Source organism: Rattus norvegicus, chromosome 3 (assembly GCF_036323735.1).
Source record: "Rattus norvegicus strain BN/NHsdMcwi chromosome 3, GRCr8, whole genome shotgun sequence".
Taxonomy (NCBI): Eukaryota; Metazoa; Chordata; class Mammalia; order Rodentia; family Muridae; genus Rattus; species Rattus norvegicus.
The window spans coordinates 118,838,681-118,910,769 of NC_086021.1; the positions used below are offsets into that span (position 1 = coordinate 118,838,681).

Sequence of the window (72,089 nt, forward strand, 5' to 3'; positions counted from 1 at the left end):
GAGATAAACACTTATCCAGACTAACCAGAGGACACAGAGAGGGTATTCAAATTAACAAAATCAGAAATGAAAATGAGACATAACAGAATCTGAGAATTCAAAAAATCATCAGATCCTATTACAAAATCCTATGTACAACAAAACTGGAAATCAAGAGGAAATGAACACTTTTCTAGACAAATACTATGTACCAATCGAAGCAGTTTTTAAAAGTCTCCCAATGAAAAGGATTCCAGGACCAGATGGGTTTAGTACAAAATTCTATCAGACCTTCATAGAAGACCTCATACCAATACTGTCCAAACTATTCCACAAAATAGAAAGAGACGGAACACTACCCAATTCCTTTATGAAGCCACAATTACACTAATATCTAAACCAAGCAAAACCCCAGCAAAAAAGAGAACATCAAACCAATTTCCATCACAAATATCAATGGAAAAATACTCAATAAAATTCTTACAAACCAAATTCAAAAACACATCAAAATAATGATCCATCATGATCAAGTAGGCTTGATCCCAGGGATTGTTCAATATATGAAAATCCATCATCAACATAATCCACTATATAAACAAATTAAAAGATAAAAACCACATGATCATTTCTTTAGATGCTGAGAAAGCATTTGACAAAATTCAACACCCCTTCATGATAAAAGTCCTGGAAAGAATAGGAATTCAAGGTCCATTCCTAAACATAGTAAAAGCCATATACAGCAAACCAGTAGTTGACATTAAACTAAATGGACAGAAACTTGAAGCAATCTCACTAAAATCAGGGATAGACAAGACTGTCCACTCTCTCCCTACATATTCAATATAGTACTCGAAGTCCTAGTCAGAGCAATCAGACAACAAAAAGAAGTCAAAGGGATACACATTGGAAAGGAAGAAGTCAAAATATCACTATTTGCAGATGATGTGAGAGTATACTTAAGCGAACTCCAAAAGTTCCACCAGAGAATTACTAAGCCTGATAAACAACTTCACCAAATTGACTGGGTATAAAATAACTCAAGCAAATCAGTCTTCTTCCTCTACTCAAAAGATAACAGCCTAAGATAGAAATAGGGAAATGACACCCTTCTTAATCTCACAGATAACACAAAATTCTTTGGTGTGACTATAACCAAGCCAGTGAAAGATCTGTATGACAAGAAATCCATGTCTCTAAAGAAAGAAATTGAAGATCTCAGAAGATTGAAAGATCTCCCATGCTCATGGATTGAGAGGATTAATATAGTAAAAATGGCCATTTTGCCAAAAGCAATCTACAGATTCGATGCAATCCCCATCAAAATTCCAACTCAATTTTTCATAGAGTTAGAAAGAGCAATTTTCAAATTCATTCTGGAATAAAAAAAAAAACAAGATAGCAAAACTATCCTCAACAATAAAAGAACTGCTGGAGGAATCACCCTCCCTGGCCTCAAGCAACATTAGAGATCAATAGTGATAAAAACTGTGTGGTATTGATAAAGAGACAGGCAGGTAGATCAATGGAATAGAATTGAAGACCCAGAAATGAACCCACATACCTATGGTCACTTGATCTTTGACAAAGGAGCTAAACATCCAATGGAAAAAAAGATAGCATTTTCAACAAATGGTGCTGGTTCAACTGGAGGTCAGCATGTAGAAGAATGCAAATCGACCCATTCTTATTGCCCTGTACAAAGCTTGAGTCCAAGTGGATCAAGGACCTCCATATCAAACCAGATACACTCATACTAATAGAAGAAAAAGTGGAGAAAAGCCTCAATCACATGGGCACTGGGGAAAATTTCCTGAACAAAACACCAAAGGCTTATGCTCTAAGATCAAGAATCCACAAATGGTACCTCATAAAACTGCAAAGCTTCTGTAAGACAAAAGACATTGTCATTAGGACTAAATGGCAACCAACACATTAGGAAAAGATATTTACCAATCCTACATCTGATAGAGGGATAATATCCAAAATATATAAAGAACACAAAAGGTTAGACTCCAGAGAGATGAATAACCCTGTTAAACAATGGAATACAGAGATAAACAATGAATTCTCACCTGAGGAATATTGAATGGTTGAGAAGTACCTAAAGAAATGCTCAACATCCTTATTCATCAGGGAAATGCAAATCCAAACAACCCTGAGAGTCCACCTCACACCAGTCAGAATGGCTAAGATCAAAAACTCAGGTGATCACAAATGCTAGCAAGAATGTGGATATGAAGAACACTCCTCCACTGTGGGTGGGATTGCAAGTCAGTACAATCCCACTGGAAATCAGTCTTGAGGTTCCTTAGAAAATTGTACATAGTACAGCACTCCTGGACATATATCCAAAAAATGCTCTGCCATATAACAAGGACACATGCTCCACTATGTTCATACCGGCCATATTTATAATAGCCAGAAGCTTGAAAGAACCCAGATACCCTTCAACAGAGGAATGGATACAGAAAATGTGGTACATCTACACAATGGAGTACTACTCAGGTATCAAAAAAAATGACTTCATGAAATTTTTAGGCAAATAGATGGAATTAGTGAGGTAACCCAATCACAGAGAAACACATATGGTATGCACTCACTGATAAGTGGATACTAGCCTAAAAGCTCAAATTACCCAAGATACAATCCACAGATCAAAGGAAGCTCAAGAAGAAGAATGACCAAAGTGCAGATGCTTCACTCCTTCTTAGGACCCCCAGTGAATGGAATTCTTGGAGGGAGGGTGGTAATGGGGGGAGGATGGGGAAGGGAACACCCATATAGAAGGGGAAGGGTAGGGGTTGGTGGATGTTGGCCTGGAAACCGGAAAAGGGAATAACATTTGAAATGTAAAAAAGAAATACCCAATTTAATAAAGATGGAATAAATTTTTAAAAAGGGGAGAAAATATTCATAGGAGGGGATATGGAGACACAGTTTGGAGCAGAGACTGAAGGAACAGCCATTCAGAGCCTGCTTGCCTCCCATGTGACATATATATATATATATATATATATATATATATATATATATATATATATATATATATATATATATATATCTCCACCAAAACTAGGTAAGTTTAATGAAGCTAAGAAGTGCATGCTGCCAAAACCCAAATATAGCTGTCTCCTGAGAGACACATCCAGAGCATATCAAATACAGAGGCAAATGCTAGCAGCAAACCAGAACAGGACCCCCGCTGGAGGAATTAGAGAAAGGATTGAAAGAGCTGAAGGAGCTTGCAACCCCATAAGAACAACGTCAACCAACCAGAGCTCCCAGGGACTAAGCTACTACCCAAAGACTATACATAGATTGACCCATGGCTCCAGCAGAAGATGTAGCAGAGGATGGTCTTGTGCAACAAAGGATGGAGAAGCCCTTGGTCCTGCCAAGGTTGGACCTCCAGTGTAAGAAAGTAACATGGGGAGGGGAACACCCTTGTAGAAGAAGGGGAGGGGGAGTGGATAGGGGGCTTATTGACAGGAAACTGGGAAAGGGAATAACATTTGAAATGTAAAAAATATATATATCCAATAAAAAATTAATTAATTAAAAGAAAAAAGAAATGAAATAAAAAACTTAAGCTAGAAATGAAGTATAATTGCTGCATATTTGCACATGATATCTTAATCAACATATAGTTTTATTTGATTGAATCATTCTTCATTGAATATACAGAAACATTAAATGTAGCTTTAATTTTTCAATGCCTCCTTTGAATGATGGTTCTTAAACACTTTAACCTCCCTTCTAGCCCACCACCCACCAGAGGTAGTTTGTAAGAAAAGATATAGGCAGAAGTCAAACAATTTAAAAATTATTCTTTGGAGCAAATGCCATCTGCATTCTCAGGAAATAAGCATGTTAGTTCACAAGTCAGCAGCAGCAGTTCATTCCACTGGCAAACACTTCACAAATATACCAGCAGTCCAATTCGATAAAGTTGGGATAGCAGACATCACTCAACAGTGGTAACATGACTAGCAGAGACAGCCAGGCCTCCGCATGCGCCAGCAAGAGGATCAGCAAGGATGGCAGAAGTTCCTAGCTGTGTTTCTCCAAACAAATCAAAGATCAGCAAATATGCTAGACCAGGAAGTATTTCAGAGTTAGCTCTACCAGCAGCCCCTCTCACAGTTCACTGAGTACTATTTATTCTCCCTCCAAACATCACATGTCCTCCTTCGGTCTTGCCTCATCACCTGTCTTGCTGAGCACATGAATCTGTCTCTGCAAAACTCTGTGTGAGTTCATCGTAGCTGACATCACTCTGACAATCAGCCCAAGTCTGCAGAAGCCCAAGGAACCTGCAAAAACCTGCTAGCGCACCACCAAAAGTTTTTTGGTGCTTTTCTCTCCGTGTAGTCACAACAAGTAGAGCTCAACAATGAACGTAAGGCAAACCAGTACATGCCTCTCTTTAGTGAAGTTTCCTTCATGTGCATCCTTTCATGTGCCTGCTTTAGTGAAACATCCTTTCACCTGTGTCCATCTCAGGAATACACTCCTTCAGCGTTTGGCCCCAGCAAAACACCAAAACACTTAATGTTTCCACTTCAGTTAAGGAACATGAAAGGACTCATCCACTATGCACACTGCTGATTCCATTTCAAAAATGCCTTCATATAAGACATATTGTTACTCAAATAAAGATGTTATACTACTTATGAAATGTTTCTAAAAGTTAATAATGCTTTGAAAACTCTCTTTATTGCTACCTTCATCTCTTTATTTCTGAATGTGTAGATGACTGGGTTCAGAAAAGGAGTAAGAACTGCATCAAAAAAGGCAAGAAATTTGTCTATCTGGGAGTGAGGGTGGGGCCATGTATATACAAACAGAGTGGGACCAAAGAAAAGAAACACCACTGTGATGTGAGCTGAGAGAGTAGAAAGGGCTTTGGATGAACCACCTGAAGAATGTTTCCAGACACTGAACAGGATGAAGATGTAGGAGATGAGAAGCAACAAGAAAGAGCCAACACAGATGAACCCACTGTTGATGGTGACCATGAACTGCAACTTGTAGGTGTCTTTACAGACCAATCTGAGAAGTCTAGGAAGGTCACAGTAAAAGCTGTCCAGTACATTTGGACCACAGAAGGGTAAGTCAATAAGGAAAGCCAACTGGAACAGTGAGTGGCTAGTGCCTAGGCCCCAAGCAGCAGCCAGAAACAAAGTACACACTCTTGGGCTCATGATGGTAAGGTAGTGCAGAGGCTTACAAATGGCCACATATCTGTCAAATGCCATGGCTACAAGTAGCACCATCTCCACTCCACCAACTAAATGAATGAAGAAGATCTGAGTGATACAGCCTCCAAAGGAGATGACTTTGTGCTTTCTAAACAAGTCATACACCATCTTGGGGGAAGTGACAGAACATGCTGCCAAATCAATGAAGGAGAGACCTGCTAGTAGGAAGTACATAGGAGAATGTAAGTGAGGGTCAATGGTCACAGAGAATACAATGAGGATGTTTCCAGTCATGCTTAATATGTAGAGCACAGAGGAGACCACAAGGAGGAGGAGTTGAATCTCCCATGAGTGGGTGAGTCCCAGAAACACAAATTCAGACACGACTGTGTAGTTCTTTCTATCCATTGATTCAGCCAACTGGGTAACAGATACCCTTATGAGAACTAAGAAAATGATAAGAAAGTATAATCATTAGCAATGACAGTAATTTGATTTTATCTGTTCATATTATTAATAAAACTACTTAATTATAAAATTAATCACACGGACTTAATTTTAATGCTACTAAATGATAATGAAGATAACAATAATACTGTATAATAAAAGCACAAAGAAGCCCCTAAGAGTCAAAAATTAATGAGGAAATTACACAAAACTAAAATTTCATGAATATCTATACCAATAAATAGAATATGCAAGCAAGTAATTATGCTTGCTTACAAATACAAAAAGAATGCATGGGAAATATAATTTTCTCCAAAGGTAAAGAAGACCAGTTTTAGATATGTCCATGAAATGCTAAATAATTTCTTCAATTTATTACAATTTTGTATTTCACATTAAAGTCATACAAAGACTGTTACAGGGAAATATAAACTAAAAATTAATTGTTGACTCTCCATCTAAAATTGACAACTATATAATACTTAAGCTGGAATTGAATTTGAACGTCATAATCTAAATCATAAGATATTATTTGATATTAAATAAATGAAACTAATATAGTATAGGAAGAGTAACGACTTTATAAAAGGCAGAATGTACATTCTTTGTCATGTTGACTAGGCTCCCAAATCTTGTAAGTCATCTCATTTTTAAATGTGATTTTTAAAGTAGGACATGATTACCATCCTTGACAGTTTGCATGTATAGTTTGGTAATGTAAAATATATTATTGTGAAATAAATATTCCAAACTTCATCATAAACTTTGAAATGTTATGTCTATGAAGCAACTCTAAAGCATAACTCCTAAGGCCTTTTCTGGTTTCCAGTAAACATTTTATGTTCTCTATCTGTCAATCTAACAACTTCATATGTTGACTACAATTGGGATCAGATGGGACTTTGCTCTCTGTCACTGTTTTGTCTCTCTTACCATAATCTACTTCAAAGTGGTCTACTGAAACTTTTTCTCTTCAGCTTCCAAGTTCAACACAGATTATAGCCAGCCTCTGTGGGCCATAGCACTATGAGGATTGATTTAGCACCTATTATCCGGTTCTGCAAGGTTTTTCTCTGTGCCTAAGAAATACACAGACATGTAACTTTTCACACTCTCTTCTCCTTATACACATGCCTATCTGGTGACCTTGGATGACAAATACATCTGCAATCTCATTTATTGTGTACTTTTCCTAGCATATTCATAGCTGTTCTTGTAGAAGATGAAAGGTGAAGTTTTCTTCATTATTGTCCTAAGTTTACCCATCCTTTCCTTGCGTGTTTATGGGTTGGTTTTGTTTGTTTGTTGCTTTAGTTTCTTTTTTGTTTTGTTTTGGTTTGTTTTTGGTTTTTTGTTTCTTTGGTTGGTTGGGTTTTGGTTTTTTTTTTTTTTGTTTTGTTTTGTTTTGTTTTTTGTTTTTTGTTTTTTGCTCCCTTTAAAGTATTCAGATTTTATTTTTATGCTCACTGGTCTGGTGTTTTGTAACAACATCTTTGCTATGTCTGACAGGTTGGAGGTATATCATATGTTCAAAGCTTCAAGTTTTTAACTCATTTTTAAAACTAAAAAATATCAAACTAGTAAGTAAAAAATGATAAGACCAGAGATGTTTTTCTTAGCATTGATCATATATAACTAAATCCAGTACTGAATGACAACTGACACCTTTTAATTTTTGAGTGTGTATGAATTTGAGGGAATTAAAAAATTATGGGAATTAGGGTTAGTTCATAGTGGGTTTGGGTTCTAAAAATTGTATTGCCTTAGAAGACACCGAGATGGAGAATCAGTTTTCTGACACCCTTCATTTGTAGACACAGCTTCAGAAACTGATGATACCTTCTTAATTTACCTTTTTGCCTCAAGCATTCCAGAAGCTTTCACTATGTCCTGGTCTTGTTGAGCTTATGATCTGTCAGTCAAGTGTTGCACACTCAATTAAGTCAAATGACTAAAAGACATTTTCTGCTTTTTCATTCTCAGAAATGTGAGACTTTGGCGAAGGGAATTCCATATGCTCCCCTGTATGGGAAGAATAAACAGAATGAAGAGTCTGTTAAGAAGGAAACATGGACAGAAACATGAACAACTGATGCACTGAGGAGAGGGCTAGGGATGTTCTACTGATAAAAAGAAATCAAGGCTTTGAGTCAGAAAATATAATCACCTAGGAAACACCTAGAACTCTTTCACCATGGATTTACATTTCAGTGAGGAAATATGTGGGACTCAAGAGTATAAACTGAATATTCACACTATTAGCAGAACTAAGAAGCAGAGTCCAGGACTCTGGATTGTTGATCTATAAATTGAATACCCTGTAGAAAATTACCTAAGAAAAAAGAACCAAATATCAAAACTTTAAATGTGACTTCTGTATTAAAACTAATAATGTATATATATATGTATATATATACATTTTTGTTATTTGTACTAAAATGTTTTGCATTATAATTAAACAAGATATAAACTCTGAACAATAACTATGAATAAAACTGATAATATTTGTTATTATCACACAAAACTTTCACTTATTACTTTAGTGATAATTAGAAAAACTCAGGAAAAATTTAAAATAATTTTTTTAATTTAAGAAATATTTATTATTGGAACATCTACTCTGCCTCCACATTTTTAATCTTCTCAAAATGCTTAGCATACATGATCATCATTGATATGTAAATCAAAGCTACATTGAAATGTTATTGCACCACAATCAAAATAGCTTTCATGGAGAAAATAAACCAAAAAAGAATGCTAATAAAATGCATGGGGGAAAGGTACCCTAGTTACTACTGTCCAGAAGAAAATTAATCCAGACACCACACAACTAGTTAAGCAAGCTCCTCACAAAGTTAATCTATAATTTCCATACACTCCAGCAACATCATTGTTGGTTATATACCCACAGGGGAACATACCAACATGCTACAAGGAGATTTGAATGTCCATTGGATTGTGTTACTATTCACTATAACCACCTCTGGAGCTGAGTTAGGTGCCCATCAGCAAATTAATGGATAAATAGAATGTGTTAGGTATACACTGTTGACTTTTACTCAGTGATAAAAAAGAATTTTATATTTATTTTAATAAAATTGATAAAACTAGAGATCATTGTGAGTAAAATAACCCAGTCATAGAAGGAGAAACATTGTACAGTTTCTATCATGTTTTCAGCTAGGATGTAAATCTAAAGGAAGAAGAACTTAAGGGTATAGAAGAAGACTATAACAATGGGGAAGTCTTAATAAAGTATAGGAGGGGGGTAAATAGAGTCAACATCCATTATGATAATCAATTGAAATGTCATAGTAAAACATTTTGTAAAATTAATAAATACTGATAAAAAGCAATGAAAATTCACAATGCTTTTCTTTGCCATACCATGTGATAAAAGTCAGCATTTTGTCTACAATCTGTAGTTTCCCAGCTCAGTAAATCTGTTAGAAAAGCATAAATTTCACAGATAGTACTTCTGTAATATAAAACAATAGACAATGTATGATGCACAGAGAATATAGAATATTTATTACAGTTTGAAATAAACTACTCATGTTATCTAGAAAATACATGTATGGAGAATTTGGACTGTTGAGGAAATGAATGATAATAAAATAAAAGCACCTTGTTCAACAATATGCAGATTTTTTTGCTTGATAATCTACCTTTTTTTATTATAATTATTAACTTGAGTATTTATTATATACATTTCGAGTGTTATTCCCTTTCCCGGTTTCCGGGCAAACATCCCCCTCCACCCTCCCCTTCCTTATGGGTGTTCCCCTCCCAACCCTCCACCCATTGCTGCCCTCCCCCCAACAGTCTACTTCACTGGGGGTTCAGTCTTAGCAGGACCCAGGGCTTCCACTTCCACTGGTGATCTTACTAGAATATTCATTGCTACCTATGAGGTCAGAGTCCAGGGTCGGTCCATGTATAGTCTTTAGGTAGTGGCTTAGTCCCTGGAAGCTCTGGTTGCTTGGCATTGTTGTACATATGGGGTCTCGAGCCCCTTCAAGCTCTTCCAGTTCTTTCTCTGATTCCTTCAACGGGGGGATAATCTACTGTTTCATTTCTATTGCCTACGGTTCACAATGGGCATGAAAGTCAGTAAATATTACTAGAGTAAAACACTGGTAACACTACCTCATTTTCTTCCTGCCATGTCTTCAAATAAGATCTATATACAAAGTTTTCTCATATCAAAATTGATATTAATCACAACTAGTAGTCTATTCTCGAGCATCAGTTTCTGCACAAAACAGTAGAACACATCTTGCATGGGCTCTTAGGTAGGTACACAATAACACTCAATTTTTAAACTTTAAGCAACAATGTGAGTGGTAGAAAGGAATGATGAAGAAGGTAGAAAATGGAAGGAAAACAGTCATAGAAACTATGGAAAGTTATTATGAGAGGGGGGTGGGTATAACCAGACAATGGGGAAAACTAGAAGTTCAGATAACAACAAGAATGATCATAAAATCCAACTCCAATTTCCAATCAAATAATCTAGAACTTCTCCTGGCTCTGAGATTAAGGAAGAAAAAGACCACCCTTTCTAGTACTTGCTCAATTAGACTCACAATTTGTCTAATTACAAATAAAATTTGCTCTTTGTGATATAATAGACATGTGAATGACCATAAATTATAATTGTCATACTTATTTAAAAAGCCCTGAGTGTACTGAGCATGAGATTCTGTACTAGCATAGCAGATATATTGACCCAGTATATGCAACTTTTAAATACCCAAAATCCCCTCAAAAATTTCTACCTCTCTTCATGAACATCTCAAAATTTAGAGTGTTCTTTTTAGTATAGTACAGTAGAGTGATAACTGACATGGGCTTTGAAATCTGCCCAGACTATTTCAATTTACTCTCCACTTACTCATATTGATGGAACATTTCAGAAATATATACAGACATATATATATATATATATCTCATATTCATCTGCCACTTACTATTTTTTCAGACATAGTCACATACAAATTAAGAGCACCCATATATACAATTCAGGCAAATATAATAATCAATAATGGATGCAGAGTGCAGTGTGAACATAGTTCTCTTTGTTTTTATTCAATGTAACATTTTATTAAATTAGTTTGTTAGTTAAAGTATATCTACTGAGAATTAATTAATATAAAGTGTAATAGTATGGGAAGTATTACAGAAACACTATAGACTATATAATACATAGGTAATGAAAGATACCTGCAGCAAGATGAACAGATAACAAAATGTTGAAAATGTGGCATTGAATGACACACTTTAAACAATTAAAATATTGAAAGATAAAACTTGAGACATAATTTCAAGAGAATGAACCATATCAGAATGGCAGGGCGGTTTGAGGAACTCTGGGATAATGGCAAAGAATGAAAGTTGAAGCAGGGATAGAATTATTTAGAACACTGGAAAATAAATGACAGTTGAATAGTGTTGCCTAGGGTTAGGCTACAAGATGGCATAGAACTATTAATAAATAAATTCAAGGTAATAACATAGGAGATAAGAATTAATGAGAACAGTATTTAAGATAGATGATCTGCTCATCAATGTCGTACATAAACTGTAAAGGGAAAAAAAGGTAATTGCCTCAATTTAAGAGGAATACCTGAAGAGAAAATTTTCATCACACAGCCAAAAGAAGGAAAAAACCTCCATCCTTAAACCAGAGAAACTTGTATTCTCTGATATTGTAACTATTCCCCCTTCACCTACCTTTTGTTCTAAAGGAACAAAGATAATAACTTCATTACAAAGTGATGTGATCATTTCCATGTATCAACCAGACTCTGCAAGATTATTGTAGGCAAAAAATAGCCCTACACTTGCTAGTATGGAAGCTAGTGGTAGCTCTAGGAGGAAGTGACCACAGAGTGCTGCAGAGATCTGGGATTTTCTGGGAAACTGAAGTAACATAGCCTAAAGAATATCCCACGGGAAATTTTGTTTTCCCCACAGTAGCCAAGTAGAGATGCTGTTAATAGAGAGAAATAGATGTGTAATCCCTTATGAGGAGACATTTTGCTCTTTAGAAATATTTTGAATATTATTTCATTTGTTACAATTTTTTTCTATTCTTTGAGATTTTTATATGTATATACAATGCAATATATCCAACCATAATTTCCAATTTTCAATTCATCCAAGGTTCACTTGAATGCTTGACTCTCACAACTTTAAGTCATTTTCTTTTATTCAGTTAACCAATGATTCTACTTAATGTTGCTTATATGTGCAAGGGTGTGAGGTCATGCTCTGGAGCATGGGCAAACTACCCATGGTCACACTGTCAAAGAGTAACTCTCACTTCCCCAGCAGCTATCAACTGCTCACAGTTCCCTGGTTAAAGTTAGAGACTTATGAACACCTTCTCCATCCTAGCTAGAATTTCGAAAGACTTCATTTTATGTAGATTCAAAGCAGGTAATCACAGATTCTTTGAGTTCATTAGTGCAAAAGTTATGTCAAGGCCATTGCACGCCTCCTCATCCTTACTGTTCTTATGTTTGATCTGCTTTCACTTTCATGATGATGGGTGAGCCTTGACTACACTTGTGAGGGACTCAGTAGCACTCCTTATATGAAAACCCATACCTACACTTTCCTAAGATCTAGAGAGAGGAACAGAAGCAAGGAATGGAATGACCACCCAACAAAAATCAGAACAGATATCAACACATATCATTCCAAACCAAGATGCTTAGACACTACTTCAAAAAACACAATCATTAACACACAACACAGTATCTTCACTAGAGCCTAACAACCCTACTACAGTAGGCCCTGAGAAATGCAATATAACTGAAGCTCAAGAAAAGGGCTTCAGAATAGCTATTATGAATGTGTTCATGGACCATAAAAATTTAATAAATCCATTTAATAAAGTATGTGAAAACACGGAAATTAAATGATGAAAATTGTTCAAGACATATAACTATAAGTAGAATCAATAAATAAAATGAAAACTGAGCTAACATTGGAAATGCAATGTTTAGGAAGTCAAATAAAAACCTCAGAGGTAATCCTCATCAACTGGCTACAAGACATAAAGACAGAATCTCGAGTATTGAGGAAAAGATACAAGACATTTATACCTAAATCAAAGACAATGTTAATTATAAAAACCAATCCAGGCATAAAACATCTAGGAAAACTGGGACATTGTGAATATACAAATTCTATAACTAATAGGGCCTAAGGAAAAAAAAGGTCAATAGCACAAAAATATTTTAAACAGCATTTTTGAAGAGTTTCCAAACATAAAAAATTATGTGATTCTCAAGGAAAAAAAGCATACATAAAATGAAATATATTGTACTAAAAATTAAATTCCCCATGGAATTTAATAAGAAAAACACCAAACATACAGAACAAAGAAAGAATATTAAAGACAATAATGGTAAAGAACAAGTAACATGTAAAGGCAGACATGTTAAAACAGCATCTGACATCTCAATAAAGACTCTAAAAGCCTAAATATCAGCACAGACTACTACATCCAGAAAATATTCCAATCACAATAAACACAGAAAGAAAAACATTCCACAATAAAAAATCAAGCAGTATTTATCTTCAACTCCAGCTTAACAGAAGGCTCTAGAAAGAAAACTTGACCTGTGAAAAGGTTAATGATACCTCAGAAAATACAAGAAATAACCAGACCAGCTAATCCAAAAGGCAAGAGAAACCAATAACATATCAACAAATTATAAGGAATAAAAACATTGCTCATTGATAATTCTCAGTTTTAAAATTCTCAATGACCAAATCAAAAGATAGGATTAGAAAATAGGATTAACTGGCATTCCCCTACATTGGTGAAATTAAACTTCACAGGACCAAGGGCATCTCCTACTATTTTATTTTTATTTTTTCCATCTTTATTAAATTGGTTATTACTTACTTACATTTCGATTGTTATTCCCTTTCCCAGGGTTCCAGGCCAAAATCGCCCAACCCCTCCCCTTCCCCTTCTATATGGGTGTGCCCCTCCTCATCCTCCCCCCATTACCACCCTCCCCCCAACAATCACATTCACTGGGGGTTCAGTCTTGCCAGGACCAAGGGCTTCCTCTTCCACTGGTGCTCTTAATAGGCTATTCATTGCTACCTATGAGGTTGGAGCCCACTGTCAGTCCATGTATAGTCTTTGGGTAGTGGCTTAGTCCCTGGAAGCTCTGGTCGGTTGACATTGTTCATATGGGGTCTCAAGTGACTTCAAGCTCTTTCAGTCTTTTCTCCAATTCCTTCAACTGGAGTCCCGTTCTCAGTTCAGTGGTTAGTGGATGGCATTCGTCTATGTATATGCAATATTCTGGCTCTGTCTCTCAGGAGAGATCTAAATCCAGTTATTGTCAGCCAGCGCTTCTTTGCTTCATCCACCTTATCTAGTTTGGTGGCTGTATATGTATGGGCCACATGTGGGGCAGGCTCTGAATGGGCATTCCTTCAAACTCTGTTCTAAACCTTGCCTCCCTATTCCCTCCCAAGGGTATTTTTGTTCCCTTTTTCAAGAAGGAGTGAAGCATTCACATTTGGTCATCGTTCTTGACTTTCATGTGTTCTGTGAATCTAGGGTAATTCGACCATTTGGGCTAATAACCACTTATCAAAAAGTGCATACCATGTGTATTTTTCTGTGATTGGGTTACCTCACTCAGGAGGATATATTCCAGTTCCAAACATTTGCCTATGAAATTCATAAAGTAATTGTTTTTTTTATAGCTGAGCAGTATTCCATTGTGTACATGTACCATATTTTCTATATCCATTCCTCTGTTGAAGAGCATCTAGGTTCTTTCCAGCTTCTGGCTATTATAAATAAGGCTACTATGAACATAGTGGAGCATGTGTCTTTAGTATTTGTTGGAGCATCTTTTATGTACATGCCCAAAGAGGTATAGCTGGGGCCTCAGGTAGTACAATGTCCAATTTTCTGAAGAACCTCCAGAATGATTTCCAGAATGGTTGGCAATCCCAACACAATGGAGTGTTCCTCTTTCTCCACATCCTCGCAAGCAAATCTTCTTGACAGAAATTTTGATCTTAGCCATTCTGACAGATGTGAGGTAGAATGTCAGGGTTGTTTTGATTTGCATTTCCCTTATGACTAAAGATGTTGAACATTTCTTGAGGTGATTCTCAGCCATTCCACATTCCTCAGCTGTGAATTCTGTGTTTAGCTCTGAACCCCATTTTTAATAGGATTATTTGTCTCCCTGCAGTCTAACTTCATGGGTTCTTTGTATATTTTGGATATAAGCCCTCTATCAGTTGTAGGACTGGTAAAGATCTTCTCCCAATCTGTTGGTGGCCATTTTGTCCTAACAACAGTGTCTTTTGCCTTACAAAAGATTGTAGTTTTATGAGATCCCATTTATTGATTCTTGATCTTGGAGCATAAGCCATTGGTGTTTTCTTCAGGAAATTTTCTCCAATGCCCATGTGTTCGAGATTCTTCCCCACTGTTTCCTCTATTAATTTTAGTGTATCTGGTTTGATGTGGAGGTCCTTGATCCACTTGGACTTAAGGTTTGTACATGGTGATAATAATGGATCAGTCTGCAATCTTCTACATGCTGACCTCTAGTTGATCCAGCACCATTTGCTGAAAAGGGTATCTTTTTTCCATTGGATGGTTTTGGCTTTCTTTGTCAAAAATCAAGTGACCATAGGTGTGTGGGTTCATTTCTGTGTTTCTAATTCTATTCCACTGGTCTATCTGCCTGTCTCTGTACCAATACCATACAGTTTTTATCACTATTGCTCTGTAATACTGCTTGACTTAAAGGATAGTGATTCACCCAGAAGTCCTTTTATTGTTGAAGATAGTTTTAGCTATACTGGGTTTTTTGTTAGTACAGATGAATTTGCAAATTGTTCTGTCTAACTCTATGAAGATGTGGATTGAAATTTTGATGGGGATTGCATTGAATCTGTAGATCACTTTTGGGTTTTTTGTTTGTTTGTTTGTTTGTTTTTATCTTTATTAACTTGGGTATTTCTTATTTACATTTCAATTGTCATTCCCTTTCCCGGTTTGCGGGCCAACATACCCCTAACCTGTCTACCTCCCCTTCTCAATGGTTGTTCTCCTCCCCATACTCCCCCCATTACCTCCTTCCCCCCAACAATCACGTTCACTGGGGGCTCAATCTTGGCAGCACCAATGACTTCCCCTTCCACTGGTGCTCTTACTAGGCTATTCATTGCTACCTATGAGGTTGGAGCCCAGGGTCAGTCTATGTATAGTCTTTGGGTAGTGGCTTAGTCCCTGGAAGCTCTGGTTGGTTGGATAAGGGGTCTCAAGCCCCTTCAAACTCTTTCAGTTCTTTCTCAGATTCCTTAAATGGAGGTCCCGTTCTGAGTTCACTGGTTTAATGATGGCATTTGCCTAGGTATTTGCTGTATTCTGGCTGTGTTTCTCAGGAGAGATCTACATCCAGTTCCTGTCAGCCTGCACTTCTTCGCTTCATCCATCTTATCTAGTTTGGTGACTGTATATGTATGGGCCACATGTGAGGCAGGCTCTGAATGGGTGTTCCTTCTGCCTCTGTTCTAAACCTTGCCTCCCTATTCCCTCCCAAGGGTATTCTTGTTCCCCTTTTGAAGAAGGAGTGAAACATTCACATTTTGGTCATCCTTCTTGAGATTCAAGTGTTCTGTGCACTGAGGGTAATTCGACCATTTGGGCTAAGATCCACTTATCAATGAGTGCTTACCATGTGAGTTTTTCTGTAATTGGGTTACTTCACTCAGGATGATATTTTCCAGTTTCATCCATTTACCTATGAATTTCATAAAGGCATTATTTTTGAAAGCTGAGGAATATTCCATTTTGTAGATGTACCACATTTTCTGTATCCATTCCTCTGTTGAAGGGCATCTGGTTTCTTTCCAGCTTCTGGCTATTATAAATAAGGCTACTATGAACATAGTGGAGTTTGCGTCTTTGTTATATGTTGGGGCATCTTTTGTGCTGCACCCAACCTCGACCAGCAAGGAAGACACGACCAGAGGAGATCTGCTTCAAGCAGTTTTACTCAGGAACCTTGATATAAGCTTCTGACCCCGGGGAGCCCCCATACCACACTTAAATAGCTAGCACTGGCCAATCCTAGCAAGCCACATGGGTCATGCAGATAGGCTGTCACTATGCAGAAGCTAGCAGGCCAGACAGGCATAGCCAAATAAGGACTTGTTTACTACAAGGAGCGCTCACTGTTGGGAGGGTGAAAGGTGGAAACCAGCACCGTCTTTGAGGCACGGCACGCCGCAGCTCCCTACACTTTTGGGTATATGCCCAAGAGAGCTATAGCTGGGTCCTCAGGTAGTTTAATGTCCAATTTTCTGAGGAACCTCCAGACTGATTTCCAGAATGGTTGTACCAGTCTGCAATCCCACCAACAATGGAGGAGTGTTCCTCTTTCTCCACATCCTCGGCAGCATCTGCTGTCCCTGGAGTTTTTGATTTTAGCAATTTTGACTGGTGTGAGGTGGAATCCCAGGGTTGGTTTGATTTGCATTTCCCTTATGACTAAAGATGTTGAACATTTCTTTAGGTGCTACTCAGTCATTCGTAATTCCTCACCTGTGAATTCTTTGTTTAGCTCTGAACCCCATTTTAAAGGATTATTTGTGTCCCTGCAGTCTAATTTCTTCAGTTCTTAGTATATTTTGGATATAAACCCACTATCAGTTGTAGGACTGGTAGAGATCTTTTCCCAATCTGTTGGTTGTCGTTTTGTTCTAACAACAGTATCCTTTGCCTTACAGAAGCTTGGCAATTTTATGAGATCCCATTTGTCAGTTCTTGACCTTAGAGCATAAGCCATTGGTATTTTGTTCAGGAAATTTTCTCCAGTGCCCATGTGTTGGACATTCTTCCCCAATTTTTCTTCTATTACTTTGAGTGTATCTGGTTTGATGTGGAGGTTCTTAATTCCACATGGACTTAAATTTGTACAGGGTGACAAGCATGGATCGATCTGCATTCTTCTACATGCTCACCTCCAGTTGAACCAGCACCATTTGCTGAAAATGCTATCTTTTTTCCATTGGATGGTTTTGGGTCCTTTGTCAAAAATCAAGTAACCATAGGTGTGTGAGTTCATTTCTGGGTCTTCAATTCTATTCCTCTGGTCTCTCTCTCTGTCTTTGTACCAGTACCATGCAGTTTTTATCACTATTGCTCTGTAATACTGCTTGAGTTAAGGGATAGAGATTCCCATGGAAGTCCTTGTATTGCTGGGGATAGTTTTAGCTATCCTGGGTTTTTTCTTATACCAGATGAATTTACAAATTGTTCTGTCTAACTCTCTGAAGAATTGGATTGGTATTTTGATGCGGAATGCATTGAATCTGTAGATTGATATTGGTAAAATGGCCATTTTTACTAAATTATTCCTGCCAATCCATGAGCATGGGAGATCTTTCCATCTTCTGAGATCTTCTTCAATTACTTTCTTCACAGGTTTGAAGTTCTTATCATACAGATCTTTCACTTGCTTGGTTAAAGTCACACCGAGGTATTTTATATTATTTGGGACTATTATGAAGGGAGTCGTTTCTCTAATTTCTTTCTCGGCTTCTTTCTCTATTATATAGAAGAAGGCTACTGATTTATTTGAGTTAATTTTATACCCAGCCACTTTGCTGAAGGTTTTTATCAGGTTTAGTTGTTCTCTGGTGGAACTTTTGGGATCAATTAAATATACTATCATATCATCTGCAAATAGTGATATTTTGATTTCTTCCTTTTCAATCTGTACCACGTTGATCTCCATTCGTTGTCTGATTGCTCTGTTTGGACTTTGAGAATTAAATTGAATGCATAGGGAGAAAGTAGGCAGCCTTCTCTAGTCCCTAATTTTAATGGGATTCCTTCAAGCTCTTCTCCATTTAGTTTAATATTAGCTACTGATGCTGTGCATGGCTTTTACTATGTTTAGGTATGGGCCTTGAATTCCAATTCTTTCCAGGACTTTTATCATGAAGGGGTGTTGAATTTTGTCAAATGCTTTCTCAGCATCTAATGAAATAATCATGTGGTATTTATCTTTCACTTTGTTTATATAGTGGATTGCATTGAAGGTTTTCTGTATATTAAACCATCCCTGTATGCCTGGGATGAAGCCTACATGATCATGATGGATGATTGTTTTGATGTGCTCTTGGATTCGGTTTGGAAGAAATTTATTGAGTATTTTTGCCTGGATATTCATAAGGGAAATTGGTCATAAGTTCTCTTTCTTTGTTGGGTCTTTGTGTGGTTTAAGTATAAGGGTAATTGTGGATTGATAGAATGAATTCGGTAATGCTCCATCTGTTTTAATTTTCTGGAATAGTTTGGATAGTATTGGTATGAGGTCTTCTATGAAGGTCTGATAGAATTCTGCACTGAACCCATCTGGACGTGGGCTCCTTTTGGTTGGGAGACCTTTAATGACTGCTTCTATTTTGTTAGGAGTTATGGGGTTGTTTAAATGGTTTATGTGTTCGTGATTTAACTTTGGTACCTAGTATCTGTCTAGGATATTGTCAATTTCCTCCAGATTTTAAAGTTTTGCTGAATATAGGCTTTTGTAGTAGGATCTGATGATTTTTTGAATTTCCTCTGTTTCTGTAGTTATGTCTCCCTTTTCATTTCTGATTTTGTTTATTTGTACACACTCTCTTTGTCCTCTCGTTAGTCTGGCTAAGGGTTTATTTATCTTGTTGATATTTTCAAAGAACCAGCTTTTGGTTCTATTGATTATTTGTAGTTCTTTTTGTTTCTACTTGGTCAATTTCAGCCCTGAGTTTGATTATTTCCTGCCTTCTACTTCTCCTGGGTGTATTTGCTTCTTTTAGTTCTAGAACTTTTAGGTGTGCTTTCAAGCTGCTGATATATGCTCTCTCCTGTTTCTTTCTGCAGGCACTCAAAGCTATGACTTTTCTTCGTAGCACAGTTTTCATTGTGTCCCATAAAGTTGGTTATGTTGTACCTTCATTTTCATTAAATTCTAAGAAGTCTTTAATTTCTTTCTTTATTTCTTCCTTGACCAGGTTATCATTGAGTAGAACATTGTTCAACTTCCATGTATATGTGGGTGTTCTTCCCTTTTTGTTATTGAAGGCCAGCTTTATCCCGTGGTGGCATGTATCGGATAATTTCTATCTTTCTGTATCTGTTGAGGCCTGTTTTATGACTGATTATATAGTCAATTTTGCAGAAAGTACCATGAGGTGATGAGGAGAAGGTATATCCTTTTGTTTTAGGATAGAATGTTCTATAAATATCTGTTAAGTCTATTTGGTTCATGACTTCTCTTAGCCTGTCTAGGTCTCTGTTTAATTTCTGTTTCCATGATCTCTCTATTGATGATAGTGGGGTGTAAAATCTCCTACTATTATTGTGTGATGTGCAATGTGTGCTTTGAGACTTAGTAATGTTTCTTTTATTTATGTAAGTGCCCTTGTATTTGGAGCATAGATATTTAGGATTGAGAGTTCATCTGGGTGGTTTTTCCTTTGATGAATATGAAGTGTCCTTCCTTATCTTTTTTGATGACTTTTAGTTGAAAATCGATTTTATTCGATATTAGAGTGGCGACTCCAGCTGGCTTCTTCAGATCATTTGCTTTGAAAGTTGTTTTCCAGCCTTTTACTCTGAGGTAGTGTCTTTCTTTGTCTCTGAGGTATGTTTCACGTTGGCAGCAAAATGCTGGGTCCTCGTTGCATATCCAGTTTGTTAATCTGTGTCTTTTTATTGGGGAATTGAGTTCACTGATGTTGAGAGATATTAAGAAATAGTGATTGTTCCTTCCTGTTATCTTCATATTTGGAGGTGAGATTCTGTTTGTGTGCTTGTATTCTCTTTGTTTTGTTGCAGAACAATTGCTTTTTCTTGGGTGTAGCTTGCCTCCTTGTGTTGGGCTTCACCATTTATTATCTTCGTAGAGCTGGATTTGTAGAAATATATTGTGTAAACTTGGTTTTTGTCATGGAATATCTTGATTTATCCATCTATGTTAATTGAGAGTTTTGCAGGATACAGTAACCTGGGCTGGCATTTTTGTTCTCTTAGGGTCTGTATGACATCTGTCCAGGATCTTCTGGACTTCATACTCTCTGGTGAGAAGTCTGGTGTGATTCTGCTAGGTCTTCCTTTATATGTTACTTGACCTTTTTCCCTTACTGCTTTTAATATTTTGTGCATTTGGTGTTCTGACTATTATGTGATGGGAAGAGCTTCTTTTTTGGTCCAATCTATTTGGAGTTCTGTAGGCTTCTTGTATGTTTATGGGCATCTCTTCCTTTAGGTTAGGGAAGTTTTCTTCTATGATTTTGTTGAAGATATTTACTGGTCCTTTGAGCTGGGAGTCTTCACTCTCTTCCATACCTATTATCCTTAGGTTTGATCTTCTCTTCATATCCTGGATTTCCTGTATGTTTTGGACCAGTGACTTTTTCCATTTTACATTATCTTTGACAGTTGTGTCGATGATTTCTATGGAATCTTCTGCTCCTGAGATCCTCTCTTCTATCTGTTGTATTCTGTTGGTAATGCTTGTATCTGCGGCTCCTTGTCTCTTCCTTTTGTTTTCTGTATCCAGGGTTATCTCCCTTTGTGCTTTCTTTATTTCTTCGATTTCCATTTTTAATTCCTTTACCTGTTTGATTGTGTTTTCCTAGAATTCTTTCAGGGATTTTGTGACTCCTCTCTATAGGCTTCTACTTGTTTATTTGTGTTTTCCTGCATTTCTCTAAGGGAATTCTTTATGTCTTTCTTGAAGTCCTCTAGCATCATGATCGAATGTGATTTAAAATCAAGTTCTTGCTTCTTTTTCTGGTGTGTTTCGATATTCAGTGTTTGCTTTGGTGGGATAATTGGACTCCGATGATGCCATGTAGTTTTGCTTTCTGTTGCTTGGTTTCCTGCCCTTGCCTCTCGCCATCAGTTTGTCTCTGGTGTTACCTTGTTCTGCTATTTCTGACAGTGGCTAGACTGTCCTATAGGCCTGAGTGTCAGGAGTGCTATAGACCTGTTTTCCTGTTTTCTTTCAGCCAGTTATGGGAACAGAGTGTTCTGCTTTCAGGAGTGTAGTCTTTTATCTCTACTGGTCTTCAGCTGTTCCTATGGGCATGTGTCCTGGGTCCACCAGGCAGGTCACTTGGAGCAGAAAAGTTGGTCCTACCTCTGATCTCGGGCCTGAATTTGCAGCAACCAGAACGACCTGCCCTGCCTTTTCTCAAGACCCTGTACACAGGATGCCCAGATGGTGCTAGGCATTTTCCTCTAGTGTCAGAAATGTGGGCAGAGAGTAGTCTCCTCTGCCTTCCCAGGTCTGTCTGCCCTTCTGAAGGTGTAGTTCTCCCTCCCATGGGATTTGGGTGCAGGGAGGTTTTTGAGCGTGTCCCTTCAGATCCTTCAGTGAGGTCTGGGCTACAGGGGACCTGCAGCTTGAGTGCCCCTATCCTCCTGTTCCCAGAGGCCATATACAGTTTCCTCTTAGGCCAGGGATGTGGATATGTTGTCATGTCTCCCTTTTCGTTTCTGATTTTGTTAATTTCTATACTGTCCTCTGTGCCCCACCTGTTAGTCTGGCTAAGGGTTTATCTATCTTGTTGATTTTTCTTAAAGAACCAGCTCTTGGCTTCTTTCTTTCTTTCTTTCTTTCTTTCTTTCTTTTTTCTTTCCTTCTCTCTTTCTTTCTCTTGATTCTTTATATAGTTTTTTTTTCTACTTGGTTGATTTCAGCCCTGATTTTGATTATGTCTGACCATCTACTCCTTTTGGGTATATTTGCTTCCTTCTGTTCTAGACTGTCAATTTGCTAGAGTATGCTCATTCCAGTTTCTTTTTGGAAGCATTCAGAGCTATGTGTTTTCCTCTTACCACTGCTTTCATTGTCTGCCATGTTGTGCCTTCATTTTTACTAAATTCTAAAAAGCCTTCAAATTCTTTCTTTATCTCAATCTTTACCAAGTTATCATTGTGCAGATCTTTGTTCACCTTTCATGTGTATGTGGGCTTTCTGTTATACATGTTGTTATTGAAGAGCCTTACTCCTTGAGGCCTGTTTTGTGACCAATCATATAGTCAGTTTTGGAGAAGGCATCATGAGGTGCAAAGAAGCTATATTCTTTTGTATTAGGATGAAATGTTCTATACATGTCGGTTAAATCCATTTGGTTCATAACGTCTGTTAGATTCTGTTTAGAAAAAAAGTGAGGTATTGAAGTCTCTCACTATTATTGTATGAGGTGCAAGTTGTGATTTCAGCAGTACTAAAGTTTCTTTTATGAATGTGTGTGCCCTTGCATTTGGAGCATAGATGTTCAGAATTGAGAGTTCATGTTGGTAGGTTTTCACTTTGAGAAGTATGAAGAGTCCTTCCTTATCTTCTTGGATAACTTTTGGTTGAAAGCCAATTTATTCAGTATTAGAATGCTACTCCAGCTTGTTTCTCGGGACAATTTGCTCCGAAAAAAATTTCCAGCCTTTTATTCTGAGATGGTGTCTGTTTTTGTCTCTGAGGTAGATTTCCTGTATACAGCAAAATGCTGGGCCCTGTTTACATTTCCAGTCTGGTAGTCTATGTTTGTTTTTTTTTTTTTAAATTTGGGAATTGAATCAACTGTTGTTAAGTGATATTAAATAAAAGGGATTGTTGCCTCCTGTTGCTTTTATTCTTTGAGGTGAAATTATGTTTGTGTGGGTATATTCTTTTGGGTTTGTTGAAACAAGATTACTTTCTTGCTTTTTCTAGCATGTAGTTTCTCTTCTATGGTAGAGTTTTTCATCTATTATCCTTTGTAGGGCTGTATTTGTGAACATGTAATGTGTAAATTTTGTTTTCTTATGGAAAATCTTGGTTTTTAGATATATGGTAATTGAAAGTTTTGCTGGGTCTGGTAGCCTGGGCTGGTATTTGTGTTCTGTTAGGGTCTTTATCACTCCTGCCTTGGATCTTCTGGTTTTTAGGGCCACTCATGAGAAGTCTGGTATAATTCTAATAGGTCTGCTTTTTATGTTACTTGACCTTTCTCCCTTTCTGCTTTTAATATTCTTTCTTTGTTTTTTGCATTTGTTGTTTTGATTATTATGTGACAGGAGGAATTTCCTTTCTGGTCCAATCTATTTGGAGTTCTGTAGGATTCTTGTATGTTCATGGGCATCACTTTCTTTAGGTTAGGGAAATTTTCTTCTATAATTTTGTTCAAGATATTTACTGGCCCTTTAAGTTGGGAATCTTCACTCTCTTCTATACCTATTATCCTTAAGTTTGTTCTTCTCATTGTGTTCTGAATTTATTGAATGTTTGGGTGGGAGATTTTTGCCTTTTGCATTTTTTTACTATTGTGTCAATCTTTTATATGGTATCTTCTGACCCTGAGATTCTTTCTTTTACCTCTTGTATTCTGTTGGTGATGCTTGTGTCTATGACTCCTGATCTTTTTCCTAGGTTTTCTATCTCCAGGGTTGTCTCCCTTTGTGATTTCTTTACTGTTTCTATTTCTGTTCTTAGATCCTGCATGATTTTGCTCAATTCCTTTACCTGTTTGGTTGTGTTTTCCTGTAATTCTTTAAAGGATTTTTGGGTTTCCTCTTTGAGGACTTCTACTTGCTTACCTATATTGGCTTGTATTTCTTTAAGGGGGTTATTTATCCTTAAAGTCATCTAACATCCTCATAAGATGTGATTTTAAATTAGCATCTTGCTTTTCTGGTGTGTTGGGCTATTCTGCACTTGCTGTGGTGGGAAAACTGGGTTCTGAGGATGCCAACTGGCCTTAGTTTCTGTTGTTTATGTTCTTGCACTTGCCTCTGGCCATCTTGTTATCTCTGGTGTTAGGTGGTCTTTCTGTCTTTGACAGTGGCTTAACCATCCTGCATGTTTATGTTTCAGCATTCCTGGGAGACCAGCTTTCTCCTGGCAGGATCAGGGCACAGAGAGCTGTGGCACAGGGTCAGCACTGAGCACACACAGAAACTGGAAGGATCCTGTCCCAGAATGCTCCTAGGCTCCTGCATCCTGTGGGTGCCAGGTGGGTCTCTCAGAGCAGATGTGGTCTCACCAGTATTCCCAATTGTATCAATACTTCTAGAGATCAGCTCTCTTCCAGCAGATATGGGCACAGAAAACAGTGGATCAGAATCAGCTCTGGGTACAGATGAAAACCAATAGGATCCTGTCCCAGACTGCTCCTTGGCTCCAGATCCCATGGGCTCCAGGAGGGTCTCTCAAAGCAGAAATGATAGAGTCCTACCTGTGCTTTCAGGTGTGACAACACTCCTGGAAGAATCTGTGTCTTTTTATTGGTTAATTGATTCCATTGATGTTGTGGAATATTAAAGAGCAATGATTGTTTTTTCCTGTTATTTTGTTGTTAATGTTGGTATTATGTTTGTGTGATTCTCCTCTTTTTGCTTTGTTGTGAGATGATTAATTTCTTGGTTTTTCTCTTGGTTATAGTTTTCCTCATTTTAATGAAGTTCTTCTTTTACTATTCTGTGACTGGTAAGTGGAAAATATTCTTTAAATTTGGTTTTGTCATGGAATGTTTTGGTTTCTTTATCTATGGTGATTGAGAACTTTGCTGGGTATAGTAGGCTGTTCTGATATTCTGTTTTCTTTAGGGTCTATATGACCTCTATCCAAGTTCCACTGGCTTTCATAGTCTCTGGTGAGAAGTTTAATGTGATTCTTTCAGTCTGCCTTTATATGTTACTTGTCCAGTTTCCTTTATCATTTTTATTTTTTTTTCTTTTTTCTCTGTATGTAGTGTTTGGACTATTGTGTTATGGGAGGAATTTCTGTTTTGGTCCAATCTATTTTGCATTCTGTAAGCTTCTTGAACAGTTATGACCTCCTCTTTCTTTAGGGTAGGAAAGTTTTTTTTTTTTCTGTGATTTTCTTGAAGGGGTTTTCTGGTCCTTTGAATTGGGCATTTTTACTCTTTACTATTCCTATTATTTGTAGGTTTGATTTTTTCAATGTGTACTGAATTTCCTGGACGTTTGGGGTTAGGAGCGTTTTGAACTTTGTATTTTCTTTGACTGTGTGTCAACATCTTCTATGTATCTTCTAAGACTTAGATTCTCTCTTCTATCTCTTGTTTTCTTTTGGTTATATAACTACCTGTCAATGGATTGAATAATCTACAAAAATGAGAAGTTCCCACAAACAAAAATAAAATCTTGAGAAATCTCAGGATAATAATTTTTCTGTTGTGTGAAAAAAATGACTGTAAATTTGAAATGGAAAAATTCTGTATACATCCCTAAAAATATGAACTTTAAGCAAGGTTATATGTCGCGCGCCCAATGTCCCGCCAGCAAGAACGACGCGCGGCAACAGGATTCTTCTGCGAGCAAGCCTTTACTGTGTTACAGCTCTTCTTCGTGTTACAGCTCTTCTCAGTGTTACAGCTCTTCTCAGTGTTACAGCTCTTCTTAGTGTTACAGCTCTTCTCAGTGTTACAGCTCTTCTGAACAGGGACCCCGAGCAGCAAAATCGCTCGGCTTATATAGACAGCAGTATGCTAATTATCTCTCAGGGATTGGTGGGGCTTGGATCACCCCACTACTTGTCCTCCAGGGATTGGCGGAGAATGAATCACCTCATTAGCATATTAACGGTCAACTAACACCTGGTGAATAAACCGCACATGTGCAGTACCGCTGTTCACCACTAGAGGGAGCCCTAGCAAGGGGTCAAGCCTGCACATGTGCAGTAAGTCGTTTATATCCAGACAAGGCTGGATGTCGGCGCCATCTTTGTTTCACCGCGCCGCTCTCTACAGTTATAATTCATAGAGGTATAATTTTGCCTGACTTCAAAAAATACTCTAAGGGAATGGAGAGATGGGTGAGCTATAAAAAGGCTAGGATCGAGCAGCTCTCTGCTCCCAGACCCCGTGAGAGAGAGAGACCTCACTGCCTGGTCAGGTGGGCACTCCTGAGGCTGCAGAGCGGAAGAGACCACCAAAACTGCTCACCCCTGCCCACATCCCTGGCCCAAGAGGAAACTGCATAAGGCCTCTGGGCTCCCGTGGGGGAGGGCCCAGGAGCGGCAGGACCCCTGCCTGAGACACCACCGGAACCTGAAGGAAACAGACCTGATAAACAGTTCTCTGCACCCAAATCCCGTGGGAGGGAGAGCTAAACCTTCAGAGAGGCAGACAAGCCTGGGAAACCAGAAGAGACTGCTCTCTGGACACACATCTCGGACGCCAGAGGAAAAAGCCAAAAACCATCTGGAACCCTGGTGCACTGAAGCTCCCGGAAACGGCGGCACAGGTCTTCCTGGTTGCTGCCGCTGCAGAGAGCCCGTGGGCAGCACCCCACGAGCGAACTTGAGACTCGGGACCACAGGTAAGACCACATTTTCTGCTGCAAGAAAGCTGCCTGGTGAACTCAAAACACAGGCCCACAGGAACAGATGAAGACCTGTAGAGAGGATAAACTACACGCCCGAAAGCAGAACACTCTGTCCCCATAACTGACTGAAAGAGAGGAAAACAGGTCTACAGCACTCCTGACACACAGGCTTATAGGACAGTCTAGCCACTGTCAGAAATAGCAGAACAAAGTAACACTAGAGATAATCTGAGGGCAAGAGGCAAGCCCAGGAACCCAAGCAACAGAAACCAAGACTACATGGCACCATCGGAGCCCAATTCTCCCATCAAAACAAACATGGAATATCCAAACACACCAGAAAAGCAAGATCTAGTTTCAAAATCATTTTTGATCATGATGCTGGAGGACTTCAAGAAAGACGTGAAGAACTCCCTTAGAGAACAAGTAGAAGCCTACAGAGAGAAATCGCAAAAATGCCTGAAAGAATTCCAGGAAAACATAAATAAACAAGTAGAAGCCCATAGAGAGGAGACACAAAAATCCCTGAAAGAATTCCAGGAAAACATAAATAAACAAGTAGAAGCCCATAGAGAGGAGACACAAAAATCCCTGAAAGAATTCCAGGAAAACAAAATCAAACAGTTGAAGGAATTAAAAATGGAAATAGAAGCAATCAAGAAAGAACACATGGAAACAACCCTGGATATAGGAAACCAAAAGAAGAGACAAGGAGCTGTAGATACAAGCTTCACCAACAGAATACAAGAGATAGAAGAGAGAATCTCAGGAGCAGAAGATTCCATAGAAATCAGTGACTCAACTGTCAAAGATAATGTAAAGCGGAAAAAGCTACTGGTCCAAAACATACAGGAAATCCAGGACTCAATGAGAAGATCAAACCTAAGGATAATAGGTATAGAAGAGAGTGAAGACTCCCAGCTCAAAGGACCAGTAAATATCTTCAACAAAATCATAGAAGAAAACTTCCCTAACCTAAAAAAAGAGATACCCATAGGCATAGAAGAAGCCTACAGAACTCCAAATAGATTGGACCAGAAAAGAAACACCTCCCGTCACATAATAGTCAAAACACCAAACGCACAAAATAAAGAAAGAATATTAAAAGCAGTAAGGGAAAAAGGTCAAGTAACATATAAAGGGAGACCTATCAGAATCACACCAGACTTCTTGCCAGAAACTATGAAGGCCAGAAGATCCTGGACTGATGTCATGCAGACCCTAAGAGAACACAAATGCCAGCCCAGGTTACTGTATCCAGCAAAACTCTCAATTAACATTGATGGAGAAACCAAGATATTCCATGACAAAACCAAATTTACACAATATCTTTCTACAAATCCAGCACTACAAAGGATAATAAATGGTAAAGCCGAACATAAGGAGGCAATCTATACCCTAGAAGAAGCAAGAAACTAATCGTCTCGGCAACAAAACAAAGAGAAAGAAAGCACACAAACATAACCTCACATCCAAATATGAATATAACGGGAAGCAATAATCACTATTCCTTAATATCTCTCAATATCAATGGCCTCAACTCCCCAATAAAAAGACATAGATTAACAAACTGGATACGCAACGAGGACCCTGCATTCTGCTCCCTACAGGAAACACACCTCAGAGACAAAGACAGACACTACCTCAGAGTGAAAGGCTGGAAAACAACTTTCCAAGCAAATGGTCAAAAGAAGCAAGCTGGAGTAGCCATTCTAATATCAAATAAAATCAATTTCCAACTAAAAGTCATCAAAAAAGATAAGGAAGGACACTTCATATTCATCAAAGGAAAAATCCACCAAGATGAACTCTCAATCCTAAATATCTATGCCCCAAATGCAAGGGCACCTACATACGTAAAAGAAACCTTACTAAAGGTCAAAACACACATTGCACCTCACACAATAATAGTGGGAGATTTCAACACCCCACTCTCATCAATGGACAGATCATGGAAACAGAAATTAAACAGTGATGTCGACAGACTAAGAGAAGTCATGAGCCAAATGGACTTAACGGATATTTATAGAACATTCTATCCTAAAGCAAAAGGATATACCTTCTTCTCAGCTCCTCATGGTACTTTCTCCAAAATTGACCATATAATTGGTCAAAAAATGGGCCTCAACTGGTACAGAAAGATAGAAATAATCCCATGCGTGTTATTGGAACACCACGGCCTAAAACTGGTCTTCAATAACAATAAGGGAAGAATGCCCACATATACGTGGAAATTGAACAATGCTCTACTCAATGATAACCTGGTCAAGGAAGAAATAAAGAAAGAAATTAAAAACTTTTAAGAATTTAATGAAAATGAAGGTACAACATACCCAAACTTATGTGACACAATGAAAGCTGTGCTAAGAGGAAAACTCATAGCGCTGAGTGCCTGCAGAAAGAAACAGGAAAGAGCATATGTCAGCAGCTTGACAGCACACCTAAAATCTCTAGAACAAAAAGAAGCAAATACAGCCAGAAGGAGTAGAAGGCAGGAAATAATCAAACTCAGAGCTGAAATCAACCAGTAGAAACAAAAAGGACCATAAAAAGAATCAACAGAACCAAAAGTTGGTTCTTTGAGAAAATCAACAAGATAGATAAACCCTTAGCCAGACTAACGAGAGGACACAGAGAGTGCGTCCAAATTAACAAAATCAGAAATGAAAAGGGAGACATAACTACAGATTCAGAGGAAATTCAAAAAATCATCAGATCTTACTATAAAAACCTATATTCAACAAAACTTGAAAATCTGCAGGAAATGGACAATTTCCTAGACAGATACCAGGTATCGAAGTTAAATCAGGAACAGATAAACCAGTTAAACAACCCCATAACTCCTAAGGAAATAGAAGCAGTCATTAAAGGTTTCCCAACCAAAAAGAGCCCAGGTCCAGACGGGTTTAGTGCAGAGTTCTATCAAACCTTCATAGAAGACCTCATACCAATATTATCCAAACTATTCCACAAAATTGAAACAGATGGAGCACTACCGAATTCCTTCTACGAAGCCACAATTACTCTTATACCTAAACCACACAAAGACACAACAAAGAAAGAGAACTTCAGACCAATTTCCCTTATGAATATCGACGCAAAAATACTCAATAAAATTCTGGCAAACCGAATTCAAGAGCACATCAAAACAATCATCCAACATGATCAAGTAGGCTTCATCCCAGGCATGCAGGGATGGTATAATATACGGAAAACCATCAACGTGATCCATTATATAAACAAACGGAAAGAACAGAACCACATGATCATTTCATTAGATGCTGAGAAAGCATTTGACAAAATTCAACACCCCTTCATGATAAAAGTCCTGGAAAGAATAGGAATTCAAGGCCCATACCTAAACATAGTAAAAGCCATATACAGCAAACCAGTTGCTAACATTAAACTAAATGGAGAGAAACTTGAAGCAATCCCACTAAAATCAGGGACTAGACAAGGCTGCCCACTCTCTCCCTACTTATTCAATATAGTTCTTGAAGTTCTAGCCAGAGCAATCAGACAACAAAAGGAGATCAAGGGGATACAGATCGGAAAAGAAGAGGTCAAAATATCACTATTTGCAGATGACATGATGGTATATTTAAGTGATCCCAAAAGTTCCACCAGAGAACTACTAAAGCTGATAAACAACTTCAGCAACGTGGCTGGGTATAAATTTAACTCAAATAAATCAGTTGCCTTCCTCTATACAAAAGGGAAACAAGCCGAGAAAGAAATTAGGGAAACGACACCCTTCGTTATAGACCCAAATAATATAAAGTACCTTGGTGTGACTTTAACCAAGCAAGTAAAAGATCTGTACAATAAGAACTTCAAGACACTGAGGAAAGAAATTGAAGAAGACCTCAGAAGATGGAAAGATCTCGCATGCTCATGCATTGGCAGGATTAATATAGTAAAAATGGCCATTTTACCAAAAGCAATCTACAGATTCAATGCAATCCCCATCAAAATACCAATCCAATTCTTCAAAGAGTTAGACAGAACAATTTGCAAATTCATCTGGAATAACAAAAAACCCAGGATAGCTAAAGCTATCCTCAACAATAAAAGGACTTCAGGGGGAATCACTATCCCTGAACTCAAGCAGTATTACAGAGCAATAGTGATAAAAACTGCATGGTATTGGTACAGAGACAGACAGATAGACCAATGGAATAGAATTGAAGACCCAGAAATGAACCCACACACCTATGGTCACTTGATTTTTGACAAAGGAGCCAAAACCATCCAATGGAAAAAAGATAGCATTTTCAGCAAATGGTGCTGGTTCAACTGGAGGGCAACATATAGAAGAATGCACATCGATCCATCCTTATCACCCTGTACAAAGCTTAAGTCCAAGTGGATCAAGGACCTCCACATCATCCAGACACACTCAAACTAATAGAAGAAAAACTAGGGAAGCATCTGGAACACATGGGCACTGGAAAAAATTTCCTGAACAAAACACCAATGGCTTATGCTCTAAGATCAAGAATCGACAAATGGGATCTCATAAAACTGCAAAGCTTCTGTAAGGCAAAGGACACCGTGGTTAGGACAAAACGGCAACCAACAGATTGGGAAAAGATCTTTACCAATCCTACAACAGATAGAGGCCTTATATCCAAAATATACAAAGAACTCAAGAAGTTAGACTGCAGGGAAACAAATAACCCTATTAAAAAATGGGGTTCAGAGCTAAACAAAGAATTCACAGCTGAGGAATGCTGAATGGGTGAGAAACACCTAAAGAAATGTTCAACATCTTTAGTCATAAGGGAAATGCAAATCAAAACAACCCTGAGATTTCACCTCACACCAGTGAGAATGGCTAAGATCAAAAACTCAGGTGACAGCAGATGCTGGCGAGGATGTGGAGAAAGAGGAACACTCCTCCATTGTTGGTGGGATTGCAGACTGGTAAAACCATTCTGGAAATCAGTCTGGAGGTTCCTCAGAAAATTGGACATTGAACTGCCTGAGGATCCAGCTATACCTCTCTTGGGCATATCCAAAAGATGCCTCAACATATAAAAGAGACACGTGCTCCACTATGTTCATCGCAGCCTTATTTATAATAGCCAGAAACTGGAAAGGACCCAGATGCCCTTCAACAGAGGAATGGATACAGAAAATGTGGTAGATCTACACAATGGAATATTACTCAGCTATCAAAAACAACGAGTTTATGAAATTCGTAGGCAAATGTTTGGAACTGGAAAATATCATCCTGAGTGAGCTAACGCAATCACAGAAAGACATACATGGTATGCACTCATTGATAAGTGGCTATTAGCCCAAATGCTTGAATTACCCTAGATCCCTAGAACAAACGAAACTCAAGACGGATGATCAAAAGGTGAATGCTTCACTCCTTCTTTAAATGAGAAAAAAGAATTCCCTTGGCAGGGAAGGAAGAGGCAAAGATTTAAACAGAGACTGAAGGAACACCCATTCAGAGCCTGCCCCACATGTGACCCATACATATACAGCCACCCAATTAGACAAGATGGATGAAGCAAAGAAGTGCAGACCGACAGGAGCCGGATGTAGATCGCTCCTGAGAGACACAGCCAGAATACAGCAAATACAGAGGCGAATGCCAGCAGCAAACCACTGAACTGAGAATAGGTCCCCCGTTGAAGGAATCAGAGAAAGAACTGGAAGAGCTTGAAGGGGCTCGAGACCCCAAAAGTACAACAATGCCAAGCAACCAGAGCTTCCAGGGACTAAGCCACTACCTAAAGACTATACATGGACTGACCCTGGACTCTGACCCCATAGGTAGCAATGAATATCCTAGTAAGAGCACCAGTGGAAGGGGAAGCCCTGGGTCCTGCTAAGACTGAACCCCCAGTGGACTAGACTATGGGGGGAGGGCGCCAATGGGGGGAGGGTTGGGAGGGGAACACCCATAAGGAAGGGGAGGGGGGAGGGGGATGTTTGCCCGGAAACCGGGAAAGGGAATAACACTTGAAATGTATATAAGAAATACTCAAGTTAATAAAAAATAAAAAAGGAAGGAAAAAAAAGGCTAGGATCAAAACCAAAAAGACAAAATATATGATTAGTATCAATAAGGGGCATATCTATATCTGATAAAATCAGACATAAATTGATATGACAAAATGATAAGTAAAAATAATTTGACCCATTATTGAAAGGTTATTTTAAACAATGGTACACATCAAATACAATTTAAGAGAAAGTTATCTTATATTTAAAAAGAATTTATTATTAAAATGTTTTTATGAAATACATTTTTGTAGTGATTTTCCCTCTTCCAGAACCTTCTATTCCACCCAAACACAGAACATTCCCTCTCTCATTAAAAAACAAGCAAACACCCAAATCCAGTTGGGAAGAGAGATAGACCCTCAGAAGTGCAGACAGTCCTGAGAACTAGGAGGAGATAACTCTCTGCCCACATTCCTGACCCAAGAAAAAATCAGCTAGTGTCATCTGTACCCAGTGGGCACAGGGACCTAGGGACACTGAGGGTCAGGACCATTCAGGGTTCTGCCTGCACTGAGAGCTGAAAGCCAGTTGCCAGGAGCACCTACACATCTGAGAGCAGAGCTCTCTGTTCCCAGATCCAGCTGAAAGAAAACAGGTCTACAGGAATACTGACACACAGGCCTACAGGAGGGTCAAGCCACTGTCAGAGACAGCAAGACAAGCTAACACCAGAGACAACTTGATGGCAAAACTCAAATGCAGGAACCTAAGCAACAGAAACCAAAGACTACTTGGTGTCATCAGAACCCAGCTCTCCCACTACAGAAAATACCAGATATCCAAACACACCAGAAAAGCAAGATTTAGATATAAAAATCACATTTTATGATGATGATGGAAGAATAAAAGGACATAAATAACTCCCTTAAAGAAATACAGGACAACACAAGTAAACAAATAGAAGCCCATAAAGAGGAAACACAAAGATTCCTTAAAGAATTACGGGAAAACAAAATTAAACAGGTGAAGGAATTGAACAAGATCATCCAGGATTTAAAAATGGAAATAGAAACAATAAAGAAAGCACAAAGGGACACAGTCATGGAGATAGAAAACCTAGGGAAGAGATCAGGAGTCATAGATACAAGCATCACAAACAAAAAACAAGAGATAGGAGAGGGAATCTCAGGCACAGAAGAAACCATAGGAAACATTGAGACAACCTTCAAATATAATGTAAAACACACAAAGCTCCTAGTCGAAATAGTCCAGGAAGTCCAGGACACAAAATTAAGAGCAAACTTGAGGATAATAGGTACAGAAGAGAGTGAAAAATCCTAACTTAAAGAGAAAGTAAATATAATCAACAAAAGTGTAGAGGACAACTTCCTTAACCTAAGGAAAGAGATGCCCTTAAACATACAAGAAGCATATGAAACACCAAATAGATTGGGCCAAAAGAGAAATTTCTCCCATCATGTAATATTCAAAACACCAAATGAACAAAATAAAGAAAGAATATTAAAAGCAGTAAAGGAAAAATGTCAAGTAACATATAAAGGCAGACTTATAAGAATCACACCAGACTTCTCACCAGAGACTTCTCACCAGATACTGTGAAAGCCAGAAGATCCTGGACAGATGTCATACAGACCCTAAGAGAAAAAAATTCCATCCCAGGTTACTGTATCCTGCAAAACTCTCAATTAACATAAATAGAGAAACCAAGATATTCAATGACAAAACCAAATTAACACAATATCTTTCTACAAATCCAGCCGTACAAAGGATAATAAATGGTAAAGCCCAACATAAGGAGGCAAGCTACACCCTAGAAAAAGCAAGAAACTAATCGTCTTGGCAACAAAACAAAGAGAAGAAAAGTACACAAACATAACCTCACTTCCAAATATGAATATAACAGGAAGCAATAATCACTATTCCTTAATGTCTCTCAACATCAATGGTCTCAACTCTCCAATAAAAAGACATAGATAAACAAACTGGATATACAATGGGGACCCTGCATTCTACTGCCTACAGGAAACACACCTCAGAGAAAAAGACAAACACTACCACCAAGTGAAAGGTTAGAAAACAACATTCCAAGCAAATGGTTGAAAGAAGCAAGCTGGAGTAGCCATTCTAATATCGAATAAAATCAATGTTCAACTAAAAGTCATCAAAAAAGATAAGGAAGGACACTTCATATTCATCAAAGGAAAAATTCACCAAGAAGAACTCTCAATCCTAAATATCTATGCTCCAAATACAAGGGCACCGACATATATAAAAGAAACTTTACTAAACCTCAAAACACACATTGCACCTCACACAATAATAGTAGAAGATTTCAACACCACGCTCTCATCAATACACAGGTCATGGAAACAGAAATTAAACAGAGACATAGACAGACTAAGAGAAGTCATGAACCAAATGGACTTAACAGATATTTATAGAACATTCTATCATAAAGCAAATGGATATACATTCTTCGCACCACCTCATGGTACTTTCTCCAAAATTGACCATATAATTGGTCAAAAAACAGGCCTCGACAGATACAGAAAAATAGAAATAATCCCATGCATCCTATCAGACCACCACAGGCTAAAGCTGGTCTTCAATAACAATAAGGGAAGAATGCCCACATATACAAGGAAGTTGAACAATGCTCTAATCAGTGATAACCTGGTTAAGAAAAAAAGAAAGAAAGAAATTAAAGACTTCTTAGAATTTAAAGAAAATCAAGGTAAAACACACCCAAACTTATGGGACACAATGAAAGATGTGTTAAGAGGAAAACTCATAGTTCTGAGTGCCTGCAGAAAGAAACAGGAGAGAGCATATGTCAGCATCTTGACAGCACACCTAAAAGCTCTAGAACAAAAAGAAGCAAATACTCCCAGGAGAAATAGAAGGCAGGAAATAATCAAACTCAGAGCTGAAATCAACCAAGTAGAAACAAAAAAGACCATAGAAAGAATCAACAGAACCAAAAGTTGGTTCTTTGAGAAAATCAACAAGATAGATAAACCCTTAGCCAGACTAATGAGAATACACAGACAGTGTGTCCAAATTAACAAAATCAGAAATGAAAAGGGAGACATAACTACAGAATCAGAGAAAATTCAAAAAATCATCAGATCCTACTACAAAAGCCTATATTCAGCAAAACTTTAAAATCTGGAGGAAATTGACAATTTCCTAGACAGATACCAGGTACCAAAGTTAAATCACGAACACATAAACCATTTAAACTGCCCCATAATTCCTAACAAAATAGAAGCAGTCATTAAAGGTCTCCCAACCAAAAGGAGCCCACGTCCAGATGGGTTCAGTGCAGAATTCTATCAGACCTTCATAGAAGACCTCATACCAATACTATCCAAACTATTTCAGAAAATTAAAACAGATGGAGCATTACCGAATTCATTCTATCAATCCACAATTACCCTTCTACCTAAACCACACAAAGACCCAACAAAGAAAGAGAACTTATGACCAATTTCCCTTATGAATATCCAGGCAAAAATACTCAATAAATTTCTTCCAAACCGAATCCAAGAGCACATCAAAACAATCATCCATCATGATCATGTAGGCTTCATCCCAGGCATGCAGGGATGGTTTTATATGTGGAAAACCATCAACGTGATCTATTATATAAAGAAACTGAAAGAACAATACCACATGAACATTTCATTAGATGCTGAGAAAGCATTTGACAAAATTCAACGTCCCTTCATGATAAAAGTACTGGAAAAAATAGGAATTCAAGGCCCATACCTAAACATAGTAAAACCACATACAGCAAACCAATCACTAACACTAAACTAATAGGAGAAAAACTTGAAGCAATTCCACTAAAATCAGGGACTAGACAAGGCTGCCCACTCTCTCCCTATTTATTCAATATAGTTCTTGAACTTCTAGCCAGAGAAATCAGACAACAAAAGGAGATCAAGGGGATATAGATTGGAAAAGAAGAAGTCAAAATTTCACTATTTGCAGAAAATATTATACTATATTTAAGTCATCGCAAAAGTTCCACCTAAGAACTGCTAAACCTGGTAAACACCTTCAGCAAAGTGGCTGTGTATAAAATTAACTCAAATAAGTCAGTAGCCTTCCTCTACACAAAAGAGATACAATCCAAGAAAGAAATTAGGGAAACATCACCCTTCATAATAGTCCCAAATTTTATAAAATACCTCCGTGTGACTTTATCCAAGTAAGTAAAAGATCTGTACAAAAAGAACTTCAAGACTCTGAAGAAAGAAATTGAAGAAGACCTCAGAAGATGGAAAGATCTCCCATGCTCATGAATTGGCAGGATTAATATAGTAAAAATGGTCATTTTACCAAAAGCGATCTACAGATGCAATGCAATCCCCATCAAAATACCAATCCAATTCTTCAAAGAGTTAGACAGAACAATTTGCAAATTCATCTGGAATAACAAAAAACCCAGGATAGCTAAAACTAACCTCAACAATAAAAGGACTTCTGGGGGAATCACTATCCCTGAACTCAAGCAGTATTACAGAGCAATAGTGATAAAAACTGCATGGTATTGGTACAGAAACAGACAGATAGACCAGTGGAATAGAATTGAAGATGCAGAAATGAACCCACACACCTATGGTCACTTGATTTTTGATAAAGGAGCCAAAACCATCCAATGGAAAAAAGATAGCATTTTCAGCAAATGGTGCTAGTTCAACTGGAGGTCAACATGTAGAAGAATACAGATTGATTCATGCTTATCACCCTGTACAAATCTTAAGTCCAAATGGATCAAGTACCTCCACATCAAACCAAATACACTTAAATGAATAGAAGAAAAAGTGGGGAAGCATCTCGAACACATGAGCACTGGGGAAAATTTCCTGAAGAAAACACCAATGGCTTATGCTCTAAGGTCAAGAATCGACAAATGGGATCTCATAAAATTGCCAAGCTTCTGTAAGGCAAAGGACACTGTGGTTAGGAGAAAACAACAACCAACGGATTGGTAAAATATCTTTACCAATCCTACAACAGATAGAGGGCTTCTATCCAAAATATTCAAAGAGCTCAAGAAGTTAGACTGGAGGGAGACAAATAACCCTTTTAAAAGATGAAGTTCAGAGCTAAACAAAGAATTCACAGCTGAGGAATGCCAAATGGCTGAGAAACCCCTAAAGAAATTTTAAACATGTTTATTCATAAGGGAAATGCAAATCAAAACAACCCTGAGATTTCACCTCACACCAGTGAGAATGGCTAAGATAAAAAACTCAGGTAACAGCAGGTGCTGGCAAGGATGTGGAGAAAGAGGAACACTCCTCCATTGTTGGTGGGATTGCAGACTGGTACAACCATTCTGGAAATCAGTCTGGAGGTTCCTCAGAAAATTGGACATTGAACTACCTGAGGACCCTGCTATACCTCTCTTGGGCATATACCCAAAAGATGCCTCAACATATACCAAAGACACATGCTCCACTATGTTCATAGCAGCCTTATTTATAATAGCGAGAAGTTGGAAAGAACCCAGATGCCCTTCAACAGAGGAATGGATACAGAAAATATGGTACATCTACACAATGGAATATTACTCAGCTATCAAAAACAATGACTTTATGAAATTCATAGGCAATGGATGGATCTGGAAAATATCATCCTGAGTGAGGTAACCCAATCACAGAAAAACACACATGGTATGCACTCATTGATAAGTGGCTATTAGCCCAAATGCTTAAATTGCCCTAGATGCACAGAACACATGAAACTCAAGAAGGATGACCAAAATGCGAATGCTTCACTCCTTCTTTAAAAGGGGAACAAGAATACCCTTGGCAGGGAATAGGGAGGCAAAGTTTAAAACAGAGGCTGAAGGAACACCCATTCAGAGTCTGCCCCACATGTGGCATATATATATATACATATATAGCCTCCAAGCTAGATAAGATGGATGAAGCGAAGAAGAGCAGGCCGACAGGAACCAGATGTAGATCTCTTCTGAGAGACACAGCCAGAATATAGCAAATTCATAGGCGAATGCCAGCTGGAAGCCACTGAACTGAGAATGGGACCCCCGTTGAAGGAGTCATAGAAAGGACTGTAAGAGCTTGAAGGGGCTTAAGACCCCATATGAACAACAATGCCAAGCAACCAGAGCTTCCAGGGACTAAGCCACTACCCAAAGACTGTACATGAACTGATCTTGGGCTCCAACCTCATAGGTAGCAATGAATAGCCTAGTAAGAGCACCAGTCGAAGGGGAAGCCCTTGGTCCTGCCATGACTGAACCCCCAGTGAACATGATTGTTGGTGTGAGGGCAGTAATGGGGGGAGGATAGAGAGGGGAGCATCCATAGAAGAGAGGAGGGGGAGGGGTTAGGGGGATCTTGACCTGGAAACCGGGAAAGGGAATAACAAACGAAATGTAAGTAAGAAACACCCACTTTATTAAAAATGAAAAAAAATCATATTTCAATGATGATGATAGAGGACTTTAAGAAGGACATAATAACTCCCTTAATGGAATACAGGACAACACAGGTATACAAGTAGGAGCCATTGTAGAAGAAAAACAAAACTTCCATAAATAATTACAGGAAAACACAACCAAACAGGTGAAGAAATTGAACAAAGCTATCCAGGATATGAAAAGGAAAATAGATGCAATAAGAAAGCACAAGGAGAGAAAACCCTGAAGATAGATAACCTAGGAAAGAGATCAGGAGTCATATATTCAAGAATCACCAACAGAATACAAGAGATTGAAGGGAGAATCTCAGGGGCAAATTATTCCACAAAAAACATTGATGCAACTGTCAAAGATAATAAAAATCACAAAAGGAACCTAACCCAAAACATCCAGGAAATCGAGGACACAATGAAAAGATCAAGCCTAAGGATAATAGGTATAGAAAAAAAGTGAAGACTCCCAATTTAAATGGCGTCAACAAAAATTATAGAAGAAAACTTCACTAACCTAAAGAAAGAGATGCCCAAGAACATACAAGAAGCCTATAGAACTCCAAATAGATTGAACCAGAAAAGGAATTCCTCCAATCACATAAGAGTCACAATACCAAACTCACAAAACAAAGAAAGAATATTAAAAGTAGTAAGGGAAAAAGGGCAAATAACATATAAATGCAGGCCTATAAGAATTAGACCAGAATTCTCACCAGACAATATGAAAGTCAAAACATCCTAGGCAGATGTAATATGTCATACTAGACCCTAAGAGAACACAAATGCTAGCCCAGGTTACTGTATCCAGCAAAACTCTCCTTTTTTTCTTTTTTTTTTTTTTTTCGGAGCTGGGGACCGAACCCAGGACCTTGCGCTTGCTAGGCAAACGCTCTACCACTGAGCTAAATCCCCAACCCCCCCCCAGCAAAACTCTCAATTAACATAGATAGAGAAACCAAGATATTCTATGACAAAAATGAATTTACACAATATCTTTCTACAAATACAGCCATACAAAGGATAATAGATGGAAAACCCCAACACAAGGAGGAAAACTACACTCTAGAAAACCCAAGAAAGTAATCTCCTTACAATGTAACCAAAAGAAGAGAGATATACAAACATAATCCCACCTCTAACAACAAAATTAGCCGGAACCAACATCACTATTTCTTAACATCTCTTATCATCAATGGATTCAATTCCCCAATTAAAAGACATAGACTAACATACCGGATACATAGAGGACCCACCATATTGCTGCATACAGAAAACATACCTCAGTGACAAAGACTCACACTACCTGAGACTTAAACGCGGGAAAACAACTTTCAAAGCAAATCGTCTGAAGAAATAATATCGAATAAAATCGACATTCAGCTGAAAGGTATCAAAAAGATAAAGAAGAACACTTCATGTTCAGAAAAGGAAATATCGACCAAGATAAACTCTGAATCCTAAAAATCTATGCTCCAAATGCAAGGGCAACTACATTCATAAAAGAAACCTTACTAAAACTCAAAGCACACATTGCACTTCACACAATAGTAGTAGGAGATTTCAATGCCCCACTCCACTTTGATCAATGGACAAATCATGGAAACAGAAACTGAACAGAGACATAGAAAAATTATGAGAAGTTACGAACCAAATGGATTTAACAGATATTAATAAAACATTTCACCCTAAAACAAAAGGATATACATTCTTCTCAGTACCTCATAGTACCTTCTCAAAATTGATCATATATTTGGCCACAAAACAGGCCTCAACAGATAGAGGAAGACAGAAATAATCCCATGAATCCTATTAGATCACCAAGAACTAAGGATGGTCTTCAATAACAACAAAAAAACCCACAAAGCCCACATATACATGGAAGATGAACAACGCTCTACTAAATGATAATTGGGTCAAGGAATAAATAAAAAAGAAATTAAAGACTTCTTAGAATTTCATGAAAATGAAGGCACAACATATTCAAACTTATAGGACACAATGAAAGCAGTGCTGAGAGGAAAACTCATAGCGCTGAGTGCCACCAAAAAGAAACAGGATAGAGCCTACATTAGCAACTTGACAGCTTACCTAAAAGCCCTAAAACAAAAAGAAGCAAATACACCCAAGAGGAGTAGAAGGCAGAAAATAATCAAAATCAGGGCTGAAATCAACCAAGTAGAAACAAAAAGGACTATACAAACAATTAACAAAACCAGAAACTGGTTCTTTGAGAAAATCAACAAGACAGATAAACCCTTAGCCAGACTAACCAGAGGGCACAGAGAGGGTATCCAAATTAACAAAATCAGAAATGAAAAGGGAAGCATAACAACAGAATATGGGTAAATTCAAAAAAAATCATCAGCCCCTACTACAAAAGCCTATGTTCAACCATTCTGGAAAATCTAGAGGAAATGGACAATTTTCCAGACAAATACCAGGTACCAAAGTAGGAACAGATAAACCCTCTAAACAACCGCATAACTCCTAAAGAAACAGAAGCAGTTATTAAAAGTCTCTGAAGCAAAAAGAGCCCAGGACTAGAAGGATTTAGTGTAGAAATCTATCAGACCTTCTTAGAAGATCTCATACCAATACTGATGAAAGTATTCCACAAAATAGAAGCAGATGGATCACTACCAAATTCCTTCTATGAAGCCGCAATTATGCTTACACCTAAACCACACAAAGACTCAAAAAGAAAGAGAAAAGGAATCAGAAATGAAAAGGGAACCAATTTCCCTTATAAATATTGGTGCAAAAATACTCAATAAAATACTCGAAGACCGAAGGTAAGAACATATCAAACGATCATCCATAATGATCAAATAGGCTTTATCCCAGATATGGAGAGATGGTTCAGTATATGGAAATCCATCAATGCAATCCACTATATAAACAAACTCAAAGAACAAAACCACATGATTATTTCATTAGATGCTAAGAAAGCATTTAGCATAATTCAACACCCCATCATGATAAAAGTCCTATAAAGATCAGGAACTCAAGGCCCGTACCTAAACATAGTAAAAGTGATATACAGCAAACCAGTAGCTAACATTAAATTAAATGGAGGGAAGCTTGAAGCAATCCCACTAAAGTCAGGGACTAGACAAGGCTGCCTACTCTCTCCCTACTTATTCAATAAAGTACCCAAAGGCCTTGCCCGAGCAATCAGACAATGAAAGGAGGTTAAAGGGATACAAATTAAAAAGGAAGAAGTCAAAATATCATTATTTGCAGATGATTTGATAGTATACTTAAGTGACCCCAAATGATCCACCAGAGAACTACTAAGCCTGATAAACAAATTCAGCAAAATGGCTGGTTATAAAATTAACTCAAATAAATCAGTAGCATTCCTCTACTCAAATTATAAACAGGCTAAGAAAGAAATTATGGAAATGACATCCTTCACAATAGTCCCAAATAATATAAAATATCTTGGTGTGACTTTAACCAAGTAAGTGCAAGATCTATATGACAAGAACTTGAAGTCTCTGAAGAAATTGAAGAGGATTTCAGAAAATGGAAAGACCTCCCATGCTCATGGATAGCAGGAGTAATATTGTAAAAATGTCCATCTTGCAGAATGCAAACTACAGATTCAATGCAATCCCCTTCAAATTTTTAACTCAATTCTTCACAGAATTAGAAAGAGCAAGTTGCAAATTCATTTGGATTAACAAAAATCCCAGGATAATTAAAACTATTCTCAACAATAAAATAAATTCTGGGGGAATCACCTTCCCTGACCACAAGCAATATTAAATAGCAGTACTGATAAAAACTCTATGATATTGGTACAGAGACACACAGGTAGATCAGTGGAATAAAATTGAAGGCCAGAAGTAAACGCACATACCTATGGTCAATTGATTTTTGACAAAAGTGCTAAAAAACATTCAGTGGGAAAACGATAGCATTATCAACAAATGGTGCTGGTTCAACTGGAAGTCAGCATGTAGAAGAATGGAAATCATCCATTCATATCCCCCTGTACAAAGCTCAAGTCCAAGTGGATCAAGGACCTCCACTTCAAACCAGAAAAGGGCAAACTAATAGAAGAAAAAGTGGGAAGAGCCTTTAACAGGTGGGCAAAGGGGATAATTTCCTGACCATAACATCAATGGCTTATACTCCAAGATCAAGAATCGACAAATGGGAAATCACAAAACTGCAAAGCTTCTTTAAGGTAAAGGACACAGTTATTAGGACAAAATGGCAACCAACAGATTGGGGAAAAAAATCTTTACTAACCCTACATCTGATAGAGAGCTAATATCTAAAGTATTAAAAGAACTCAAGAAGTTAGACTCTAGAGAGCCAAATAACCCTATTAATACCTGGGGTACATAGCTAAACAAAGAATTCTCTGTTGAGAAATATCAAATGCCTGAGAAATACCTAAGGAAGTGCTCAACATCCTTAGTCATCAGGGAAATGCAAATCAAAACAACCCTGAGATTCCACCTCACACCAGTCAGAATGGCTAAGATCAAAAACTCAGGTGACAACAGAAGCTGATGAGTATGCGGAGAAAGAGGAAAACTCCTCCATTGTTGGTGGGATTGCAAACTGGTACAACTACTCTGGAAATCAGTCTGTAGGTTCCTCAGAAAATTGGACATGGCACTATCTGAGGACTCAGCTATACCTCTCCTGAGCATATACTCAAAGATACTCTAACATGAAACAAAGACACATGCTCCACTATGTTCATGTCAGCCTTATTTATAATAGCCAGAAGTTGGTACGAACCCAGGTGCCCTTCAACTGAGGAATGGGAACAGAAAATGTGGTACATCTACACAATGGAGTACTATTCAGCTATCAAAAACAATGACTTCATGAATTCATAGGCAAATGGGTAGAACTAGAAAATATAATCCTGAGTGAGGTAACCCAATCACAAACATAAACACACACACACACACACACACACACACACGTACACACATACACAAATACATAAACACACACACAAACACATAAACACACACACACACACACACACACACACACACACGGTATGCACTCACTGATAAGTGGGTATTAGTCCAAAATCTCAGATTACTCAATCCACAGACCACATGAAGCTTAAGAAGGATGACCAAAGTGTGGATGCTTCAGGGGCACAAAAATATTCATAGGAGGGGATATGGAGACAAAGTTTGGAGCAGAGACTAAAGCGATGGCCATGCAGAGCCTTCCCCACCAGGGTACACTGCCCATTTACAAACAGTCACCAAAACTAGATAATATTGATAAAGCCAAGAAATGCACACTGGCAGGAGCCTTATTTAGTTGTCTCCTGAAAGTCCCAGTGAGAGCATGTCAAATACAGAGGCAAACGATAGCAGCAAACCACTGAACTGAGAATAGGGTTCCCTTTGGAGGAATTAGAGAAAGGATTGAAGCAGTTCAAGGGGCTTGCAACCTCATAAGGACAACAATACCAACCAAGCAGAGCTCCCAGGGACTAAACCACTACCCAAAGATTACACATGGATAGACCCATATCTTCAGCTGCATATGTAGCAGTGGATGGCCTTGTTGGGTACCAATTTGAGACCATCTTGGTCCTGCCAAGGTTGGAATCCCCCAGGGCTGGAGAATGTAAGGGGGTTGGAAGGAGGTGAGATTATGGAGGGGGAACACCATCATAGAGAAGGGGAGGAGGAGGGGATAGGGGTGTTATGGCCTGGAAACTGGGGAAGGAAATAACATTTGAAATGTACATAAAAAAATCCAATAAACAAACAAACAAAACATTCTTACAGGTAGTTACAGGTTGTAATGACTATTTTTAAGGGATGGGTGTGTACCGGATTTTATGTTGTCTCCATGGGCAAATTATATCTTATCAAATGGATCAGAAGATATTGCATGGTGTGTTCTTTCATGTGGTGACTTAATTGAGTTCAAGAGAGTGTATGGTTGCAGAATGCACCTGGCCCACCATGGAATTAGGATTTGTATGCCTGGTGTGGTATGCCCTGGGAACTAGATGGGTAGATTGCTACAGGGCTCAGAGAATGGCCATCAGAATGCAAGATGGGATGGAGCTGTGAGTAAGGCCATGGTGCCCACTGGTGGACCACCTGGGTCAGAGGGAGCCTAGGAAAAAAGATGCAGAGAGGTGCTCTCAGGAACCAGTCATGTAGAGCACTCGCCCATTTTATTTTTGACTGCAACATGCCACCATTATCTCTCCAAAATCATGGCCTTACAGGGTAAGGAATTTCCCTTAATTATCTGATTGGCTGAGAAAGACTGGCCCAATTTGAGTCCCATCCTATGAGAAAGCAACAATCTCTGACATTATTAATGATACTCTGTTATGCTTGCAGATAAGAGCCTTGTATAACTGTCCTCTGAGAGGTTCTCCTTAGCATCTGTCCAAAACAGATGCAGAAGACCAACAATCTAACATTGAATAGAGGTCATGGAGTCTTATATAAGAGTTACAAGAATGATTGAAGGACCTGAAAGGGTTAGGAGGGGTTAGGAACTCCACAGGAAGACCAAGAGAATCATGGGAGCTCTCAGAGAGTGAACTACCAATCAAAGAGCATACATGGATTGAATCAAGGTTCCTAACACATATGTAGCAGAAGTGCAGCTTGGCCTTCAAGAGGGTCCTCCAACAACTGAAGCAGAGCCTGTCCTTAAATCTGTTGCCTATTTGTGGAACCCATTTTGAAACAGGGTTGCCTTCTCTGTCCCCAGTGAGAGAGGATATGCCTAATCCTGGGAAGGGGAATTCTGGGAGGGACTCAATGAGAGGAAGACTAGTAAGGGGCAGCAGTGATTAGGATTTACATAATATTAATCAATTAGTTCATTAATAATGATACCATGACTCTCCGCCAGATCGTGGCCATCATGGACACGAATCGCGTGCAGCCCATCAAACTGGCTAGGGTAACTAAAGTGCTGGGCAGGACCGGTTCGCAGGGACAGCGCACACAGGTGCAAGTGGAATTTATGGATGACACCACCCGCTCTATCATCCAAAATGTCAAAAACCCTGTTTGAGAGGGTGATGTGGTCACCCTGTTGGAGCCAGAAAGAGAAGCTCGGAGGTTGCGCTGACCTTACTGCTGGGTTCTGGATATCCACTCCTTAGCCCATGGATTGACCTACAAATGCTAAATAAATCATTTGTATTCAAAAAATAATGATACCATGAAAGTTAGGTAAGAAACCTATAATTTCATGATAGGCAAAATATGATTGTTAATCTTTGTCATCAAAATAATGAAATTTAGAATCATTATGGAAACACATATTTGACTATATCTTTGGGGGTATTTTAGAAACATTTATTTGAGCGTAGAATTCCCACCCTTAGTATCAATGAAACCATCTTTAGTAAGTTACACAAACTGAAAAACAACACAAAACCAGAAAGAACAAACAAATATACAAGAAAGATGAAAATGCAAGCCACAAAATAAAATCATTCTGCGATACTTCCTGACTGTAGATGCCATGCTTGTTCCATCACGGCCTTTTTTCCATGATGGAGTATTTTATCAATACATGACTCAAATCCTTCAATTTTAATTTCCTTTTGTTATATATTTTATAACATGTATTATAATAATACTGAGATATTATACATATATTTAATATACATTATATAAGCACTGAGAAATTGCTTATTATAGAAAAATTGGAACTGAGAGGTAAGGCCATCACCGGTCACCATCAACTGTAGTTATTCTTTAGAAACTGAACTGCAGAATTTAGAACTTTGGATACAAACTCCCTAGAATGTTATAGACGTCAGACCAGACTATTCTAGTGGGAGTTCACAAACCAGAACACCAGCAATAATATGAAGAGGGAAGCAAATGGTTCATGTGGTTTTAAAGGATTACAAGGGACTCATCTCCCTGGCATATAAACCATTCTTTTTAATTCTGACAAAGCATATGTTATTTTGCCTGTGTACTGAGTGCAAGGCTGAATTAAAAAGTAATTGACTGATGTTTGACTCTGAGTGTCTATATCTATTCTAATCAGTTGCTGAAGGAAGTCATTTTGATGATGATTGGGCTAGTAACTGGGAGTATAGAAAAATAAGGAATTGTTTTATCTACATTTATTTGGATACAAATAGGAAAGACAGTGGCCAAATTATCTTTTTTTAAAGATTGTGTAAGTATACATAAGTGACAATAACAGTGCAACCAGAGAACTAATACAATTAACAAACACATTCAGCAAAGAATGTGGATACAAAAGTAACTCAAAAATCAGTAGCCCGGAAACCGGGAAAGGGAATAACACTTGAAATGTATATAAGAAATACTCAAGTTAATAAAAAAAAAACTAAAAAAAAATCATTAAACAGAAAAATGATAAAAATACAAAAAAAAAAATCAGTAGCCCTCTGATACAGTGATGACAACAGAGGTGTAAATAAATCATAAAAATATCACCTTACACAATAGTCTTAAATAGTATAAACTATTCTGTGGTAACAGAAGTAAATCAAGTTAAAGACTTGTGTGTTGATAGCTTCAAATCTTTGAAGAAAGAAGTTGAAAAAGGTATCAGAAGATGGAATGATCTTCCATGCTCATGGATTGTAAAGGCAATCCTACCAAAAGCAATCCACATATTTAGTACAATCCCTTTCAAAAGTCTAAAACAATGCTTCGCAAATCTTGAAAGGACAATTCTCAACCTCATATAGGAAAAACAAAAACACAGAATAGCTAAAAATAAATTGAACAATAAAAATAACTAATAAAATAACAAGAAAATATCACCATTCCCAAGATCAAGTTATTATACTGAGTAGTGATTTTTTAAAAAGCATTTTATTGCCATAAAAACAGACATGTTGATGTTAATGTTGGGTTTTAGACCCAGGATGAGGTGCTAAGGTCCATATTTAATATAACAAAGTAGACCTGGACTCAAATTTTTTGAAGCATCCCTCAGTTCCTACCTGTTACAGGGCATGGCTGACATATCCCAATCTCTACTCTGAATTGAACAACTAAATATTCAACACATTGAAGAATCTACCAACCCATGGAATTGCTTATAAAAAATCTGGAAAATAGAGGATGCTTTTAACAAATTGAAAAGCCATAAATAAGATGATCCATGCAATTTTCTTTTAACAGTCAGGAATCCCATTGCCTTCTCTAATACCTAAGTCATAGCCTCTAATAGTAATTGATTTAAAAGATTGCTTTTTCATAATCCCTTTGCATATGCATAACAGGGAAAGGTTTGCTTTCTCAATACCTATTTACAATAATAGTTATCAAATAAAGAGATATCATAGAAGTATTACCACAAAGAATGTTAAGCAGTCCTACCTTGTATATCCATTTTGTAGCACGGCCATCAGAAATAATTTGCAAAGTTTGCTTAATATAAAATGTATCATTATGTGAATGATATTATTGTCTGATTTAGATGCAAATACTTTAGGAAAAAAGTGTTTTATGAATTAAAGCAAAGTTCACCTTGCTAGGATATTACAAATTGCTCCTAAAAAATTACCGAAAGAAGTTTCTGCTCATTATCTTGGATATATGATAGGTCTATAGAAAACTACACCACTAAAAGTAAAAATCATCAGAGATTAGTGACAAACTGTTAATTATTTTCAAAAATTTCTAAGAGATATTAATTGGCTATAACCCATAATCGAATTAGCTACTCAAGAATTAAGTAATTAGTTTCAAATATTACATAAGTACTTAAATAGTTCTAGAAAATTGTCAGATAAAGCTGAAAAGGTAGCGGCTGTCAAAGAAAAGGAATTACAGGATGCATATGTGAATCGTTTGGATCCAAAGCAGGATTGTATTTTGTTTTTGGTTTTGGTTTTGTTTTTGTTTTGTCCTCTACAATTCTCCTATAGAAATTTTTATTCAGAAAATAGACATTTTAGAATATATATTTTAGCAGAGAAACAGAAAAAAATTAAAGACCTATGTAAAAAAGATTTCTGAATTGTTTCTAAAAAGAAAAGCGAGAATTTGTCAGTTAGCAGGAATAGAACCAGCAGAAATTGTGGTACCATTTTATTAATGCTGGAATTACCTCATTGAGGGCTGAAAATGAATATTGGCAAAGAGCTTGCAATAATTTTTGAGAAAGATTAAAACAAATATCCGAAAAGTAAGAGACATAAGTTTTTAAAAAGATTCAATTGGGTTCTCCTTCATATAGTAAAGGGACACTAATTTCTGGAGCCCCTAAATTCTACACTATTGCATATCAGGAAAGGCAGGTTATAAATCAGGGAAGATAAGTAAAGTGGCTCACAGCCCTTATGATTCAGTTCAAAAAAACAGAGCTGTATGCTATTCTTATATTATTGATGTTTCTCAATCTCTTTATATAGTTACTGACTCTTAATAAGAAGAAAACACTTTTTTTACATTTAGAAACAACTAAACTTATTCAGGATGATTCAGAATTAACATCTTTATTTGTACAACTACAAGTAACCAGAAATATAAATCATTCTTTGTGTATATCACATGTCACATCCCATACAGGGCTACCAGGTCCTCTATCATAAATTAATGATGAAACTGATCAGCTATTGACAGGAAATGTGCTATAAGCCTCAGAATTTCATAAGAAACAACATATTAACAGCAAAGGATTGAAGAAAGATTTTTTCTATCACTTGGCAACAAGCCAAGAATATTATAAGAAAATGTCCTACTTGCTCTTTGTACAACCAAACCCCATTACCTGCAGAAAGTATGCAAAAAGGATCCAAAGAAATGAAATTTGGCAAATAGATATATCTCATTTGCATAGTTTGGACAATTGAAGTATGTGAACCATGCCATAGAAACATATTCAGGATTTCAATGGGCAACTGCTTTAACTTCTGAAAAGGCTGGTTCTGTAATTATATAACTATTAGAAGCTATGACTATTATAGGGATACCTATACAAATTAAAACTGACAATGCTCCTGCATATGTCTCTAGTAAAATCAAAGGTTTTTGCATATTACAACATAAAGGACATTACAGGTGTACTATACAATCATACAGAACAAGAAGTTAGAGAAAGATCTAATGGTACTTAAAAGACATACTTCATAGATAGAAAGAGGTAAAAATACCTTGAAAGATACATTGCATAGTGGTTTATTAACTTTAAATTTTTTAAAAACAAATTCTACAACTATAGAAATACAGAGAATAGTTAAAAATTGGTGCATTATATCAGCCTGTGTATTTTAAAGATGAATTAACCTTAGAATAGAAACTGGGTTATGTGCTAGGTCAGGTGAGAGGTTTAGTCAAATGTTGGTTTAACAATCAAGAGGTTTAACAAATGTTGATAAATCTGGATGCCCACATGAAGAATGAAATTAGACCCTTACCTCTCATCCTTTAAAAACTCCAAATGAATTAAATAAACTAATTACAAAATCTGAAACTACTAAACTGCTTGAATGGCTTTTGAGTTTAACCAACCTTACAGCACAAAGCACAAATTATCTCCTGTGGAAGAGGCATAAAAAACTTGTTGGTTCCCCTTAGACTACAGCCAAGTACGTGTATAGTACTGGACATATCTTGCTACATAGTTTTGTGTTTTTGCATGCAAGTTCTAGTGTTGGGTAAGGCCATTGAATTCTTTTCATTCCTAGTGTTCTGAGTAACTCGTAGTACAATGAATGGTATCAAATCAAAGGGAGAACCTTAGTCAATTTGACATTGGTTTTTCTGTGGCCTGACAACAAAGTATGCTGTTTATTCATTAATAGAGACTTTCCACATAGATGTGGTGGTCAAACCAGGGGAACAGCAAAAATATGGTTTGTTTTAAACACATCTGCACCATCACTGACCAACAGCAACATATGCATACTTATAAATATGTTTGTTAAATGTCTAATGTGGTTAACCACTGAATTAAATACAATAGTTTTAATAATTAGTCAAGTAATGGATACTGTAGCCATGTAGATTAAATGTCAGGAAACCATACAATGTTAAGTAATAATTTAAGGAATATGTTTTAATAGTAAATGGAGATAACTTTGAAACCTAACCAATATTTATTCATGTTTTATTATATTTTATTCATCTGCCTCTGAAAAAACAAAAAAGTAAAGTTCACTGCTAGTCTTTGTTCATTATGAAGTTTATCTCTTTGATTCATCTTTTTAAAACTTTTTCTGCACACACCATTTGTAATTTGGTAGATAGCTGAGAAAAGACAAGAGTGATGATGTTAGTCATTTGGCAATGGAAGTTAAGCGTTTGGGGAATATATGGTATGTGCAGAATAATACTCATCTAAAAATTACTAATATTTTTTCATAATTTTAAACATGTGAGTTTGGTCAAAAATGTTAGGTATGACTCTATTAAAAACATGGAAGAATAGTTTGAATACATTTTTGTGGAAAAAGCATGCATATTTATATTTTAAAGGGAAGGATTCCCAATTACCTAATAGTTGATCAGTAAATGTCATATTCTTTTTAAGACATGAATTTATGTCCCTATGTAAAGTTGGTAAAATTTTAAATGAAAATATTTTCAGGTTTTAAAGCTTTTTAATGTAGCCAGTCTTATTGTGTGAAGAAATAAGTTGACATTTAGCTATTAGGAATTTCCCATGACACCCAGAAATTTGCCAATGAATCTTTTCATAGCATTTTTCATCTCTTTATTTCTCAGTGTATAAATAGCTGGGTTTAGGAGAGGTGTAAAAACAGAATAAAACACAGCAAAAAATTTGTCCAACCAGGTGATACTGATGGGCCACACATAGATAAAGAAGCAGGGCACAAAAAAGACCATCACCACTGTGATATGTGCACTGCATGTGGACAAAGCCTTCAAAGCTCCAACATTCGAACTCTGGTGAACAAGGATAAGGATGTAAGTGTAGGAAATAAGCAACACTACAAAGAACGTTACAGCCAGAACACCACATTCAACATTCATTAAAGTATTTAAATCATGTGAATCCATGCAGGCTAGCTTGATTACCAGTGGCATGTCAGAGAAGAAGCTGTCTATTTTGTTTGGACCACAGAAAGGTAGCTGCATAACCACTAACACATAGCTTATACCATGAATAAAGCCAACTGTCCAGGAAACCAACACCAACCCAGTGCATCGCTTCAGGTTCATGGTGGTGAAATAGTGGAGTGGTTTGCAGATGGCCACATAGCGATCATAAGCCATTACCACCAACAATACCATCTCTGCTCCAACAATGCAATGGGAAAAAAAGACCTGGGACATACATCCTGCAAAAGAAATAGTCTTGTTTTCCCGAAGAATGTCTGTGATCATCTTAGGAGTGGTGTTTGAGGAGAGCCACATATCAATAAAAGACAGGTTCGCCAACAAAAAGTACATGGGAGAATGCAGATAGGGGTCAGTGGTTATTAATATCAGGATGACAATATTTCCAGACACGATGAGCAGATAAAGCATTAAGAATATCAAAAAGAGTAAGATCTGAAGATTCTTTGAGTTGGCAAGTCCCCAGAATATAAATTCTGAAACCACAGTCTGATTTTCTCCATGCATTTTTTTTCAGTGTGTCCTTATATAACCTACAATGAAAGAAAGATTATCAACTGGAAGTTAGGAGGTAGGTTACTTCATTTGCAAAATTAGACACCCACATAGAAACTTGCCTGAATAAAAATACATAAATGTAAAGGGAAATCTAATTTATGTATGACTTTGTAGCTCAATGTAAATCATGAGTCCAGAGCAACTTTGCAAGAAAAGAAGCATCTGGTGTGACTGTTATATACATCCTCTCTCAGGAAATTCATTTCACAGTAAAGCAATAAGAAGAGAAAGAAAATAGTATGAAACAGTAAAAATGTGTGTTTTTTAATTAAATGCTCTGAAAGAGTTAGTAGCATTTATGATATTCTATAAAAAGTTGACCTATAAACTCAGAAACTTATGAGAAATTGCATTGAAGTTCAGAAAATATGGTCAGAGAGGATGAAACCATTTTTTGGAACTGTGCACAACTCTTGCAGGGAACATTAGTAAACAAATATCTATGACATAGATAAATCAGAATTTAAGCTTAAAGCTCTAAAATACCTGTTGAGAAAACCTCAGTGGGGAAGCATACAGAATGCCTATAAGATATACACAGATACCATATTGAAAAAAATATAGCATAGAATTTGTTTACTCAACTAAACTGATTCTCAAAATACCATTATAAGTATCTTTAGGAGTGGATTTACCAAAGAACAAGGCAACCATAGTCAAATCTGAGCTATAGTAGCCAGTTAGTTCAATCTTAGCACTAGAAAATATGGGTTTTAATTTACATCAACTTATATATTTTGCAACTACAAGATATTGTAAATCCTTAGGCTTTTAAATCTTGTAGTTTCTTGATATGAATAATGTATCATCTGCCATCAATGTATTTTCAGTATATGTTCTCATTATGTTACTTACCTACTGAACATCTATGCTGCTTTACAGAACAGAATAAATTACATAAATATGTAAGCCTAGTTGTTCTTTGACTGTCAGCCTTTGTTGAATGTGAAGTCATACTATCATGAGCAACAATTATTAAACTCAAAGCACAAAAACTGTGCTTATACAGATTGAATGGACAATATTAAAGCTGGATGGTAGATAACCATTCTCTATTTTCTCTTGTATTCAGTAATTCCCTTGGTGAGTTCATCTTGTGAGTCTTAGCATCATTTAATCTCTTAAAAACTCTAGGGGGGAATAACAGGGCAGATGAACAATGAGATCATCAGAATTATTTGCATTATTTCCTGTTTTGAGGACTCAGAAAGGTACAGTGAGAATGAAAAAAAGTTTTGATGTCATCGGCTAACACATCCATCTGCCATAGATGCATGGCAGCATATAAGTAAATGCATGCACCTTACAGGGGTTTACCCAATATCTAAGGATACCCTGGTTCTACAGCAATGAGCTTGTGTTCCTTAATAATTTCGATTTTTTCACATTACTTCTAATATAACATTTGACTTGGTTTGGTTAAATTATTTCTTTTATGTTTTGAGATTCGTATTAATACATCATTTCCACCTTCCCTTACTTCACTACAAATCGTTCAATAAACCTCCTCAATGTGTCTTTCTAATTCATGGCCTCTTTTTCAGTAATTGTTTCTATAAACAAGTGTATATATGTATATGTATATACATATTTATTCTTAAGTATAACCTGCTCAGTCTGTAACTGTGTTTTATATATATATATATATATATATATATATATATATATATATATATATATATATATGTATAAGTTGTAACTGCTGATAATTTTGGTCCTGAATAACCTATTGATGTGCATTAACAAGCATTTTAACATGCAAATTGATTGTCAGGAATTTAACAAATACTTTGCTCTTCTCTTGCCTCGGAACTACCAGTATTTTTACAAAACCTTATGAAAAACTATAATCTATTAAATATCTCAGTAATGTTTGCCTTTAAATGTCTAGAAATTCTAATGTTGTCTTTTATATTAATAAAAAATACTGAAGGGAAACAAACTGAATTGTCATTTCTTAGGGTGTAGAAACAATTTTCTTCTATGTGTAATGTTTTTTCCTTTTTGATTGCTTTTTTTCAAAGTGCTAAACTTTGTAATTGTCTCAGTATATGTATTTATGTAAATATTTACAAATGTAGTCATATTCATACAACTTAATAGATACTAAGTGATAGATACTGATGACCGATAGAGTGATACTTTAGTAACTTGTAATAGGTGTCTTTGCTAGCAGGAAGGTTGTTGTTGTGTTTTAGTCTGTTTATTTGTCTGTCTGTCTGGTTTTTTTTGTTTGGTTTTAGGGAAGCAAGGTTAATATTACTTATTAAATGTGCTTTTACTGAAGTAAACTTATATCACTTTCCCCTTTCCCCTCCCTAAATCATTCCAGTACCACTACTCAAGTTGATGACTCTTTTTCTTTGAAATTTTATTATTACTAAATGGCTATGTACCTACATACATACATACACACACACACACATACACACACACACACACACACACACACACACACACACACACTTACACACATACAACCTGTTGTTTCCAATTTTGTTATTGTACATTAATTCTATTCTGACCAGTGTACCATTAACAATGAATTAGGGGGTCACATCCCTAGGAGATGTTAACTCTTTTCCTGAGATACTAATTTTCAGATTTTTAAAATCTGACTTCTACAATACTAATATATTATGACTCTTCTTACTCAGATTGCTATCAATTTTGTGATTTCTGTACTGAAATATTTCCTATAAACTATGTTATCTCAAAAACATTTGGTTAAGTTGAAGGGAATAGTTTACAATGTTAACTGTTTACTGTTTTATGGATTATCTGATAAAAACAGATGATCATCTGATACAGACTTGAGAACTCATAAAATGGGAGAGGGTGAGGAAAATATATTGGCCCCTAGAGTTGAAAAAGGCAAAGAAAAATATTTCAATACAACACAGAATGGATATTTGTAAAAGGACTTACCATCACAATATTCTCTTTGGTCAGATTTTCTTCCCATCTGAAGTATGCTTATGAAGACATGGATGTTTAGTAGAAACAATTTTCCACCTAAGCCTGACCAATTTTCCTTCCTGAAATTGTCCCATGGGTGTCCCATGTCATCTATTTTGTGTTCTGAAAATAATGAGAAGTTTGGAAATAATTATCATGGATATCTCTTGGGGTTTTCTTTGTAAAAAGTGATACTGAGTGCTGCATGTCTGTGAGGATAGAAAAGGGGACACATAAAATCGCCTGGTGGTCATCCAAACATTGTTAATGTAAGTGAACTTTTCAAAACTATTATCTTCATCAATAAGGAATAAAGAGAAACTTTCTGCTAGCTGATCTCTTACTGTATGTATATATTCAAGGGTAATAAAAAAAATTTATAATTGCAAGAACAATTGCTAACTGTTTAGAGCCTCTGGGAACCGGAAGATAGGGGCACTCAAGCGGCAGGTCCCCAGTAGTACAGACAACACACGGATCTGAAGGGACCTGGTCAACAGATCCCTGAACCCAAATCCCTTGGGAGGGAGAGCTAAACCTTCAGAGGGGCAGACACGCCTGGGAAGCCAGAAGAGACTACAGTCTGCCCACATTTTACTCCGAGGAAAACACCCAATGCCATCCGGGCCCCCTGTGCACAGGGGCCCAGGAAAAGGCAGGGCAAGCCCTTCTGGTTGCTGCCCTCACAGAGAGCTTAAAAGTAGCCCCTCAGGAGCAACTTCAGCCCTGGGACCAGAGGTAAGACCAACTTTTCTGCTCCAAGTAACCTGCCTAGTGGACTCAGGACATACGCCCACAGGAAGACCTGAAGACCAGTAGACAGGAAAGACTACACATCTTTGAAAGCAGAACACTCTGTTCCCATAACTGGCTGAAAGAACCAGGAAAACAGGTCTACAGCACTCCTGACACACAGGCCTATAGGATGATCTAGCCACTGTCAGAAATAGCAGAACAAGGTAACACCAGAAAAAACCTGATGTGAGAGGTAAGCGCAGGAACCCAAGCAACAGAAAGCAAGACTACATGGCATCATCGGAGCCCAATTCTCCCACCAAAGCAAACACTGAATATCCAAACACACAAGAAAAGCAAGATATAGATTTAAAATCACATTTGATCATGATGCTGGAGGACTTCAAGAAAGACATAAAGAACTCCCTTAGAGAAACACAGGAAAACATAAATAAACAAGTAGAAGCCTATAGAGAGGAATCACAAAAATCCCTGAAAAAATTCCAGGAAAACACAATCGAAAAGCTGAAGGAATTAGAAATAGAAATAGAAGCAATAAAGAAAGCACGAAGGGAGACAATCCTGGATATAGAAAACCAAAGGAAGATACAAGTAGCAGTAGATACAAGCATCACGAACAGAATACAAGAGATAGAAGAGAGGATCTCAGGAGCAGAAGATTCCATAGAAATCATCGACAAAACCGTCAAAGATAATGTAAAAAGGAAAAAGATTCTGGTCCAACACATACAAGAAATCCAGGACTCAAAGAGATCAAACCTAAGGATAATAGGTATAGAAGAAGTGAAGACACCAAGCTCAAAGGACCAGTAAATACCTTCAACGAAATCATAGAAGAAAACTTCCCTAATGTAAAGAAAGAGATGCCCATAAACATACAAGAAGCCTCCAGAACTCCAAATAGATTGGATGAGAAAAGGAACTCCTCCTGTCACATAATAGTCAAAACACCAAATGCACAAAATAAAGAATATTAAAAGAAGGGAAAAAGATCAAGTAACATAGAAAGGCAGACCTATCAAAATCAGACCAGACTTCTCACCAGAGACTATGAGAGCCAGAAGATCCTGGACAGATGTCATACAGACCTGAAGAGAACACAAATGACAGCCCAAGTTACTGTATCCAGCAAAACTCTCATTTAACATAGATGGAGAAACCAAGATATTCCTTGGAAAAACCAAATTTACACAATATCTTTCTACAAATCCAGCGATACAAAGGATAATAAATGGTAAAGCCCAACATAAGGAGTCAAGCTATGCCCTAGAAAAAGCAAGAAACTAGTCGTCTGGGAACAAAACAAAGAGAAGAAAAGCACACAAACATAATCTCACATCCAAATATGAATATACCAGGAAGCAATAATCACTATTCCTTAATATCTCTCAACGTCATTGGTCTCAACTCTCCAATAAAAAGACGTAGATTAACAAACTGGATATGCAATGAGGACCCTGCATTCTGCTGCCTGCAGAAAACACGCCTCAGAGACAAAGACGGACACTACCTCAGAGTGAAATGCTGGAAAACAAATGACCAAGCAAACGGTCAGAAGAAGCAAGCTGGAGTAGCCATTCTAATATCGAATAAAATTAATTTTTAACTAAAAGTCAACAAAAAAGATAAGGAAGGGCACTTTATATTCATCAAAGGAAAAATCCACCAAGATGAACTCTCAATCCTAAATATCTATGCTCTAAATTCAAGGGCCCCTACATACATAACAGAAACCTTAAAAAGTTCAAAGCACACATTGCACCTCAAACAATAATAGTAGGAGATTTCAACACCCCACTCTCATTAATGGACAGATCATGGAAACAGAAATTAAACAGAGACATAGACAGACTAAGAGAAGTCATGAAACAAATGGACTTAACAGATATTTATAGAACATTCTATCGTAAAGCAAAAGAATATACCTTCTTCTCACCACCTCATGGTACTTTCTCCAAAATTGACCATATAATTGATCATAAAAAGGGTATCAACACATACAGAAAGATAGAAATAATCCCATGTGTTCTACCAGACCACCATGGGCTAAAGCTGGTCTTCAATAACAATAAGGAAAGAACGCCCACATATACATGTAAGTTGAAAAATGCTCTACTCAATGATAACCTGGTCAAGGAATAAATAAAAAAGGAAATTAAAGACGTCTTAGAATTTAATGAAAATGAAGGTACAACATAAACAAATTGTGGGACACAATGAAACCTGTGCTAAGAAGAAAGCTCATACCTCTGAGTGCCTGCAGAAAGAAAAAGGAGAGAATATATATCAGCAGCTGGACAGAACACCTAAAAGCTCTAGAACAAAAAGAAGCAAATACACCCAGGAAGAGTAGAAGGCAGAAAATAATCAAACTCAGAGCTGAAATCAACCAAGTAAAAACAAAAAGGACCATAGAAAGAAACAACAGAACCAAAAGTTGGTTCTTTGAGAAAGTCAACAAGATAGATAAACCCTCAGCCAGACTAACGAGAGGACACAGAGAGTGTATCCAAATTAACAAAATCAGAAATGAAAAGGGAGACATAACTACAGATTCAGAGGAAATTCAAAAAATCATCAGATCTTACTATAAAAGCCTATATTCAACAAAACTTGAAAATCTGCAGGAAATGGACAATTTCCTAGACAGATACCAGGTACCAAAGTTAAATCAGGAACAGATAAACCAGTTAAACAACCCCATAACTCCTAAGGAAATAGAAGCAGTCATTAAAGGTTTCCCAACCAAAAAGAGCCCAGGTCCAGATGGGTTTAGTGCAGAATTCTATCAGACCTTCATAGAAGACCTCGTACCAATATTATCCAAACTATTCCACAAAATTGAAACAGATGGATCACTACCGAATTCCTTCTATGAAGCCACAATTACTCTTATACCTAAACCACACAAAGACCCAACAAAGAAAGAGAACTTCAGACCAATTTCCCTTATGAATATCGATGCAAAAATACTCAATACAATTCTGGCAAACCGAAACCAAGAGCACACCAAAACAATCATCCACCATGATCAAGTAGGCTTCATCCCAGGCATGCAGGGATGGTTTAATATACGGAAAACCATCAACGTGATCCATTATATAAACAAACTGAAAGAACAAAACCACATGATCATTTCATTAGATGCTGAGAAAGCATTTGACAAAATTCAACACCCCTTCATGATAAAAGTCCTGGAAAGAATAGGAATTCAAGGCCCATACCTAAACATAGTAAAAGCCATATACAGCAAACCAGTTGCTAACATTAAACTAAATGGAGAGAAACTTGAAGCAATCCCACTAAAATCAGGGACTAGACAAGGGTGCCCACTCTCTCCCTACTTATTCAATATAGTTCTTGAAGTTCTAGCCAGAGCAATCAGACAACAAAAGGAGATCAAAGAGATATAGATTGGAAAAGAAGAATTCAAAATATCACTATTTGCTGAAGATATGATGGTATATTTAAGTCATCACAAAAGTTCCACCTGAGAACCACTACACCTGACAAACACCTTCAGCAAAGTGCCTGGGTATAACATTAACTGAAATAAATCAGTAGCCTTCCTCTACATAAAAGAGAAACAAGCTGAGAAAGAAATTAGGGAAACGACACCCTTCATAATAGCCCAAATAATATAAAATACATCAGTGTGACTTTAACCAAGCAAATGAAAGATCTATATGATAAGAACTTCAAGTCTCTGAAGAAAGAAATTGAAGAACATCTTAGAAGATGGAAAGATCTCCCATGCTCGTGGATAGGCAGGATTAATATAGTAAAAATTGCCATTTTACCAATTGTGATCTACAGATTCAGTGCAATTCCCATCAAAATACAAATCCAATTTTTCAGAGAGTTAGATAGAACAATTTGAAAAATCTTCTGGAATAACAAAAAACCCAAGATAGATAAAACTATCCTCAACAATAAAAGTACTTCCGGGGAAATCACTATTCCTGAACTCAAGCAGTATTACAGAGCAATAGTGATAAAAACTGCATGGTATTGATACAGAGACAGACAGATAGACCAGTGGAATAGAATTGAAAAGCCAGAAAACAAAACTCACACACCTAGGGTCACTTGATTTTTGACAAAGGAGCCAAAACCATCCAATGGAAAAAAGATAGCATTTTCAGCAAATGGTGCTGGTTCAACTGGAGGTCAGCATGTAGAATTCAGATCAATCCATGCTTATCACCCTGTACAAATGTTAAGTCCAAGTGGATCAAAGACCTCCACATCAAACCAGATACACTCAAACTAACAGAAGAAAAATTGGGGAAGAATCTTGAACACATGGGCACTGGAGAAAATTTCATGAACAAAAAATCAATGGCTTATGCTCTAAGATCAAGAATCGACAAATGGGATCTCATAAACTTGCAAACCTTCGGTAAGCAAAGGACACTGTTGTTATGACAAAACAGCAACCAACAGAATGGGAAAAGATCTTTACCAATACTACAACTGATAGAGGGCTTATATCCAAAATATACAAAGAACTCAAGAAGTTAGACTGCAGGGAGACAAATAACCCTATTAAAAATGGGGTTCAGAGCTAAACAAAGAATTCACAGCTGAAGAATGCCGAATGGCTGAGAAACACCTAAAGAAATGTTCAACATCTTTAGTCATAAGGGAAATGCAAATCAAAACAACCCTGAGATTTCACCTCACACCAGTCAGAATGGCTAAGATCAAAAACTCAGGTGACAGCAAATACTGGCGAGGATGTGGAGAAAGGGGAATACTCCTCCATTTTTTAAGGGATTGCAGACTGGTACAACCATTCTGGGAATCAGTCTGGAGGTTCCTTAGAAAATTGGACATTGAACTAACTGAGGACACAGCCATACCTCTCTTGGGAATATACCCAAAAGATGCCAGAAAATATAATAAAGACACATGCTCCACTATGTTCATAGGAGCCTTATTTATAATAGTCAGAACCTGTACAAAACCCAGATGCCCTTCAACAGATATATGGATACAGAAAATGTGGTACATCTACACAATGGAGTATTACTCAGCTATAAAAAAAAAATGACTTTTCGAAATTCAAAGGCAAATGAATGGAACTGGAAAATATGATCCTGAGTGAGATAACCCAATCACAGAAAAACACACATGGTATGCACTTACTGATAAGTGGATATTAGCCCAAATGCTCAAATAACCCTAGACACACAGAACACATGAACCTCGAGAAAGATGACCAAACTGCGAATGTTTCACTCCATCTTTAAAAGGGGAACAAGAATACCCTTAGGAGGTAATGGGGAGGAAAAGTTTAGAACACAGGCAGAAGGAACACCCATTCAGAGCCTACCCCACATGTGTCCCATACATATACACCCACCCAATTAGACAAGATGGATGAAGCAAAGAAATGCAGGCTGACAGGAACCGGATGTAGATCTCTCCTGAGAGACAAGGCCAGAATACAGCAAATACATAGGTGATGGCCATCATTAAATCACTGAACTGAGAACGCTAACCCCTTGAAGGAATCTTAGAAAGGACTGAAAGAGCTTTAAGGGATTTGAGACACCATATGAACAACAATGCCAAGCAATCAGAGCTTCCAGGGACCTGGCCACTACCCAAAGACTATGCATGAGCTGTCCCTGGGCTCCAACCACATAGGTAGCAAGAGCTACATGGAGGTAGTAAAAGCACCAGTGGAAGGGGAAGCCCTTGGTCCTGCCAAGACTGAACCCCAGTGAACGTGATTGTTGCAGGGAGGACAGTAATGGGGGGAGAATTGGGAGGTGAACACTCATACAGAAATGGAGGTGGAGGAGTTAGGGGGATGTCGGCCCAGAAACCAGGAAAGGGAATAACAATGGAAATGTAAATAAGAAATACCCAAGTTAATAAAGATGAAGAAAAAAGAATGATAAGAATGATAAAAAAAAGAATTAATACTTCCACATAAAAATAGACGCTAACCTAAAATATGAATGTTTAAAGACAAATAAGTACAGTGAATTAAACAGACATTTCCTAAAAGTTATAAAGAATATTTACTCATGTTCTTTTGTGTAACCACCTATAATCATGCAATCTTGTAAAAGTTTTGCAGAAACTTGTTGTACATGCTGTAAAAATATGTTTAAAAAGCCCCAAATGAACAAAGTGCAACAGGTTTAAAAAAAAGGCTGGAAAACAACATTCGAGGCAAATGGTTTGGAGAAGCAAGCTGGAGTAGCCATTCTAATATCGAATAAAATCGATTTTCAACCAAAAGTCATCTAAAAAGATGTGAAGGACACTTCATGTTCATCACAGGAAAAAATCCATGAAGATGAACTATCAATCCTAAATATCTATGCTCCAAATACGAGGGCACCTACCTACATAAAAGAAACCTTACCTCATACAATAATAATAGGAGATTTCATCACTCCACTCTTATCAATGGACAGGTCATGGAAACAGAAATTAAACAGGGACATAGACTAAGAGAACTCATGAGCCAAATGGACTTAACATATATTTATAGAACACTCCATCCTAAAACAATAGGATATACCTTCTTCTTACCACCTCATGGTACTTTCTCCAAAATTGACCGTATAATTGGTCATAAAACAGGCCTCAATAGATATAGCAAGATAGAAATAATACCATGCATCCTATTAGACCACCACGGGCTAAAACTGGCCTTCAATAACAATAAGGGAAGAACGCCCACATATACATGGAAGTTGAACAATGTTCTACTCAATGATAACCTGATCAAGGAAGAAATAAAGAAAGAAATTAAAGACTTCTTAGAATTTAATGAAAATGAAGGTACAATATACCCAAACTAATGAAAAACAATGAAAGCTGTGGTAAGAGGAAAACTCAAAGCTATGAGTGCCTGCAGAAAGAAATAGGAGAGAGCATATATCAGCAGCTTGACAGCACACCTAAAAGCTCTAGAACAAAAAGAAGCAAATACACCCAGGAGGAGTAGAAGGCAGGAAATAATCAAACTCAGAGCTGAAATCAAACTAGTAGAAACAAAAAGGACCATACAAAGAATCAACAGAAGCAAAGCTGGTTCTTGGAGAAACTCAACAAAATAGATCAACCGTTAGCCAGACTAACCAGAGGAGACAGAGAGTGTGTCCAAAATAACAAAATCAGAAAAGAAAATGTAGTCATAACAACACAATCAGTGGAAATTCAAAAAAACATCAGATCCTACTACAAAAAGCCTATATTCAACAAAACTTGAAAACCTGGAGGAAATGGATAATTTCCTAGATGGATACCAGGTGCCACAGTTAAATCAGGAACAGATAAAACATTTAAACAACCCCATAACTCCTAAAGAAATAGAAGCAGTCATTAGAAGTCTCCCAACCTGGGCTGGAGAGATGGCTCGCGGTTAAGAGCACCCGACTGCTCTTCCAGAGGTCATGAGTTCAATTCCCAGCAACCACATGGTGGCTCACAACCATCTGTAAAGAGATCTGATGCCCTCTTCTGGTGTATCTGAAGACAGCTACAGTGTACTTATATATAAGAAATGAATAAATCATATAATAAATGAATAAATCTTTAAAAAAGAAAAAGAAAAAGAAGTCTCCCAACCAAAAAGTGCCCAAGCCCAGATGGGTTCAGTGCAGAGTCCTATCAGACCTTCATAGAAGACCTCATAACAATACTATCCAAACTATTGCACAAAATTGAAAAAGATGGAGCGCTACCAAGTTCCTTCTATGAATCCACAATTACTCTTATACCTACACCACGCAAAGACCCAACAAAGAAAGAGAACTTCAGACCAACTTCCTTTATGAATATCGATGCAAAGATGCTCAATGAAATTCTTACAAACTGATTGCAAGAGCACATCAAAACAATCAAAGTGGATGGTATAGAATTAACTCAAGGAAATCAGTAGCCTTCCTCTACTCAAAAGAGAAACAAGCCGAGAAAGAAATTAGGGAAATGACACCCTTCATAATAGACCCAAACAATATAAAGTACCTTGGTGTGACTTTAACCAAGCAAGTAAAAGATCTGTACAATAAGCACTTCAAGACTCTGAAGAAAGAAATTGAAGAAGATCTCAGAAGATGGAAAGATCTCCCATGCTTAGGGATTGGCAGGATTAATATAGTAAAAATGGCCATTTTACCAAAAGCGATCTACAGATTCAATGCAATCCCCATCAAAATACAAATCCAATTCTTCAAAGATTTAGAGAGAACAATTTGCAAATTCATCTGGAATAACAAAAAACCCAAGATAGATAAAACTATTCTCAACAATAAAAGGACTTCCGAGGGAATCACTATCACTGAAGTCAATCAGTATTACAGAGCAGTAGTGATAAAAATTGTATGGTCTTAGAACAGATACAGGCAGATTGACCAGTTAAATAGAATGGAAGACCCAGAAATGAACCCACACACCTATGGTCATTTGATTATTGACAAAGAAGCCAAAACCATCCAATGGAAAAAAGATAGCTTTTTCAGCAAATGGTGCTGTTTCAACAGGTGGTCAGGATGTAGAAGAATGCAGATCATTCCATGCTTATCACTCTGTACAAAGTTAAGTCCAAGTGGATCAAGGAACCCCACATCAAACCAGATACACTCAAACTAATAGAAGAAAAAGTGGGGAAGAATCTCGAACACATGGGCACTGGAGAAAATTTCATGAACAACACACCAATAGCTTATGCTCTAAGAACAAGAATTGACAAATGGGATCTCATGAAACTAAAAGCTTCTAAAAGGCAAAGGACACTGTTGTTAGGACAAAACAACAACCAACAGATTGGGAAAAAATCTTTACCAATCCTACAACTGAGAGAGGGCTGATATCCAAAATATACAATGAACGCATGAAGTTAGACTTCAGGAAGACAAATAACCCTACTAAAAATGGGGTTCAGTATATTAAACCATCCCTGCATGCCTGGGATGAAGCCTACTTGATCATGGTGGATGATTGTTTTGATGTGCTCTTGGATTCGGTTTGCCAGAATTTTGTTGAGTAGTTTTGCGTCGATATTCATAAGGGAAATTGGTCTGAAGTTCTCTTTCTTTGTTGGGTCTTTGTGTGGTCTAGGTATAAGAGTAATTGTGGCTTCATAGAAGGAATTCGGTAGTGATCCATCTGTTTCAATTTTGTGGAATAGTTTGGATAATATTGGTATGAGGTCTTCTATGAAGGTCTAATAGAATTCTGCACTAAACCTGTCTGGACCTGGGCTCTTTTTGGTTGGGAGACCTTTAATGACTGCTTCTATTTCCTTAGGAGTTATGGAGTTGTTTAACTGGTTTATCTGTTCCTGATTTAACTTTGGTACCTGGTATCTGTCTACGAAATTGTCCATTTCCTGCAGATTTTCAAGTTTTGTTGAATATAGGCTTTTATAGTAAGATCTGATGATTTTTTGAATTTCCTCTGAATCTGTAGTTATGTATCCCTTTTCATTTCTGATTTTGTTAATTTGGACACACTCTCTGTGTCCTCTCAATAGTCTGGCTAAGGGTTTATCTATCTTGTTGATTTTCTCAAAGAACCAACTTTTTGTTCTGTTGTTTCTTTCAATGGTCCTTTTTGTTTCCACTTGGTTGATTTCAGCTCTGAGTTTGATTATTTCCTGCCTCTACTCCTCCTGGGTGTATTTGCTTCTTTTTATTCTAGAGCTTTTAGGAGTGTTGTCAGGCTGGTGACATATGCTCTTTCCTGTTTCTTTCTGCAGGCACTCAGTTTTCCTCTTAGCACAGCTTTCATTGTGTCCCATAAGTTTGGGTATATTTTACCTTCATTTTCATTAAATTCTAAGAACTCTTTAATATCTTTTTTTATTTCTTCCTTGACCAGGTTATCATTGAGTAGAGCATTGTTCAATTTCCACGTATATGTGTGCATTCTTCCCTTATTGTTATTGAAGACCAGCTTTAGGCCGTGGTGGTCTGATAGCACGCATGGGATTATTTCTATCTTTCTGTAACTGTTGAGGCCCGGTTTTTTGACCAATTATATGGTCAATTTTGGAGAAAGTACCATGAGGAGCTGAGAAGAAGGTATATCCTTTTGCTTTAGGATAGAATGTTCTATAAATATCTGTTAAGGACATTTGGTTCATGACTTCTCTTAGTCTGCCTACATCTTGGTTTAATTTCTGTTTCCATGATCTGTCCATTGATGAGAGTGGGGTGTTGAAATCTCCTACTAATATTATGTGAGGTGCAATGTGTGTTTTGAGCTTTAGTAAGGTTTCTTTTACGTATGTAGGTGCCCTTGTATTTGGGGCATAGATATTTAGGATTGAGATTTCATCTTGGTGGATTTTTCCTTTGATGAATATGAAGTGTCCTTCCTTACCTTTTTTGATGACTTTTAGTTGAAAATTGATTTTATTTGATATTAGAATGGCTACTCCAGCTTGGTTCTTCCAACCATTTACTTGGAAATTTGTTTTCCAGCCTTTCACTCTGAGGTAGTGTCTGTCTTTGTCTCTGAGGTGTGTTTCCTGTAGGCAACAGAATGCAGGGTCCTCGTTGCGTATCCAGTTTGTTAATCTATGTCTTTTTATTGGGGAGTTGAGGCCATCAACGTGATAGATTATATAAACAAACTGAAAGAACAAAACGACATGATCATTTCATTAGATGCTGAGAAAGCATTTGACAAAATTCAACACCCCTTCATGATAAAAGTCCTGGAAAGAATAGGAATTCAAGGCCCATACCTAAACATAGTAAAAGCCATATACAGCAAACCAGTTGCTAACATTAAACTAAATGGAGAGAAACTTGAAGCAATCCCACTAAAATCAGGGACTAGACAAGGCTGCCCACTCTCTCCCTACTTATTCAATATAGTTCTTGAAGTTCTAGCCAGAGCAGTCAGACAACAAAAGGAGGTCAAGGGGATACAGATCGGAAAAGAAGAAGTCAAAATATCACTATTTGCAGATGATATGATAGTATACTTAAGTGATCCCAAAAGTTCCACCAGAGAACTACTAAAGCTGATAAACAACTTCAGTAAAGTGGCTGGGTATAAAATTAACTCAAATAAATCCGTAGCCTTCCTCTACACAAAAGAGAAACAAGCCGAGAACGAAATTAGGGAAACGACACCCTTCATAATAGACCCAAATAATATAAAGTACCTCGGTGTGACTTTAACCAAGCAAGTAAAAGATCTGTACAATAAGAACTTCAAGACTCTGAAGAAAGAAATTGAAGAAGACCTCAGAAGATGGAAAGATCTCCCATGCTCATGCATTGGCAGGATTAATATAGTAAAAATGACCATTCTACCAAAAGCGATCTACAGATTCAATGCAATCCCCATCAAAACACCAATCCAATTCTTCAAAGAGTTAGACAGAACAATTTGCAAATTCATCTGGAATAATAAAACACCCAGGATAGCTAAAACTATCCTCAACAATAAAAGGACTTCAGAGGGAATCACTATCCCTGAACTCAAGCAGTATTACAGAGCAATAGTGATAAAAACTGCATGGTATTGGTACAGAGACAGACAGATAGACCAATGGAACAGAATGGAAGACCCAGAAATGAACCCACACACCTATGGGCACTTGATTTTTGACAAAAGAGCCAAAACCATCAAATGGTAAAAAGATAGCATTTTCAGCAAATGGTGCTGGTTCAACTGGAGGGCAACATGTAGAAGAATGCAGATCAATCCATGCTTATCACCCTGTACAAAGCTTAAGTCCAAGTGGATAAAGGACCTCCACATCAAACCAGATACACTCGAACACTAGAAGAAAAAGTGGGGAAGCATCTCGAACACATGGGCACTGGAGAAAATTCCCTGAACAAAACACCAATGGCTTATGCTCTAAGATCAAGAATCGATAAATGGGATATCATAAAACTGCAAAGCTTCTGTAAGGCAAAGGACACTGTGGTTAGGACAAAACGGTAACCAACAGATTGGGAAAAGTTCTTTACCAATCCTACAATAGATAGAGGCCTTATATCCAAAATATACAAAGAACTCAAGAAGTTAGACCGCAGGGAGACAAATAACCCTATTAAAAAATGGGGTTCAGAGCTAAATAAAGAATTCACAGCTGAGGAATGCCGAATGGCTGAGAAACACCTAAAGAAATGTTCAACATCTTTAGTCATAAGGGAAATGCAAATCAAAACAACCCTGAGATTTCACCTCACACCAGTGAGAATGGCTGAGATCAAAAACTCAGGTGACAGCAGATGCTGGCGAGGATGTGGAGAAAGAGGAACACTCTTTCATTGTTGGTGGGATTGCAGACTGGTACAACCATTCTGGAATCAGTCTGGAGGTTCCTCAGAAAATTGGACATTGAACTGCCTGAGCATCCAGCTATACCTCTCTTGGGCATATACCCAAATGATGCCCCAACATATAAAAAAGACACGTGCTCCTCTATGTTCATAGCAACCTCATTTATAATAGCCAGAAGCTGGAAAGAACCCAGATGCCCTTCAACAGAGGAATGGATACAGAAAATGTGGTACATCTACACAGTGGAATATTACTCAGCTATCAAAAACAACGACTTTATGAAATTCGTAGGCAAATGGTTGGAACTGAAAAATGTCATCCTGAGTGAGCTAACCCAATCACAGAAAAACACACATGGTATGCACTCATTGATAAGTGGCTATTAGCCCAAATGCTTGAATTACCCTAGATGCCTAGAACAAATGAAACTCAAGACAGATGATCAAAATGTGAATGCTTCACTCCTTCTTTAAAAGGGGAACAAGAATACCCTTGGCAGGGAATAGGGAGGCAAAGATTAAAACAGATAAAGAAGGAACACACATTCAGAGCCTGCCCTACATGTGGCCCATACATATACAGCCATCCAATTATACAAGATGGATGAAGCAAAGAAGTGCAGACCGACAGGAGCCGGATGTAGATCGCTCCTGAGAGACACAGCCAGAATACAGCAATTACAGCGGCAAATGCCAGCAGCAAACCACTGAACTGAGAACGGGACCCCCATTGAAGGAATCAGAGAAAGAACTGTAAGAGCTTGAAGGAGCTCTCGACCCCTTATGAACAACAATGCCAAGCAACCAGAGCTTCCAGGGACTAAGCCACCACCTAAAGATTATACATGGACTGACCCTGGACTCTGACCTCATAGGTAGCAATGAATATTCTAGTAAGATCACCAGTGGAAGTGGAAGCCCTTGGTCCTGCTAAGACTGAACCCCCAGTGAATGGGATTGTTGGAGGGAGGGTGGTAATGGGAGGAGGATGGGGAGTGGAACACCCATATAAATGGGGAGCGGTAGGGGTTAGGGGGATGTTTGCCTGGATACCAGGAAATGTAATAACAATTGAAATGTAAATATGAAATACCCAATTTAATAAAGATGGAGAAAAAAACTAAAAGAAGAAAAAAAGGCTGAAAATAGATATTCCAAACAAATATGGATGTGAGAAACAGGTGTAGCCATTTTCACATAAGTCAAAATAGATTTCAAATCAAAACTAATCACAGATAAGGAAGATTACTATATTATCACAGTAAAACTCTACCAAGATATGGTTAGAATTACAGTTATGCATGAAATAAAAGAGCACCCACATTTGTAAAAGAAATACCACTAAGTCTTATATAAACCCTCACACAGAGATAATCGCAGATTTCCATACCCTAATCTCACCAGTGCACAGATCACCCAGACAGAAACTAAACAAAGACATGGTGGATCTAAATGACTTCTCAAATCAAATAGAACTAAAATATTTACAAAACATTTTCCTAAATACAAAAGAATGCAACTTCTTCTCAGAGGTTCAAGGACCTTTATATAAAATCACATATTTGTACAAATCTCAAGGCTCAAATGAATAAAATAAAATTGAGAAAAAGACCCTGCATATTTTCTAACCAACATATATTAAAGCTGTATATCAAGACCAACAGAAAGTACACAAACTCCTAAGATCTAAACAACTTACCACTGAATAAAAATTGGCCAAGACAGGAGGTATGAAAGAAATAAAAAATTTGTTAGAGTTGAATGTAAAGGAAAATGCAATATTCCAAAAACTATGGGAATGGCCATTCAGACCCTGCCCTACCTGGGCATCCAGCACATATATATATATATATATATATATATATATATATATATATATATATATATATATATATCTCCACCAAAACTAGACAATATTGATGAAGCCAAGAAGTGCATGATGTCAGGAGCCTGATATATCTCTCTCCTGAGAGGCTCTGCCAGAACATCACAAATACAGAGTTGGACCTAGCAGCCAACCATTGAACTGAGAATGTCATCCCCATTGGAAGTGTTGAAGAAAGGATTGAAAGAACTGAAGGGGCTTGCCACCACAGAAGAATAGCAATACAATCAACCAGAGCTCCCAGGGAAAAAAATCACTACCCAAAGACTACACATGGACAGGCCATGGCTCCAGTGGCAGATGATGACCTTGTTGGCTACCAATGGAAGGAAAATCCCTTGGTCCTGCCAATGCTGGATGCCCCCCCAGTGTAGGTGATTGTCAGTCAGGGGGGAGGTGAGAATAGGGGTGGTTGGGGAGGGGGACACCCTTATATAAGAACGGGAGGGAGATAAGATAGGGGCTTATGGATGGAAACTGGGAAATGGAATAACATTTGAAATGTAAATAAAAAATATCCAAAAGAAGGGGGTAAAAAAGAAAAAAGTAAGTGTGGCCCTGTTGGAGTAGGTATGACACTATTGTCCTTCTTCCATTAGCAGCCTTCAGATGAATATGTAGAACTCTCAGCTTCTCCTGAACCATGCCTGCCTGGACGCTGTCATGTTCCTGACTTGACAATAATGGACTGAATCTCTGATCCTGGAAGTGAAAGGTAAAAGATTTAAAGTTGCCCCCGTAGACACAAAGTTTAGAGCAGAAGAAACAGGTTAGGCCTCAGAATTGTATGTTCCAAGAAGCCTCTCCTAGGGCTATAGAATAGGTAGTTACATCTGCTGGTTCAAGCAGCTTCTCCTGGGAACTAGCAGACCATGAAGTTAAACAATCTTGAGAAGCAGGAGAGTTTCTCCTAGGAAACAATCTTGAGAAACAGAGAGTTTCTCCTAGGAAACAATCTTGAGAGACAGAGAGTTTCTCCTTGTGATTTTTCACTTAGTATTCTTCACACTTTCCAATGACGCCATCCCTGCCCCCTCCGGTTGTGGTTTCTCTCTTTAAATACCCTTTCTCCCAGCCTCTCGGGATCAAATTCCACTGCCCCTGCGTGGGATATGAGTCTTGACCCCAGTGCACTGGTTCCTATTG

At 37.5% G+C, this 72,089-nt stretch overlaps 2 protein-coding genes and 1 pseudogene across 3 annotated transcripts; 1 reads left to right on the top strand and 2 right to left on the bottom strand.

Annotated features, from left to right (window-relative positions):
• Window positions 1-4,649: 4,649 nt before the first annotated feature.
• Or4f7b (olfactory receptor family 4 subfamily F member 7B) lies at window positions 4,650-10,111 on the bottom strand. Of its 2 annotated transcripts, XM_017591966.1 has the most exons (2): window positions 10,100-10,111; window positions 4,650-5,600 (listed from the first exon to the last, which is right to left on the bottom strand). In XM_017591966.1, the coding sequence occupies exons 1-2, from the start codon at window positions 10,109-10,111 to the stop codon at window positions 4,650-4,652; spliced, it is 963 nt and encodes a 320-aa protein (XP_017447455.1). The 2 variants fall into 2 exon arrangements, with proteins under 2 accessions (XP_017447455.1, NP_001000918.1); NM_001000918.1 differs by lacking the exon at window positions 10,100-10,111 and having other exon boundaries at window positions 4,650-5,588.
• Window positions 10,112-46,341: 36,230 nt separating this feature from the next.
• LOC108350606 (40S ribosomal protein S28 pseudogene) lies at window positions 46,342-46,551 on the top strand (annotated as a pseudogene).
• Window positions 46,552-52,076: 5,525 nt separating this feature from the next.
• Or4k48b (olfactory receptor family 4 subfamily K member 48B) lies at window positions 52,077-53,015 on the bottom strand. Its single transcript, NM_001000374.1, has one exon. The coding sequence runs from the start codon at window positions 53,013-53,015 to the stop codon at window positions 52,077-52,079; it is 939 nt and encodes a 312-aa protein (NP_001000374.1).
• Between the last annotated feature and the right edge of the window lie 19,074 nt (window positions 53,016-72,089).

Excerpts from the sequence above, each read along its gene's own strand:
- Or4k48b (NM_001000374.1), bottom strand. The coding sequence starts at position 53,015 with ATGCATGGAGAAAATCAGACTGTGGTTTCAGAATTTATATTCTGGGGA.